Source organism: Procambarus clarkii, chromosome 21 (genome assembly GCF_040958095.1).
Source record: "Procambarus clarkii isolate CNS0578487 chromosome 21, FALCON_Pclarkii_2.0, whole genome shotgun sequence".
NCBI lineage: Eukaryota > Metazoa > Arthropoda > Malacostraca > Decapoda > Cambaridae > Procambarus > Procambarus clarkii.
The window spans coordinates 13,715,189-13,787,099 of NC_091170.1; the positions used below are offsets into that span (position 1 = coordinate 13,715,189).

The 71,911-nt window shown below is 45.8% G+C and overlaps 3 protein-coding genes across 3 annotated transcripts; all 3 read right to left on the minus strand.

The window, feature by feature from the left end:
• Window positions 1-26,027: 26,027 nt before the first annotated feature.
• On the minus strand, window positions 26,028-27,472 carry LOC138367093 (putative leucine-rich repeat-containing protein DDB_G0290503). Its single transcript, XM_069328495.1, has 2 exons — window positions 27,400-27,472; window positions 26,028-26,863 (listed from the first exon to the last, which is right to left on the minus strand). The coding sequence occupies exons 1-2, from the start codon at window positions 27,470-27,472 to the stop codon at window positions 26,028-26,030; spliced, it is 909 nt and encodes a 302-aa protein (XP_069184596.1).
• A 9,729-nt stretch (window positions 27,473-37,201) lies between these two features.
• On the minus strand, window positions 37,202-37,999 carry LOC123748777 (uncharacterized). The gene has a single exon (XM_045730928.2). The coding sequence runs from the start codon at window positions 37,997-37,999 to the stop codon at window positions 37,202-37,204; it is 798 nt and encodes a 265-aa protein (XP_045586884.2).
• A 307-nt stretch (window positions 38,000-38,306) lies between these two features.
• LOC138367094 (uncharacterized) lies at window positions 38,307-38,882 on the minus strand. The gene has a single exon (XM_069328497.1). The coding sequence runs from the start codon at window positions 38,880-38,882 to the stop codon at window positions 38,307-38,309; it is 576 nt and encodes a 191-aa protein (XP_069184598.1).
• Window positions 38,883-71,911: the final 33,029 nt, after the last annotated feature.

The following is a 71,911-nucleotide window of genomic DNA, read 5'->3' on the forward strand; positions in this document are numbered from 1 at the left end:
CTACAAAGCTAGATTAGACACTTGTGGGCAATTTTAGGCATCCTAGAGCATATTAAGATCGTTATGAAACATTGTATCTCTATACCTCTCTTAATATGGCTCCAATGGCGTTTTTAATAATTTTCATAGATGATCACAACATTATAAGAAAAAGTTGAGGTCTTGGAAAAGCTATTAGGCACATTAAAAATAATATTCTATGGTTGGCATTAATTTTGAAATTTCATGAGTTTCTCTAAAAGAATATAGGCATTCGTTGGCCTGGCCCACCAGGCGATCCCCAGCGCAACCTACAGTGAGTGGGTCTGGCCTTTCCTGTGAGAGCTCACCTACACTAAAATTTGTATAATCTTTTCAGTTTTCTCACTTTATAATTTTCGTGCAACATCATTCATTTTGATGTCAAATTTTTCACAATAGCATTCTCGAAAGGGATATATGCAAAGAAGGGTCAAAAAAGCTAGACACAATTGTTAATGTTATATACACATCTTCATACTTATATATTATACTGGATATAGTATAATATATACTATATTATATATATATATATATATATATATATATATATATATATATATATATATATATATATATATATATATATATATATTTATATATATTATTAAATATGACCGAAAAAGTAAGATTAATAATTCTAACACGAATTTTCTCAATCTTTCGTACATTTCTTTTCACTGTTGGAGGTAAATCAAAAATCAATTCTCCAAAATTCATTTTTATTTCTAGTCTGACGCGACACGAGCGCGTTTCGTAAAACTTATTACATTTTCAAAGACTTTAGTTCACAAATACACAATACCAGTTGTGTATTTGTGAACTAAAGTCTTTGAAAATGTAATAAGTTTTACGAAACGCGCTCGTGTCGCGTCAGACTAGAAATAAAAATGAATTTTGGAGAATTGATTTTTGATTTACCTCCAACAGTGAAAAGAAATGTACGAAAGAATGAGAAAATTCGTGTTAGAATTATTATTCTTACTTTTTCGGTCATATTTAATAATATATGTCTACAGGAAAGACTGCTACCAAAATATACTAATATATATATGTCGTACCTAGTAGCCAGAACGCACTTCTCAGCCTACTATGCAAGGCAAGATTTGCCTAATAAGCCAAGTTTTCATGAATTAATTGTTTTTCGTCTACCTAACCTACCTAACCTAACCTAACCTAACTTTTTTGGCTACCTAACCTAACCTAACCTATAAAGATAGGTTAGGTTAGGTTAGGTAGGGTTGGTTAGGTTCGGTCATATATATACGTTAATTTTAACTCCAATAAAAAAAATTGACCTCATACATAATGAAATGGGTAGCTTTATCATTTCATAAGAAAAAAATTAGAGAAAATATATTAATTCAGGAAAACTTGGCTTATTAGGCAAATCTGGCCTTGCATAGTAGGCCAAAAAGTGCATTCTGGCTACTAGGTACGACATATATATATATATATAGATATATATATATATATATATATATATATATATATATATATATATATATATATATATATATATATATATATATATATATATATATATGTCGTACCTAGTAGCCAGAACTCACTTCTCAGCCTACTATGCAAGGCCCGGTTTGCCTAATAAGCCAAGTTTTCCTGAATTAATATATTTTCTCTAATTTTGTACTTATGAAATGATAAAACTACCCATTTCATTATGTATGAGGTCAATTTTTTTATTGGAGATAAAATTAATGAAGATGTATGACCGAACCTAACCAACCCTACCTAACCTAACCTAACCTATCTTTATAGGTTAGGTTAGGTTAGGTAGCCGAAAAAGTTAGGTTAGGTAGTCGAAAAACAATTAATTCATGAAAACTTGGCTTATTAGGCAAATCGGGCCTTGCATAGTAGGGTGAGAAGTGCGTTCTGGCTACTAGGTACACACATATATATATATATATATATATATGTCGTACCTAGTAGCCAGAACGCACTTCTCTGCCTACTATGCAAGGCCCGATTTGCCTAATAAGCCAAGTTTTCATGAATTAATTGTTTTTCGACTACCTAACCTACCTAACCTAACCTAACTTTTTCGGCTACCTAACCTAACCTATAAAGATAGGTTAGGTAGTATGAGGTCAAAAAAACTGACCTCATACATAATGAAAAGAGTAGCTTTATCATTTCATAAGAAAAAAATTAGAGAAAATATATTAATTCAGGAAAACTTGGCTTATTATTATTATTTTTTTTTTTTTGAGATATATACAAGAGTTGTTACATTCTTGTACAGCCACTAGTACGCGTAGCGTTTCGGGCAGGTCCCTGGAATACGATCCCCTGCCGCGAAGAATCGTTTTTTCATCCAAGTACACATTTTACTGTTGCGTTAAACAGAGGCTACAGTTAAGGATTTGCGCCCAGTAAATCCTCCCCGGCCAGGATACGAACCCATGACAGCGCTCGCGGAAAGCCAGGCGAGTGTCTTACCACTACACCACGGAGACCCGATTAGGCAAATCGGGCCTTGCATAGTAGGCTGAGAAGTGCGTTCTGGCTACTAGGTACGACATATATATATATATATATATATATATATATTAGTATATTTTGGTAGCAGTCTTTCCTGTAGACATATATTATTAAAAATGACCGAAAAAGTAAGATTAATAATTCTAACATGAATTTTCTCAATCTTTCATACGTTTCTTTTCACTGTTGGTGGTAATTCAAAAATCAATTCTCCAAAATTAATTTTTATTTTTAGTCTGACGCGACACTTGAGCGCGTTTCGTAAAACTTATTACATTTTCAAAGACTTTAGTTACACATACACAACTGAATAGAACTTACACATCTCCGATTTGTTTATATCTACATTTGAGTGAGGTGGATGGGGTGAGATGGTATTTAATAGGGTATTAAATTCATCAACACAAGACAGAACACGAAACAATGGGTATTGAATAGAAGTGATTGTAGAAAGCCTATTGGTCCATATATCTTGATGCTTCTATATTGGAGCGGAGTCTTGAGGTGGGTAGAATATAGTTCTGCATTAATTGGCTGTTGATTGCTGGTATTGACTTTTTGATGTGTAGTGCCTCGCAAACGTCAAGCCGTCTGCTATCGCTGTATCTATCGATGATTTCTGTGTTGTTTACTAGGATTTCTCTGGCGATGGTTTGGTTGTGGGAACAGATTATATGTTCCTTAATGGAGCCCTTTTGCTTATGCATCGTTAAACGCGTAGAAAGAGATGTTGTTGTCTTGCCTATATACTGGGTTTTTTGGAGCTTACAATCCCCAAAAGGGCATTTGAAGGCATAGACAATTTTTTGAAGACAAGGCAATTTTTTTATTGGAGATAAAATTAATGAAGATGTATGACCGAACCTAACCAACCCTACCTAACCTAACCTAACCTATCTTTATAGGTTAGGTTAGGTTAGGTAGCCGAAAAAGTTAGGTTAGGTAGTCGAAAAACAATTAATTCATGAAAACTTGGCTTATTAGGCAAATCGGGCCTTGCATAGTAGGGTGAGAAGTGCGTTCTGGCTACTAGGTACACACACATATATATATATATATATATATATATATATATATATATGTCGTACCTAGTAGCCAGAACGCACTTCTCTGCCTACTATGCAAGGCCCGATTTGCCTAATAAGCCAAGTTTTCATGAATTAATTGTTTTTCGACTACCTAACCTACCTAACCTAACCTAACTTTTTCGGCTACCTAACCTAACCTATAAAGATAGGTTAGGTAGTATGAGGTCAAAAAAACTGACCTCATACATAATGAAAAGAGTAGCTTTATCATTTCATAAGAAAAAAATTAGAGAAAATATATTAATTCAGGAAAACTTGGCTTATTATTATTATTTTTTTTTTTGAGATATATACAAGAGTTGTTACATTCTTGTACAGCCACTAGTACGCGTAGCGTTTCGGGCAGGTCCCTGGAATACGATCCCCTGCCGCGAAGAATCGTTTTTTCATCCAAGTACACATTTTACTGTTGCGTTAAACAGAGGCTACAGTTAAGGATTTGCGCCCAGTAAATCCTCCCCGGCCAGGATACGAACCCATGACAGCGCTCGCGGAAAGCCAGGCGAGTGTCTTACCACTACACCACGGAGACCCGATTAGGCAAATCGGGCCTTGCATAGTAGGCTGAGAAGTGCGTTCTGGCTACTAGGTACGACATATATATATATATATATATATATATATTAGTATATTTTGGTAGCAGTCTTTCCTGTAGACATATATTATTAAAAATGACCGAAAAAGTAAGATTAATAATTCTAACATGAATTTTCTCAATCTTTCGTACATTTCTTTTCACTGTTGGTGGTAATTCAAAAATCAATTCTCCAAAATTAATTTTTATTTTTAGTCTGACGCGACACTTGAGCGCGTTTCGTAAAACTTATTACATTTTCAAAGACTTTAGTTACACATACACAACTGAATAGAACTTACACATCTCCGATTTGTTTATATCTACATTTGAGTGAGGTGGATGGGGTGAGATGGTATTTAATAGGGTATTAAATTCATCAACACAAGACAGAACACGAAACAATGGGTATTGAATAGAAGTGATTGTAGAAAGCCTATTGGTCCATATATCTTGATGCTTCTATATTGGAGCGGAGTCTTGAGGTGGGTAGAATATAGTTCTGCATTAATTGGCTGTTGATTGCTGGTATTGACTTTTTGATGTGTAGTGCCTCGCAAACGTCAAGCCGTCTGCTATCGCTGTATCTATCGATGATTTCTGTGTTGTTTACTAGGATTTCTCTGGCGATGGTTTGGTTGTGGGAACAGATTATATGTTCCTTAATGGAGCCCTGTTGCTTATGCATCGTTAAACGCGTAGAAAGAGATGTTGTTGTCTTGCCTATATACTGGGTTTTTTGGAGCTTACAATCCCCAAAAGGGCATTTGAAGGCATAGACGACGTTGGTCTCTTTTAAAGCGTTCTGCTTTGTGTCTGGAGAGTTTCTCATGAGTAGGCTGGCCGTTTTTCTGGTTTTATAGTAAATCGTCAGTTGTATCCTCTGATTTTTGTCTGTAGGGATAACGTTTCTATTAACAATATCTTTCAGGACCCTTTCCTCCGTTTTATGAGCTGTGGAAAAGAAGTTCCTGTAAAATAGTCTAAAAGGGGGTATAGTTGTTGTGTTAGTTGTCTCTTCAGAGGTTGCATGGCGTTTCACTTTCCTTCTTATGATGTCTTCGACGAAACAATTGGAGAAGCCGTTGTTGACTAGGACCTGCCTTACCCTACAGAGTTCATCGTCGACTTGCTTCCATTCTGAGCTGTGGCTGAGAGCACGGTCGACATATGCGTTAACAACACTCCTCTTGTACCTGTCTAGGCAGTCGCTGTTGGCATTTAGGCACATTCCTATGTTCGTTTCCTTAGTGTAGACTGCAGTGTGGAAACCTCCGCTCTTTTCCATGACTGTTACATCTAGAAACGCCAGCTTCCCATCCTTTTCCATCTCGTAAGTGAAACGCAGCACGGAAATCTGCTCAAACGCCTCCTTCAGCTCCTGCAGATGTCTGACATCAGGTACCTGTGTAAAAATGTCATCAACATACCTGCAGTATATGGCCGGTTTCAAGTTCATGTCGACTAAGACTTTTTGCTCGATGGTATCCATGTAGAAGTTTGCAAACAGGACACCTAGGGGAGAACCCATGGCGATCCCATCTACTTGCTTATACATGTGCCCATCCGGGCTCAAGAAGGGTGCCTCTTTAGTACAAGCTTGGAGTAGTTTCCTTAGAATATTCTCTGGTATGTCAAGAGGAGTACAGGCTGGATCACGATACACTCTGTCGGCTATCATCCCGATTGTCTCGTCCATATATATATATATATATATATATATTTATATATATATATATATATATATATATATATATATTTTATTAAATATGACCGAAAAAGTAAGATTAATAATTCTAACACGAATTTTCTCAATCTTTCGTACATTATGCTTCACTGTTGGAGGTAAATCAAAAATCACTTCTCCAAAATTCATTTTTATTTCTAGTCTGACGCGACACGGGCGCGTTTCGTAAAACTTATTACATTTTCAAAGACTTCACAAAATACACAACTGATTAGAACTTGCGTTTCCCTGATTTTATATCTACATTTTGAGTGAGGTGGGAAGGGTGATGTGGCATTACATTTGAGTAAGGTGGGAAGGATGATGTGGCATTAGAGGATATTAATAGGGTATTAAAAGTATCAACACAAGACAGAACACGAAACAATGGATATTGAATAGAAGTGTTTGTAGAAAGCCTATTGGTCCATATTTCTTGATGCTTCTATATTGGAGCGGAGTCTTGAGGTGGGTAGAATATAGTTGTGCAATAATTGGCTGTTGATTGCTGGTGTTGACTTCTTGATGTGTAGTGCCTCGCAAACGTCGAGCCGCCTGCTATCGCTGTATCTATCGATGATTTCTGTGTTGTTTACTAGGATTTCTCTGGCGATGGTTTGGTTATGGGAAGAGATTATATGTTCTTTAATGGAGCCCTGTTGTTTATGCATCGTTAAACGCCTAGAAAGAGATGTTGTTGTCTTGCCTATATACTGGGTTTTTTGGAGCTTACAGTCCCCAAGTGGGCATTTGAAGGCATAGACGACGTTAGTCTCTTTTAAAGCGTTCTGTTTCGTGTCTGGAGAGTTTCTCATGAGTAGGCTGGCCGTTTTTCTGGTTTTATAGTAAATCGTCAGTTGTATCCTCTGATTTTTGTCTGTAGGGATAACGTTTCTATTAACAATATCTTTCAGGACCCTTTCCTCTGTTTTATGAGCTGTGGAAAAGAAGTTCCTGTAAAATAGTCTAATAGGGGGTATAGGTGTTGTGTTAGTTGTCTCTTTTCCACAGCTCATAAAACAGAGGAAAGGGTCCTGAAAGATATTGTTAATAGAAACGTTATCCCTACAGACAAAAATCAGAGGATACAACTGACGATTTACTATAAAACCAGAAAAACGGCCAGCCTACTCATGAGAAACTCTCCAGACACAGAACAGAACGCTTTAAAAGAGACTAACGTCGTCTATGCCTTCAAATGCCCACTTGGGGACTGTAAGCTCCAAAAAACCCAGTATATAGGCAAGACAACAACATCTCTTTCTAGGCGTTTAACGATGCATAAACAACAGGGCTCCATTAAAGAACATATAATCTCTTCCCATAACCAAACCATCGCCAGAGAAATCCTAGTAAACAACACAGAAATCATCGATAGATACAGCGATAGCAGGCGGCTCGACGTTTGCGAGGCACTACACATCAAGAAGTCAACACCAGCAATCAACAGCCAATTATTGCACAACTATATTCTACCCACCTCAAGACTCCGCTCCAATATAGAAGCATCAAGAAATATGGACCAATAGGCTTTCTACAAACACTTCTATTCAATATCCATTGTTTCGTGTTCTGTCTTGTGTTGATACTTTTAATACCCTATTAATATCCTCTAATGCCACATCATCCTTCCCACCTTACTCAAATGTAATGCCACATCACCCTTCCCACCTCACTCAAAATGTAGATATAAAATCAGGGAAACGCAAGTTCTAATCAGTTGTGTATTTTGTGAAGTCTTTGAAAATGTAATAAGTTTTACGAAACGCGCCCGTGTCGCGTCAGACTAGAAATAAAAATGAATTTTGGAGAAGTGATTTTTGATTTACCTCCAACAGTGAAGCATAATGTACGAAAGATTGAGAAAATTCGTGTTAGAATTATTAATCTTACTTTTTCGGTCATATTTAATAAAATATGTCTACAGGAAAGACTGCTACCAAAATATACTAATATATATATATATATATATATATATATATATATGTATATATATATATATATATATATATATATATATATATATATATATATATATATATATATATATATATATATGTATATATATATATATATATATATATATATATATATATATATATATGTCGTACCTAGTAGCCAGAACTCACTTCTCAGCCTACTATTCAAGGCCCGATTTGCCTAATAAGCCAAGTTTTCCTGAATTAATATATTTACTATAATTTTTTTCTTATGACATGATAAAGCAACCCTTTTCTCTATGTATGAGGTCATTTTTTTTTTATTGGAGTTAAAAGTAACGTAGATATATGACCAAACCTAACCAACCCTACCTAACCTAACCTAACCTATATTTATAGGTAAGGTTAGGTTAGGTAGCCAAAAAAAGCTAGGTTAGGTTAGGTTAGGTTGGTTAGGTAGACGAAAAAACATTAATTCATGAAAACTTGGCTTATTAGGCAAATCGGGCCTTGAATAGTAGGCTGAGAAGTGCGTTCTGGCTATTAGGTACGACATATATATATATATATATATATATATATATATATATGTCGTACCTAGTAGCCAGAATGCACTTCTCAGTCTACTATGCAAGGCCCGATTTGCCTAATAAGCCAAGTTTTCCTGAATTAATATATTTTCTCAATTTTTTTTCTTATGAAATGATAAAGCTACCCATTTCATTATGTATGAGGTCAATTTTTTTTAATGGAGTTAAAATTAACGTTGATATATGACCGAACCTAACCAACCCTACCTAACCTAACCTAACCTATCTTTATAGGTTAGGTTCGGTTAGGTAGCCAAAAATGTTAGGTTAGGTTAGGTTAGGTAGGTTAGGTAGTCGAAAAATAATTAATTCATGAAAACTTGGCTTATTAAGCAAATCGGGCCTTGCATAGTTGGCTGAGAAGTGCGTTCTGGCTACTAGGTACGACATATATATATATATATATATATATATATATATATATATATATATATATATATATATATATACCTCATCACTGTGTAATGCATTCCGTTTGTAAGGTACTCTGACACTTTTCTTCATACACTCAAGTTTTCCAAAGCCTCACCAAACATTTACCAACAAAACGATTGCTTTCAACTCTCAGATTTCATGAAATCTCTTATCTGGGGTATCTCTCTCTCTCTCTCTCCTACAATTGAGTGAAGAAAAATATAATAATGACAACAACTCATTACTTAACCTAACATTCTCTACGATGCCTAAAATTGGCCACACGTGTCTAATCTAGCTCTATGGCCTGCATAACTGTATACAGTAAATATAAAACTAAACTCTTATTCGTTCTTTCTTTTTTTTATTAAGTAAATAATATAATAATATTATTATTTAATACTTACAAAACAAAGAAATAGAGAATATAGTTACATATATACTGGCTGAAATTTTATTTTCATATGTGTGTGTGTGTGTGTGTGTGGTTGTGCTTGGTGACGATTGAGCATAAGTTCGTTGGCCCGGTGCAAATTCCTGAGCCTAATGGATCAATCATATATATATTTGAAACTGTGTATAGAGTCTATCTGTCTCATCTCTGCATAAACTATTCTCTCTGTTAGGTATTCTGGCACTTTTCTTCATACACTCAAGTTTTCCAAAGCCTCACCAAACATTTACCAACAAAACGATTCTTTTCAACTCTCTGATTTCTTGAAATCTTTTATCAGGGGTATCTCTCTCTCTCTTTCTCTCTCTCTCTCTCCTTCAACTGAGTGAAAAAAAATATAATAATGACAACAACTCATAACTTAACTTAATATTCTAAAGTATATATAAAACTAAATTTTTATTCGTCCTTTTTTTTTATTTTATTAAGTAAATAATAAAATAATATTATTATTATAATACTTCAAAAAAAGAAAAAGAAATAGAGAGGAGAGTTACATATATACTGGTTGAAATTTTATTTCCATATTACGTGTGTTTGTCCACCTAGTTGTGCTTGAGGAGGATTGAGCTTCGGCTCTTTGATTCAACCCTATTAATTTTCAATGAACTGGTGTGCAGATTCCTGAGCCTATTGGGCTTTATCATATCTACATTTGAAACTGTGTATAGAGTCTGCCTCCCCCTCATCACTCTGTAAAATATTCCATCTGTTGGGTACTCTGGTTCTTCTCTTTCTACAATCAAGTTTTCTAAAGCCTCACCAAACATTTACCAACAAAAACGATTTCTTTCATCTCTCAGATTTCATGAAATCTCTTATCTGGGGTATCTCTTTCTCTCTCTCTCTCTCTCTCTTACAACCAAGTCAAGAAAAAATATAATAATGACAACAATTCATAACTTAACTTAATATTCTCTAGGATGCCTAAAATTGGCCACACATGTTTAATCTAGCTTTGTGGTCTACATAACTGTATACAGTATATTTAAACTACAAGTATAAGAATGTTAGAAACCACCCTTCCTAACGTTATTTATACACCTCAAATAGGATTCGTTATCCTTGAAAATAGATGTTGTAATGAAATGTTTGTTTAAAGAATACAATTACATTTTTGCCAAATATATTAACTCGAGGTACCAGCACAAACTTTATTTTTGAAAATTCCCTAGGAAATATTACTCAAAATACTATATCATCCATCAGTAAATATTTGGCAGAAATGGTTTAAATTATAATAAATTAAAACAAATAATGACTACAACATCCACCAATGATGTTAATAATCTTAGCAGTGCCTTAAAGAATAAACAGTATAAAAAAGCTTTCCAAATCTATTTAGATTTTGAAAAATCTATTCTAAAGACAATCTTTACACACACCAAAATAAAATTTCACCATGAAAATAGTTCAGAGACTCTAAACCCATTTCCTCTGATAATATGTTACACCCTATTTAACTTAGCCATACAAGAAGATGGGAAAAGAGAGATAAAACAATTTGAACCAAAGGAAAATATTCAAGAATTAAATAAATTCTTTAAAAATACCAATAATATCGACCAAATAGTGGGTTCATCCCTCATTAACGATTTTTTAACTAACCTTATATTTTGTGTGATCAAGGAATTTGAAAACGAAAATATGGACGGACCCAATCTCATGAACAGAATTTTTAGTGTCTACAAATTGTTTGAACGGTTTCTATCTGCCCTTGAATGTAGTCATCTTCATACACGGAATTCAATCTCTGTCCAACTGATTTACCTTTCTGATCTGTTATGTAAACGCATGAATGAACTCATTAAAAGTTGTGTAAATATGAACACTGTCGCTAATTCTAAAATAGATGAAATTCAAAATACCTTTCAAACTAATTTGACCCAAATGGATAATAATAATAAATTTTGTATGCAACAGTTACATGAACATTATCAACGGCAACATAAAAATTCTCAAGAGGTCTTTAAAAACAACATTGAAGAAATTTATAGAAAAACTGAGGAAAGTAAAAATGAATTATGGGAAAGAGTTAACTTTTCAAATATCGACACTATACACGAAAAAGATTTAATGTTAAATAATCAGCTTGAGTTGATAGAACAACTCATACATAATATACCAATGGACGAAAGTGAAGATGATGAAAGTAGTTAATAAGTATTAAAGAAATAAGAAGACATAATATCAATATACAGAGAACTTTATTCTTATAGTGAGGAAATTTGTACTCATGTGAGAGGACGACATTGCCTACTGTTTACATGAGAATTTTCTGCTTCTTGTTTATTTATTAATAGTAACTGATCGTTTTCACATGAAATGACAAAGTAGTCACATTGTATCTTTTCTTTGTTTTCGATAGTCGATGTTTCTGTCCCAAAGATTTCTTTTTCACAGAAACATATTAAGGATAAGAGAGCTGTGTCACCATAAGACACGTACTGGGCTAACTTTCCCTGAGGCGGAAGTTCTGTTCTTTTGCTACTACTATTATCATCTATTTTTCCATTTAAACCTTTAGAGAGAATAAAAGTATCTATATTTTTTATTTGATGAGGGGGTATATTGAAAGCTCCAAATTCTTTCACCACATCACATATTGTATAAGATTTGATAGATATTGCTGTTTTACTGTTCCATCGTCATCATTTGTCTCTGTCTCATAACTCTTTTTTTTCTTCCCAAAGCATTATAAACAGCCCAATTATCTATCAGTATTGCTCTCATATCTGAATATTTAGGGTATTTATTGGCAATATATTTGTATGACTTACTAACACCATATTTATTTTTGGATAAAACACAGTTAGAATATGAGTAAAATATTGACACATGTTCAATAGCATTAAAACATTTTGGATATATGATCATTTACCTGCCGACCATAAAATAAGAATGTTATGTTTGTTGGTGGCATTCATATAATCTAACATTTCATATAAGAATGGGCGTGTGTACACTGAAGGAAAACTATCTCACAAATTCAATTGCAAATGTTGTTGTTCATCAGATACAGCTAATGTATTATCAAAATCAAAAACGAGAACAGGTGTCCTCTTTTCCTCATTAAGATATCGTACATATTTAAAAAAAAAAACATATCTTGAGAAAAATCATCTGTATCTAAGCTCTTTTCACTATTAAAATAATTATTACTATTATTATCGTCGTTGTTTACTGGTGACAATATATTACTAGTAGTAATATTAATATCACTAGTGGTAACAGTAGTAGTAGCAGTAGTATCATTAGAAGCATCATTAGTAGTACTTATATTAGAAGGAAAATATGACAAAAGTTGATTTGTACTCATATTCCACGACATTGTATTTTAATGGGTTTAAATTTTATTTTTTTATTTTAAATAATTTATTTACTTAATTGTCTAACATGGTAACATTGGATGCCCAAATAATGTTGATGGTATATGTTTTATCACTTCCTCAATGAAATGTTTGTTAGAGTGCCGCATTTTCTCGGTAGGCAGCATATTTTTCTCGCGTAAGCATTTTTAATGAATCATAGCATGGACGATAATAACACAGATATTAAGAGCTGACATTCCCATTCCTTGTAAACTAGTGTTGAACATTTCTCCATTAACCCTTACACTGCTCAGGGGTCCTTGGGACATTTACACCCCTGTGCGCAAGAAAAAAAAAAATCAAAATTTTTTTTTCGTCTTCTAAACATGTTAATTTGTGTCCCCTGAGCACGGAAAAAAAACAAATCGTAGGTGACATATTTTGGGCGCAATTGACCGAGGAAGTCTGGCAAAAAGTGGGCGTTGACAGAGCGGTCGTCAGACCCGGTCAGCGTCACCCGCGTTGACAGATGGGAGTTGCCACAAAGATATTATTACCTAATTGTTTCAATGTCTCCGATTGATTTTTTCTTAGTTTTTTTGCAGTAATATTATTCAATAGTGTGTATTGTAATATATTTATATAATAAAAGTGGTTAATAATCGCTATACTCAAAAGTATGATTTGTATATTAGTGATTCAATTATTATGTTTATAAAACTATAAACAAATAGTTTTGCTGCTATTACACTCTATACACAGGTTATATATAAGTATTGGCATGTTTTTGGTCACCATAACGAACCACTAAGTTGGTATTGAGAGTCGAAAAGCAACGAGGAGTTACCGCCACACACCAGCCAGCCACTCGCTGCCACTCCCTCAACACATGCACTAAACTTTCTCCCCCAACAATACCAGTTGTTGTGTTATTACACTATATACAGACGTTATATATAAGTATGTGTATATTTTGTTCACCACAACTGTACAACTAAGCTGATATAGTTAGTTCAGGCACTAAGAGTCGTCGCTATACACAGATGGCGGCTGGCGGCTCACTCACTCTTTCAAGGTCACACGCACTAAACTTTCTCCCCCAACAATACCTTTTGCAGTGTTATTACCCTATATACACATATTATATATAAATATCTACATGTTTTATGCACCGTAACTGTACACCTAAGCTTGTAGTGCGCCCAAAGAGCATAGTGGCCACCCTCTAAACAGCTAGACAAATCGTGCAGACGACGTCACCTCTGTCACCCATATGGCTCCTCCCAGCATAATCCTTTTGCTGTTATTACACTAATACACACATTATATATAAGTATCTACATTTGTGTTCACCATAGAGAACCACTGACCTGGTATGGTGAATGCAAACAATAACAGGTGGCCACACAGTCAGTAAACGATGCTGTCTCCCTCCGTCTCTCAGCATCACTCCTCCCACAGCGCTAATTATTACAACAATCCTGCTATTATCACAACCCTGGTTATTTATATCACAGTCATTGGTCATCTGTAATATTGTCATCGCTAAATAATAACAATTATATATTTATTTTGACATTTTTCGGCGATGCTGTGGTCACAAGCTGAACATCAATGCTGTTCGCTCATGCTGCGTGCGCCGGCCTTGGTTGCTCCAACAGTACTGTGCCTCTCACACTTGAGAATATTGCCCACGATTTTTTTTTAAAATGGCATCTGTTTACAAGAGCCCTGAGGAAGCTACTGTGAACCCCGTGTAGCCACGGGCCATTTGAATCAGGCCTGGCACCCTATGGCGTATATATACGCCATGCGCACCATGGGACATGTTACTCAGGGCGTATATATACGCCATGCGCAGTTTAAGGGTTAGACACACTTACAAATCTGTTATATAAAATATGATGTGAACCTAACACTTTATATCGCTTATCTGCTCCAGGCAGAACAAAACTGTAGGAATCTAAGCCACTTACCAGAGACCGGTCATTGTTCTTGTTTAATGAATTTTTGTCATCATCTATAATTGTTTTATAAATGCTTTGTAATTCATTTATTGAATAAAAAATATACACATTATTAGTAATATAGTCAAAGTAAAGATTAATATACTCACAATCTTGAGGATGGAGGAGTTTTCCACTTTGATATCGATCACCCTCTAATGCCAAACTCAAAATTTCAGTATTTACTTCCATTCTACTCTCCTCAAAATCGACAAAGATATAACTTACTGGGGGTGATCTTGATTTTTTTTTATTTTCAAACCAACCATCAAACAAAAATTTATCAGCAGCTCCAAATGAATTTTCAATTGTTCTAGATGTAATTTGCTGAGCCACATGTCCCATAAACCTAACCCAGTTATGATAAACTATATTTATAATAAATTGGGCACTGTCATGGGTATATATTAGAGCCGTGATTGGCTCAGCTTTGATAATGTTACTTTTACCTAGACACTCTTCAATAAACTGTAAACGTCTTTCTACTCTAACTAAGCGTGTTCTTTCCTCTAAATCATAATCATCAATATAAACATCTTTATTAAGGTTGTTTTTTTCGTTTTTCATGTGACCATCTGTGTTTACATGATATGCGTCACTGGAGGGTAAGAGTCCAGCTGCTATTTTGACATATGACATACGTTGTTGCTGCTTTCTTCCATATTGATTTTGTTCATTATTTCTTTTTCTAGTTGTTGTTGTTGTTTTAGCTTCTGTTGTTGCAGTTGTTTGTTTTTTTCTACAATTAATATAAGAATTTTCATTATCACCGGTGCTGTAGATTCCTCCTTTTGAGGAGAAATAGGCCATCGACTCAAGAATTTCTGTTTCTTCTTCTTCTTCTTCCTCTTGTTTTACTCTTTTTTTTAACATGTTAGTGTCAAATGTATAATTATGCATTGTTACTTATTTAATTATTTTTAACTACTTTAAATTTTATTGTATTTATAAATACATTCTTTCATGTTCAACTCATTTTCTTGGAAAAGCGTCTCAAATATCTTCATCTTGTTCTGTAATTCTATAAATTTTGGGGGTCCCCCAATGTCGAACGAGAGACTTAGATGACAGAAGCAACGGAGACGGAGGTAAAATTTTAATATTTTTCAAAAATGATAATAATAATAAATCTGATGGTCAGCTTATCAACTACGGATATTTTAAAATTACTCGAGGAAAAGAAACGGCAAAATGTCAATATGCATTTGCTAGACTTGTACAATCCAAGAAATGATGGAATGGAAACAAGGACCTGGATGAGTTTCCGCTGGTATATGATTCAATGTTATATAAGTTTATCGTATATATAAAAGAATTCAAATCTAAATTAGGTAGTAATATTGCTGTTATTGAAAAATATAATAAACAGTGCTTATCATGTTCCCCTCAATATATATTAGGACATTACCTTATGGGTCATACAAGTATTAATAGATATTATCAAGAATTTCAGCAGAAACTAGGTGATATTGGTCAGGCTTCGGCTAGTTTTGCCCTAGGTAATATAGTAACCCCTAATTTGGATTATACGATGTGGATTAGGTCTGAAGATTTACAACTCAATCGTATATTTATTGGTCAAGCATATCTGACAGTATCATAAATGCGTCAATTAATAAGTCAGTCACCATACCGAGCTCATCAAATATTAGGTTTCAGTGATGTTACCACACCTTCGAAATTTGAAAAACTGGTTAACCAGGAAAATGCTACTCAATTCTTTGATTTTATTCCATTTCTTCGTAACCCTCAAACTGTTCTTGAAAAAGACATGGTACATATAACCGAATTTATAGTATATTGTAAAAATTAATAAAAAACAAAAGAAAATGTTTAATAACAAATAGTTTATAACTTTTTGGAGCCAAACTTTTGATTTTTATTCTGGTGTGTTAAGAATAATAATAATATTGAAGGAATTTGCTTCTGATTAACTCTTAATTGTTTACTTCTCTTTTTTTTATTCGTCTCTCATTCTATTATTTGACCTCCCTTCAAAGTCGACATAGTCATGAAAATCTTGTCTAAGTATCGCTGAGTCACATCAGCCCATATGCGCTTGGTGTTTGGTTCTCCTGGTCGTTCTCTTGCAGGGAACTGGTGATTTCCCTTTGATCAGATGGTGTATATTCCCGTTTCCATTCGTTCTGACCCACTACCATCACTACCAACATCACCACCCCATATTGAGGATGATACCACTTGTAGCATCCTCAATATTCTCATAAATAGTAATTCTTCTCGATATTTTAAATAATCTTTTCAGTCTCTTAACAACTACCTAGTTGAAGTAGCTTCCAGGCCCTACCTGGGAAATAATAATGTTATTCAATTAATAGTTGTAATTTTTTATAAATTATAACAAAATTGAATTATAGCTAATGCCTTGTATTCAGTAAGCCAAAAAAAACACTCAAACATCTAATATTTTTACCGTTGGTAATTTATAATTTAGATCGTTAGGTAAGATTCCTGAAAAATGCTTTACATATCCTCTGGACATTATGGGTCATCATTAGTTATCTCTTTGATTACTAACGATAATAACATCTACATCCTGCTATGTCACCTTTCGTTGTTTCTACACAAATACACTCTACTTTCATAAATAAATACGTAACAAATATATGATGCTTAATTGCCCCAAGTAGATATATGGCCTTTGAACCCAGTATAACATTTCATTTAGAGATTGAACCTGGCAATGTATTTCTTAACCCGCCCCACTTAATTATGTACTGTAACTCCAAATAACTAAACTGGAAGGCAAGATCAACAATATTTCTTTCAAAGTTGAAATAACTTTTAACACACAATCTTGACCGAGAGTGAGATAAAAATTATCTATCATATGTGTATATAATTAACTCATTTATTTTTGTTTACTTTTTTAAAGAAAGTATAGTATAAATATTTATATATTGACTTAAATATAACTGCATAACATTTTATTTTAAAGATTGAGACGTTCGCTATATATTTCTGAACCAACCTTATGAATACCCCCCCCCCCAAAAAAAAAAAATGATGGGTATAATTAATTTTCTTTGACTAATATACATATTTATATGTACGGTAATTATTGGAGGCGAGACAATACAAAGAAAAAGAAAGTTATTTCACTATGGTATAACCAGACAAAAAAATATATCATTAGAATGGTACATAGATTAGGCTGAAAGTGATGATGTGTTAGATAATAATTCCTTAATAATTTTATCAACATTTGGATACCATCAGGATAACAATCATCATCAAGCCTGTAAAGTGTGGGAAGGTATGAAACTAAATCAGTGTTGTATATTTTTACCGTCTCCCTTATATTCTAAAGAAGGTAATGAAATATTACCAGCCAGTGCCTCCTGGCAGAACGGATATTGGTTTGAAATATCTCCTATTACTCCCACAATAATACCTACAGTTCCAGTATGTCCAACCACATTAGGTAAATTAATATGGCAAGATTACCAATTTATATGTGAGTGTACAACTCGTGGATTATTTAGTGGAAAGCATTGTGATCAACCCACGATTAAACTTACTCGGGATAATGGATGAAGAAAAGTTGGATGGATTCATGATCTGAATATTATAGACATATCTAAATTCAATCCAGTCAAAGAAGGCATATGTGTGGAATGTTCTGCTCCCGAGACGGTACCGAACATAGAAGGAATGGAACCTTCTTGTATCCATATTCACCTTAATTCTTCATCTCAAAACTCCACTACACCAAGTAGTAGTAGTAACCCCTTTTATAAAACAAATGTTCCTTCCGATACCAAGGCACCTTGTGTGTACGACGCATTGAATCCAAATAACCAGAATGAACTTAATAAATAAGTAGAGGGATATGGATGCTCATGTGACTAATACAGTGGGTACGTTGAGGCTCTAATTCCTACATTGGTTGGCCTGTTTCGTGAAACAAATTTGATTAGTAATGCCTGTGTGAAAATTGGCAATAACACCAAAGATCCTCATCGAGTTGATTTGGCTTATTATACGCTGGAGAATGGTGGCAAACCTTTACAGACTCACACTTACTATGAACTTGAACCCCTTTTCCAACCTCTGATGTCTCAAGCAAAGTCAAAATTAAAGACTGATGTGGAATTTATTATATATCAACCATCTATAGCAAAGATGTACGCTTGTGATTGGATGAATTGTCACATTAAGGCCGATCCACACCAAAAGCTCTTGCGTTTGAGACATGACAAACGAGGAGATGACTGGCCTGTTGTTCACAAGACGAATTTGATTATCATTATAGGCGCCGTCAGGAAACTTATCCCCTTTATGCCTATCGATTAGCAGTTAGTCCGGGATATGAAGCTAAACATTTTTATGAGACGACTGATGATCGTCGACTTTCTAATGCTATTTGGGGCCATCCGATTGTATTCAGTCTTTACTCAGATAGTATTTGGAATGAACTTACCACCCTTAATCTCTTGGGTGTAACTGAGGGATGGTATTTTGGTATAACTATGCTCACTCAACCAGGCCATAAAGTTCGATTAGATACAAGTGGACAATTTAGGAACCCGGGAGAGGTTGCACCTAATGTGGTATCTCCTGATTATCATGATTTAATTTACCCCCGGGAACCTATTGCTCATCCTGGTATATTATATATTACATATGTGGTTAATACATAATTGGGGTATTTATTGTTACCTTCTTTAGCAAAAAAAAAAAAAAATACAACCCATTTTAAATTTACAGTATGTTTGTAATGGTCTATTATCATTATTAGGTTTTTTCGTTCTTGGTTTTCGTTTAAGATAACGTCGATTTCTTTGGGGTACTTGTAAATAAAGTAAATAAATATTTTCGCCATTAGTTCTCATTTTTGTATTAATTTTATACATCCAGTGAGTGCGAGATGATGGAGAAGTGTCAGTGGATTTTTCAAATGGTGTGTCTGTAAACGATATGTCATTAATGTATATATGCTACTTTTCAAATGTTCAAAGGGTCGGCGACACTTTTTCGTTTTTTGTGGGATGGTTAGAGAAGTAGTTGATTCTTTCACAGAAAAAACATATGCCATTTCAGGAGAGTCTGATAATGTACAACATGTATTATCATTTTTGGTGGAAGTAGGATGGTAGATGAGTTGGCCTTGTTCTACAAAAAAATGATAATTTTGAGGCATAATATGAACCAAAACATTTTCATTATAATTATTGTCATCACACTTATAGACGGCCATAGAGTATGGTATGAGTGGTTAAGATTCTTTTTCTATTGCCTCTCTTTTATGGTCTAGTATCAGTTTTTTACTTATTTCTATCTGATTAGGTGAAAAAAATTTAAATAAATAAAACCAAAGAATAATACTAAGAATAGAATAACGATATATAAAATATCATAGATACACATTTTTTGTGTAATTAAACAACATTTATTTTAGTAACTATTCTTTGCGATGGTAAATCTGAAGTGGTAAGGTTTCTTATAAATAATTGATAATAAATATTATGGGGATTATTAGTATTACATGATGATATGTCTGATAATACAATTTGAGCTTTTTGCAGAGTTATCTGTAATCCCTCTTCATATTCTCCATTCTCTCTCTCTCTCTCTCGTGTGTATGTGTGGGACAATTGTCTTTATTCAAAGCACATCTCATACTTTCTATATCCCAATTGCTGTGTACTGGGTGGACTAATAATACAGACACGTTCCAACGAAATCTGAATCATAGTTGTCGATAAATGCTCAGTACCATCTATTATTTTAGTTTAATTTTCTTTAAAAAGTTTTTCAAATATTTTACTAACTTTTCATCTTGTTTTGTAATTTTAATTAAAAAACTTCTTGGGATTGCCCAATATTGACCGTGCGATGATGAGGTTAGATGACCCTAACATTGGAGGAGGTGGTAACACTTTAAAATTTCAAATATAACAATAATAAGACTAAATAAGTCGATGGCGAGCTTATCAACTTCTGATATTTTGAAATATGAATAGATAAATTAAGCTCTCGTTCTCTTTTTTTATTATATATATATATATATATATATATATATATATATATATATATATATATATATATATATATATATATATATATATATATGTATGTATATATATATATATGTATATATATATGTCGTACCTAGTAGCCAGAACGCAATTCTCAGCCTACTATGCAAGGCCCGATTTGCCTAATAAGCCAAGTTTTCATGAATTAATAGTTTTTCGACTACCTAACCTAACCTAACCTAACTTTTTCAGCTTCCTAACCTAACCTAACCTATAAAGATAGGTTAGGTTAGGTTAGGTAGGGTTGGTTAGGTTCGTTCATATATCTACGTTAATTTTAACTCCAATAAAAAAAAATGACCTCATACATAATCAAATGGGTAGCTTTATCATTTCATAAGAAAAAAATTAGAGAAAATATATTAATTCAGGAAAACTTGGCTTATTAGGCAAATCCGGCCTTGAATAGTAGGCTGAGAAGTGCGTTCTGGCTACTAGGTACGACATATATATGTATATATATATATATATATATATATGTATATATATCGCCATCGACTTATTTAAATATATATATATATATATATATATATATATATATATATATATATATATATATATATATATATATATATTTAATGTATATATATACTTATAAAAAAGCGAGGATATAAATATGAAGATTCTTCCTTTTTTCATTAAATTTGGCAATACTTTTAATTAAGAATCTTACAGTAAAAAATATTCTCAACAATTATCATAATGACATTATCCAAATCAGCCATTACAGTTTCTGATATTGCAACAGCAACTTTCGTGGTCAGTCGTATATCACAAAGAAAAATAATGGAGACCCTTCAACAAAGAATAGGAAGGAAATTTTTAAAAAACATAATTATTCAGAATGTACCGTGGAAAAATATACCTCCCAATTTCCCCAAAGCTTTCTTAGATGAAAATCCTTACGATTTTGAAGTAAAATTTACAACGCTAGGTTGCAACATGCTAAAATGTTATTACGATGTAAAAACTAACTGTCGACCGGGATCGGGATCAGCTATTTTAATTAATGAACGTGAATATGCATTTAGTGAAGCATGTTACACAGTTTATAATGAGGTGCTTGAATTTCTTCAAGAAAGATTTGGTAATGATTTAACGTCTGTTCTAAATAATACAGTAACAGACAATCATCATCCTTTCTCGAAACCTATTCCCTTAGAAACTTGGTCAATTCACGTCAAGGAATCTAATGAAGATTACTGTGGGGTACAGTTATCTGCTCTTAATACATTGGCTCTAAGACCTTCTAGTCGATGGAGTCCTTCTGATGAAAACGATGCACAATCTTATCAAAACAACCCCATTGCCTATGCGAAAAATCGAAATACATCTCAACTGAGAAAATCTGCAGCTGGCTTAATTGATGCTCCACCATTGTCCTGGAATATTCAGTATCAGAAGTCTCCGTGGTGTAGTGGTAAGACACTCGCCTGGCGTTCCGCGAGCGCTATGTCATGGGTTCGTATCCTGGCCGGGGAAGATTTACTGGGCGCAATTCCTTAACTGTAGCCTCTGTTTAACGCAACAGTAAAATGTGTACTTGGATGAAAAAACGATTCTTCGCGGCAGGGGATCGCATTCCAGGGACCTGCCCGAAACGCTACGCGTACTAGTGGCTGCACAAGAATGTAACAACTCTTGTATATATCTCAAAAAATATAAACTTCGATCCAGTATATTGTAAACGCTTTCGTAAATACTACAATAGATCAATGCCATAGTCATGTCTACCGCAAGATATTGGGTTTTATACCTGGTACACAAATTGTTAACCAATTCAGTGATGATGAATTAGTGGACGTATTTGCTCTCACGGGAGGGAGTAGCATTCTTGTAGGTGAATGGGGCAAGCAAGATTATATGGATGTAGTTAGAGGTTATAGCGAAAAAGTTGTTCCACAGTCAATACTCAAAAAGGAATTATTTGTCGACAAGGCAGATGTAGTGGTATCGTCTGAAAATGTATCACTCATTGAGCAGTATACTACTACTTATAATTCTTTGGATGTTATAATAAGTCATTTAAACTCTGAATTTTCTGATTTATTAACATTATTAAAAGATGGAGCCATTACTATAACCGAAATTGAAGTTACAACTAGAGTGCCTAAAATCATTTCAAGATTGTTAAAATATTTCTCAGAAAACATCCTCCGTGACGCTCTTCAAGAAGTATTGTCAGTAATGATGGCCGGAGCGTCAGCTCAACAAATGGTAGTTCAACTTTTGGTTATGATCATTCGATCATCTATGGTCGAAATGGGCATTCAATTTTCACTCCGGTTTTTATCTGGTCTCTCGGCTTCATTATCAGTTATTTTATCAATGGGGCTAGTGTTGTTACCAAAAGAATTATATTTATCTATCAATAATATTGGAGGGTGTAATAAAGAAATGACCCATGATACATTAAATAACATTCGCAAGGAAATAATTCATAAATTGTTGGAACAGGACATAAATTTGGGTCAATATATTAAACTGGGGCCTCCACAATCTGTAACCACCCTGCAAATATCACCATATATGATATATTTGTCTGCAATATATGAAATAATTCGTCTTTACCCTCAATGTACAAACATAATTGCTATGGATGGAACGACCACAAATTATCTAGAGGAAGGCAAGATGATTTTAGACCTGCTTAATCAGTTTGAGGTAAACAGTCTGGGCCAAGCAATTACTCATAAGCCTAATTCTGAAACTTACGAGAAAGATACTAAAGTGATCGATATGAGTCACCATATAATTCATGAAGCCAAATATAAACATTATCCCATTCAAACGGCAGAATTTGAAATACAAGAAGTGGAAAATTTAGTTTCAAGTTCAAAATTGGATATATTAATTTTATGTTTAGCTTTGATATTTTTAATAATAAGTCTGCTCCTCTTTAAGAACCATCCTTATAATTATTATCCACTAGGTATAAGTAATTTCTTTTATATTTGTTGGTCTCTTTCTACACTGTGGTTGGGTTAGATTGACGTGTCTGAATAGTATAAGAAGACATCAGGTCAATCTTTGCAGAAAAAAATAGGATGAATGGGGTAAAAAAACTTTTATAATATATTAATGTACTGTAACGTTGTTATATCCCTAGGAAACAACAAGATCAATCTAGTGTTAAAACAACATTATGCAAAGAATAAAAACTCATACAGCCTGAGATGATCTATGGCAACATTGGTGATGATTTAGTATATAAAACAGTTCCCAAATAAATTATTGTCTGTACTTATTTTTTAATTGAAGGCTACCATGGCTCTTAATTTTTTTTGGGGGGGGGATATTTACAAAATTTTTCTCTAATGAGTTGATTGCTTACCATCAACATCCTCCGATTTATTTTCAACTATTCCTCCGCTTATAATGTTTACATGTCTATCCCTTTGATTCTTTTTCTCTGTTAATGCCTCGACTTGTCGCCTGCCTTGAGTTTTATCTTTTGCCCTTTGTTTTGCGTCTTTTAATTTTATTTTATCTCTTTTTGTGTGGTTGTTTTCTCAACAGTTTCAGGCGAAGAAACTTTCTGAGAGGCGATTGCTTTTAAAATGCTGTCATCACCCAATACACTTTCGTACTTAACTTTTAGGTTTTTAAGGAAACAAGATTTTTCTTCTTCCATATTAGCCTCGTGCAATAACGCAATCGATTTTAAATTCTTCTTTTCGTTATCAAAAGACACTATTTGATTATTATCCTCATAGTTGCTTATAGAATACATACCATTTATCAGGGTTAATTTACTAATATTGTATAGAATCGGGAAAACGGGTGCTATTTCTATAGCTATATTTATCATCGGTATGTTTAATATTTCAGATAGCATATCTTAGCGGTTATACATTTCTCGTGAAAAATGAAGGTTTATTTGAATGGAACGCCAAAGAATATTATCGTTTATTACCATGACAAGATTCTTATAGAACTGGGCGCAGAATTTAAATTCGAAGATATGATTTGAAAGTGAAATAAATAATTGCATCATTTCAGATTTGGCCATTTCATTCCTGCAAAACATTTCTCTTATTGAGAGTTTGTCGAATGCTGATCTCAAATACTTATTGTTGCATGTCCCGGCCAAGTAAGCATCGAGCTGAGTAGTGATGGCTTGGATGTTCGAAGTGAATTTATTCATTTGTGTTTTTTTGTATTCTATGGGGTCCACCGAAGTCTCATCATGGTTAATCATCGACAAATGCATTCTTGTCTCACTTAATTCTGAAAGCATTTGTTTATTGGAATCCTGGAGACTAGCATTTGTCTGTTGAATGGTCAACAGGTTAGAAGTTATTGTTTCATTTCTTTGTTGTAAGGTCCTAATATTTAAATCATTTTGTTGTTGTAAAGCCAGTATTTCATGAATATTATCAGAAGGGGACTTACGAATCACGTACGAGATAATGTAATAAAAGGGTTGAACATTATTTGCATTCAAATCTTGCCTTATTTCCTTCTGGAATAATGTATATATAATAGTAACAAATGTATAAACTTTTATAACTTCCTCAGTCGTTCCTATATGATCTCTTTCCAGATCAACAATTTGTCTTATTATAATTTCTTTAACTAAAACTATTGATGCCACCGCGTCTATTAACAATTTAGCAGCATAATTAGGTTCGTTTAGTTGGCGTTTTGAATGATAATTTTCATTTACATAGGGCATTATTTGACGTTCGTGTTCATATACTGTTTCATCGATAATATTAGTTTTAAATTTTTCTAATATTTAATTAAATAAATTTCTTTCTTCCTCATTAGTAAAAATATTAGGGATATTATTATTTTGGTGTGGATCATTATTATTAATATAATTTAAACGGAAATCCTCTCTCTAATGTCCTTTTCACGTTCTTCGTGAATGTAGTTATCATGTTCGGTATTCAACTGATGAATGAACTTATTTATTATTGCTTCAATTTGTGATTTTCCTGTTGCTTTCGATTTATCATCATCTAATGGAAATATGCTTGAAAAACAATGAATTATATCGCTATTCGATAATGTAGGTTTTGTATAAGGTCGCTCTAATGTTTCAATATTATATTTATTTGCTTCATTTATATTCTTTACTAATGTACCGGAGCCGGTCGGCCGAGCGGACAGCACGCTGGATTTGTGATCCTGTAGTCCTGGGTTCGATCCCAGGCGCCGGCGAGAAACAATGGGCAGAGTTTCTTTCACCCTATGCCCCTGTTACCTAGCAGTAAAATAGGTACCTGGGGGTCAGCTGTCAGCTGTCACGGGCTGCTTCCTGGGGGTGGAGGCCTGGTCGAGGACCGGGCCGCGGGGACACTAAAAAGCCCCGAAATCATCTCAAGATAACCTCAAGATGTATTATATTCATCATACTTAATTTTTTTAGAATTTTCACAATCTAGTAGTTTTTGTTGGCATTCCTGAACATAATGGTTTTGGGATACTAATAGCTTATTATATTCTTCTTGATCTGATTGTTTATCATAGTTGCATTTATGTAGGTCTTGTTGGCATTCCAGAAATTGCATATTCTGGTTCTTTATATCGTTTTCACATGTGGCTAATTTTAGTTGGTATTCTTCAAGAGACATTAATTTTATATTTATTTGCCTATATAATTCTTCTTGTTGTTGACGACTTATAGTTAATGGTTCAAGTGCACTATTTAATTGTTGCTTACATGTTTTTAGGTCATTCTCGAGTGTAGCGTATTTGGATCTTATTCTAGTATTATTTGAATTTATTAAATTGGTTAGTTTTTCTTTTTCATTGGCTAAGTCTTTTATTTGTTTGTCTTTGTCTTCGGAGATATGTTGAATTTGTCTGTCTTTCTCATCTAACATAAATGCATATTCTGTTTCATACTGTTTCTTTTCATCATCATATTGGATTCTAAGCTTCATTAATTCAGTATTGTTTCGACCTTCTAGGTTATTTTTCAATTTATTTTGATTATCTTGAGGAGTTGAATTTTCCTTCTTTAAATTCTCTATTTCATTTTCTTGGTCTCCTAATTTCTCTGAAAGCTGCACAATAGTAAGTTCTAAATCTCTCACATTTGTATTTAAATCTGTTATTGTGGCATTTTGATTTCCACATTTAATTTCTAATTCTCTTTTTTCATTCTTGCATTCATTACATTTTTTATTAAAATGATCTATTGTTTGTTTTTGTTGATTCCGACCTTTAAGAGGACATGTTTCGGTTATTAATTTAAAATATCGATCAGAGATAGTAAACAAATGAAGTAATTTTTTTCAATAATAGAATCATTCTTTTATCATCATTCACAACAACAAAATTGTTAATAAGAGTTTTTATGAATATACGTTCTCTCAAACCCGAGGAACCGTCGTCTGGGAATGTTATAGTTTTCAAGATTGTTTTAACAATTTCACTCATTTTTTAAATTATTGGTTTAATATAATTCTACGATCAGGTGACAAAAATTAAGCAAGGAAAAGAAGGATGAGTGGACTGCATTTTTTTGGACTGTCGGAAAGCCTTTGACACAGAGGCTTGTACATAAGTTGAAGAAACAGGTAAAAGAAACTGGAAGGGTGCTACTAAGTGATAAGGGACTGTCTAAGCAATATGGGTGAGACCTCCGATTGGCGTAGTAAAGCCACCAGTGGAGTCCCACTAGGCTTTATACTCACAATATTCACAAGTCGTTTCAGTGAGGGATGGGCACTCACAAGAAATGCCAGGCCCACTTACTGTAGGGTGCGGTGGTGATCATCGCCTGGCGGGCCAGGTAAACGATTGCATATTTTCTTTTAGATAAACTCATGAAATCTCTAATGGAAACGAACCGTAGACTATTACTTGTAATGTGCTTAATAGCTTATCCAAGATCCCAACTGCTTCTTATAATGATGTGATCATCTCTGAAAAACCGAGGGAATTGTAATATATTATTATTATAATATATATATATATATATATATATATATATATATATATATATATATATATATATATATATATATATATATATATATATATGCCTTAAGCATAGACACATATATATATATATGCCTATGTGGAATTTTAGTTGTCTATGTTGGTATATAACCTTCTATGTCTATGTTGGTATATAACATATATATGGTATATATTTTAGTTGTCTATGTTGGTATAGTTGGAATACCAACTAAGGCTGTCTATGCCTTAAGCATAGACACACACACACACATATATATATATATATATATATATATATATATATATATATATATATATATATATATATATATATATATATATAAATATATATATATATATATATATATATATATATATATATATATATATATATATATATATATATATATATATATACATATATATATATTATTAAATATGACCGAAAAAGTAAGATTAATAATTCTAACACGAATTTTCTCAATCTTTCGTACATTTCTTTTCACTGCTGGTGGTAATTCAAAAATCAATTCTCCAAATTCATTTTTATTTCTAGTCTGACGCGACATTTGAATGCGTTTGGTAATAACTTATTACATTTTCAAAGACTTTAGTTTACACACACACAACTATAACCTGCAAACACTAAACAGAGTTCTTACTATGCTCTTTAGTACAAGCTTGGAGTACCTGTGGAAGAAACAATAGGGATGATAGCGGACAGTGTATCGTGATCCGGCCTGTATTCCTCTTGACATTGCAGAAAAATTCTAAGGAAACTACTCCAAGCTTGTACTAAAGAGGCACCCTTCTTGAGCCCGGATGGGCACATGTATAAGCAAGTTGATGGGGTCGCCATGGGTTCTCCTTTAGGTGTCCTGTTTGCGAACTTCTACATGGGTACCATCGAACAAAAAGTCTTAGTCGACATGAACTTGAAACCGGCCATATACTGCAGGTATGTTGACGATATTTTTACACAGGTACCTGATGTCAGACATCTGCAGGAGCTGAAGGAGGCATTTGAGCAGAATTCTGTGTTGCGTTTCACTTACGAGATGGAGAAGGATGAGTAGCTGCCCTTTCTAGATGTAACAATCATGGAAAAGAGCGGAGGTTTCCACACTGCAGTCTACACTAAGGAAACAAACATAGGATTGTGCCTAAATGCCAACAGTGACTGCCCAGACAGGTACAAGAGGAGTGTTGTTAACGCTTATGTCGACCGTGCTCTCAGCCACAGCTCAGGATGGAAGCAAGTCAACGAAGAACTCTGTAGGGTAAGGCAGGTCCTAGTCAACAACGGCTTCTCCAATGGTTCCGTTGAAGACATCATAAGAAGGAAAGTGAAACGCCATGCATCCTCTGAAGAGACAACTAACACAACACTTATCCCCCTATTAGACTATTTTACAGGAACTTCTTTTCCACAGCTCATAAAACGGAGGAAAGGGTCCTGAAAGATATTGTTAATAGAATCGTTATCCCTACAGACGAAAATCAGAAGATACAACTGATGATTTACTATAAAACCAAAAAAACAGCCAGCCTACTCATGAGAAATTCTCCAGACACAAAGCAGAACGCTTTAAAAGAGACCAACGTCGTCTATGCCTTCAAATGCCTTCTTGGGGACTGTAAGCCTCAAAAAACTCAGTATATAGGCAAGACAACAACATCTCTTTCCAGGCGATTAACGATGCATAAGCAACAGGGCTCCATTAAGGAACATATAATCTCTTCCCACAACCAAACCATCACCAGAGAAATCTTAGCAAACAACACAGAAATCATCGATAGATACAGCGATAGCAGGCGGCTTGACATCTGCCAGGCACTACACATCAAGAAGTCAACATCAGCAATCAACAGCCAATTAATGAACAACTATATTCTACCCACTTCAAGACTCCACTCCAATATAGAAGCATCAAGAAATATGGGCCAATAGGTCCTCTGCAATTACTTCCATTCTTACCTTCAATACCCATTGTTTCGTGTTCTATCCTGTGTTGAAAGTTTTGTTCACCTCATCCAAAACTGTTGTAACATACCACCTCACCCAAAATGCGGGTATAAAATGAAAAATGAAAGCTGTTTAAATCATAGCATAGTAAGAACTCTGTTTAGTGTTTGTTAGTGTTACACACACACAACTATTGGTAATAGTTGTGTGTGTGTAAACTAAAAGTCTTTGAAAATGTAATAAGTTATTACGAAACGCATTCAAGTGTCGCGTCAGACTAGAAATAAAAATGAATTTTGGAGAATTGATTTTTCAATTACCATCAACAGTGAAAAGAAACATAAGAAAGATCGAGAAAATTCGTGTTAGAATTATTAATCTTACTTTTTCGGTCATATTTAATAATATATGTCTACAGGAAAGACTGCTACCAATATATATATATATTTATATATATATATATATATATATATATATATATATATATATATATATACATATATATATATATATATATATATATATATATATATATATATATATATATATATATACATATATATATACATATATATATATATATATATATATATATATATATATATATATATATATATATAATTGTAATATCAATATAGCTATAGGTTAAGTAGTAATTGTAGTTAAGAAGCAATATATATATATATATAATATTATTATATTATAGAATTATATATATTTTTACTAAAGGAAAGAGGGGTCGGAGATATGAGGATGTCTCTTCCATATTGATTAAACTTTAATTGTTTTAAGAATCTTACTCATCCGAAATCAGAGTAAGTTGTTTGGAAATAACATCAATAATTGAACGAAGACCATGTATGAAACAATGGAGGTAATTGAGGAATTTTATAAACCCTTAAACATTTGTAACCATTTTCATTTATCTGTTGTACATATTTTTTTTTAGTTTTTCTTATTATATATTTAGATGGTGGGGGGGGGGGGGTAATCATTAAAGTACTATATAAAAATGCCCCAATCATTTTCAGATTCTTTTCATCAGCAAATTCAACAGTCCAATGTAACTTTACAGTCTACTACATTATTACCAACATTTCAACTACAACATCACAAAGAAAGGCCCCCGGAAATAAATAATGAGAAGAAACATTATGAATGTTCAGGTTGCAATAAAAAATTCTGATGGCTATGCTTCTTGGAGAGTCATATGAGATTTCATACAGGCGAAAAACCTTACAAGTGTACTACATGTGGGGAAAAATTTAGATGGCTAAGCTCATTAAAGATACATATGAGAGTTCATACGGGTGAAGAACCTTACAAGTGTAATACATGTGGGGAAAAATTCAGAGGGCTACGCTCTTTAAAGATACATATGAGAGTTCATACGGGCGAAAAACCTTACTAGTGTATTACATGTGCGATATTTTTTAGTTTTAAATCATGTTTGATTAGACATTAGGTAAAACATACAGAGAAGAAGCCCTTTAAGTGTCCTATGTGTAGTAAACATTTTAATGATAAATATAATTTGAAGACCATCAGAAAATCAATAATGATGAGAAACCCTTTAAGTGTCCTACATGTGCTAAAAGATTCATCTACTGTACTAGTTTGAAAAATCATCTGAAAATCCATACTGGTGAAAAACCTTTTAAATATACAACATGTAGGGAAAAATTCAGAGGGTTACGCATCTTAAAGATATATATGAGAGTTCATATGGGCGAAAAACCTCACAAGTGTACTACGTGTGGGGAAAAATTCAGAGGGTTACGCATCTTAAAGATACATATGAGAGTTCATATGGGCGAAAAACCTCACAAGTGTACTACGTGTGGGGAAAAATTCAGAGGGCTACGCTCCGTAAAGATACATATGAGAGTTCATACGGGCGAAAAACCTTACAAGTGTACTACATGTGGGAAATTTTTTAGTTTTAAATCAGGTTTGATTAGACATTTCGTAAAACATAGAAAGAAGAAGCCCTTTAAGTGTCCTATGTGCAGTAAACATTTTAAAGATAAAAATAGTTTGAAGACACAGCAGAAAATCCATAATGGTGAGAAACCTTTTAAGTGCTCTACATGTGCTAAAGAATTCCTCTACCCTACTAGTCTGAAAAATCATCTAAAAATCCATAATGGTGAGAAACCTTTTTAGTGTTCTACATGTGCTAAAGAATTCCTCTACCCTACTACCCTACTAGTCTGAAAAATCATCTAAAAATCCATACTGGTGAGAAACCTTTTAAGTGTTCTACATGTGCTAAAGAATTCCTCTACCCAACTAGTCTGAAAAATCATCTAAAAATCCATACTGGTGAGAAACTCTTTAAGTGCCCGAAATGTGCTAAAGAATTCATCCAATATATTAATATGAAAAATCATCTTAACAGACATCATCAGGTGAATCTTTAAAGATTTGTTTTTATTCATTGAGGAAACAAATAAGTACAACAGATAAATTAACATGTTTTAATGTGTTAAAAGATTTATAAAATTTCAATGCCTCTTTTCATATTGCCTGTTAGTTTACCACGATACGTTAATGGCTTACTATATAATAAAATATCCTATCCCCCCTCTAATATTTTATACCTAATAAATGGAGAATTTTATATAATGTTCTTTAATAACCGTGAGTGTTGAAGAAACGAGCTTCAACCAATTTAAATTATACGCTCATTCTCTTTTTTTTAAGTATATAATAATACAGTATATGTAAATATTACATATAGTATTATTATTATTATTATTATTGAAACAAATGGGGGTTAGATGGGTTAAGATGCTATGATGCCTATTCCTTTAGTTATCATTAGGTATCACTTTGATGACGTCAACATTGTCTACATCCCGCTATGTCTTCCTGACGAACCTTTACTTGATTCTACAAAAATACAGCCTACTCTCTAATATATAATAATAATAAAAAAATCTATTGCATAATAGGCTAAATAGATAGACACCATTGCCCTCTAGCCTTAAATATTCAAGAGCCCTGCAAACTTGGCCTACTGTGATGAGAGCCCTGTATATTAGGCCAAATAGTGAGTTATGGCTATTACGTATGATATATATATATATATATATATATATATATATATATATATATATATAAATATATATATATATATATATATATATATATATATATATATATATATATATATATATATATGTGTGTGTGTGTGTGTGTATATCACGAAAATAAACACGTGATTAAGAATGTGACAATGTCAGACCACGGAGGAAAAATGAAACAGGAAATTTCCTTAAGTACTTTCGTATATTAAATACATCTTCAGAAGGTCATTTTACAGATCGAGTGATGGGTATAAATAGGCAGGAAGGAGTGGTGAAGTAAGGTGAGGTACAATACTTGGACAACGCAGACGGCCCATTGGCCCATCAGATGCACCCAATTGGCCCATCCGATGTAGCCCAATGGCCCATCTGATACAGCAGACATACAAGCATAATATATAGGTAATTATAACATAAAGAAGTAAATATATACAATAAATTAGTGAGACAAATGTTTTTCAATGATTCTACTTAAATCGCCCTTTAGCTGATCTATTAGAAATGAATCTAAGTTATATAGACCACTGCTAATATTCAAATTACTTTCTTTGGTGATCTGTATCAAAGCAGATTCAATTATGTTTCTGTTATAGGTGCTTTTACAATTTGTTATTGAAGAAGCACTCTCCCAATCAAATTGGTGAGCTTTTTCTGACAAATGCACAAACAAAGAATTAGACAATTGGCCATGTCTTACAGAGTATTTATGTTGCGATATTATCGCAAAATAAATACCTAGCCGCCTGCTATCGCTGTATCTATCGATGATTTCCGTGTTTTTTGTTAAGACTTTTCTGGTGATGGTCTGGTTGTGGGAAGAGATTACGTGTTCCTTAATGGAGCCCTGTTGCTTATTCATCGTTAATCGCCTGGAAAGAGATGTTGTTGTCTTGCCTATATACTGAATTCTTTGAGGCTTACAGTCCCCAAGTGGGCATTTGAAGGCATAGACGACATTGGTCTCTTTTAAAGCGTTCTGCTTTGTGTCTGGAGAGTTTCTCATGAGTAGGTTGGCCGTTTTCTTGGTTTTATAGTAGATCGTCAATTGTATCTTCTGATTTTTGTCTATAGGGATAACGTTTCTATTAACAATATCTTTCAGGACCCTTTCCTCCATTTTATGAGCTGCGGAAAAGAAGTTCCTGTAAAACAGTAAAATAGGGGGTAGATTTCGGGGGGGCTATTCCACGAAACCTCCGTCTCCAATGACGCCAGAGGGAGGGCTTATGATCAAACACTCATTTTCTATCAATCATATATACTAGGGAAAACTCGTGTCTTGAATATGCCATACACCTGCATGAACTCGCAAGTGGTGGCAGGAATTTTAACAAACAGAACACTTCCTCATATGAGAGAATCGAACCATGGGCCAGCCAGTTAAAAACTGGCTGGTTCATGGTTTCAGTCCGCCCTGGACCATTATCAAGTCGATTGTATTGAGAGGAAGGAGGCAAGGGCAATAAATAGGCAAGAGAGAGGTGAGGAGATGTAAATCATAGAGGAAAAGAAGAGCAAGGCAAAAGGTACGGAAGGTTACGTGTAATAATGCGTGTAATAATAGGAATAAGAAAGGGATCGTAAGAGAACACAAGAGAACGAAACAGAAAGATAAAAAGAAGGGTAGGCTTATGTAACGTCACGTTTGTTAGAAAGTTTAGAAAATTTGAGTATGTACTGTGAAAGGGAAGATTCAGCAGCAACAAAGCCAGGATTCAGGTTCATGTTGGGTACGTTGTGTATCAGAGCCGATTCAACAAGATGGCGTCTGTGTAGAATAGAGGCAGGAAAGATTATTTTGGAGGAAGACCAATCAATAGGATGATTAGAATCCCTAACATAACAGAAGAGAGCATTGTTTGTGTCTGCAGACTTAACACTTCTTTTGTGTTCGTAAAGTGTGTCATTAAGTGTACGGCCAGATTCACCAAAGTATTGGCGAACAGGAAAATAGAGTAGACACCAGCAGCATTAGAAGCAGGAGGAGCAGTGTGGACTAGACTGCTACGAAGAGTGTTAGTTTGTCGGAAGGCGAGCTATATGTCAAGAGGACGAAAGGTATTAGTTAAAGTTTTGAGTTCAGATATGAAGGGAAGGCAGAGCACAGTGCTACTATTGTTAGAAACAGGTTTCAAATTAAAGAAATTTCGTTTAACTTGAGAATAGGCACAGTGATAAAATGCAAAGGGTAACCAGGGCGAGAGAAAAATTTGTAGATAAAGGAAATAATTATGACCTCAGACATACTCTACCAAGTGAAAGAATAATTTAAAAACATCACCTCAGTAGCAAATGTTTTGTAAATATAAAGTGGAAGAACTTGAAGGCATAACTAAGTGAGTTGGCACTGCAGGAGGAGGCAGAGACTGGAGTAGAGCAGCTCTGTGCTCGTTAATGTGGGTCCCAGGGGCCAGACTAGTGGGGAGGGGGGGGGGGCAGGGGTTGTGGTGGGTGGAGAGGGCATTTGTTGGGTTGAAGTGGGTGGAGAGGGGGTCAAGATGGGATGTGGTAAGTGTAGAGGGGTGGAGGCATGCGGAGAGGGCGGAGGTAGGTAGTGAGGGGACGAGGAAAGGGGTGATGAATGGTGTAGAGAGCAGCTACAAAAAGACGCTAATATAATATGGAAAACATAAAGCCACACACACATATATCCCAGAAACACGTCAACTGATCCAAAATTTAACCAGTAAATTATTGTTTATAAAACTGGTTGAGGAGAGATAATTTCAGGGGGTAAAAACGCCCCAGGATGGAGAGGGTTGTAAACCTCTCCAGATCACGGTGCTCCAGTGACAGGGCCTCTCACACGTGAGACACGAACTATAATACTGGAAAATACAGAACGAAAATAAACTTCACATGTTGGAGGGAAATTTGAATAACAAAATACAACATGGCTGGAGGGACGGAGCAGGAAAGTGAAATGTGATAACTTGCTGCGTTTTGAAGTCATAAATGAAAAAGAAGGAGAGCTGACGGCGAGAAAAGGGACACGAGAGGCAGTAGAGGACAGAAGTGGGACACGAGAGGCAGTAGAGGATAGAAGGGGGACACGAGAGGTAGTAGAGGACAGAAGTGGGACACGAGAGGCAGTAGAGGACAGAAGGGGGACACGAGAGGCAGTAGAGGATAGAAGGGGGACACGAGAGGTAGTAGAGGACAGAAGTGGGACACGAGAGGTAGTAGAGGACAGAAGTGGGACACGAGAGGTAGTAGAGGACAGAAGGGGGACACGAGAGGCAGTAGAGGATAGAAGGGGGACACGAGAGGTAGTAGAGGACAGAAGGGGAACACGAGAGGCAGTAGAGGACAGAAGGGGGACACGAGAGGCAGTAGAGGATAGAAGGGGGACACGAGAGGTAGTAGAGGACAGGAGTGGGACACGAGAGGCAGTAGAGGATAGAAGTGGGACACGAGAGGCAGTAGAGGACAGAAGTGGGACACTAGAGGCAGTAGAGGATAGAAGGGGGACACGAGAGGCAGTAGAGGGCAAAAGGGAGACACGAGAGGCAGTAGAGGATAGAAGGGGGACACGAGAGGCAGTAGAGGACAGAAGTGGGACACGAGAGGCAGTAGAGGATAGAGGGGGGACACTAGAGGCAGTAGAGGATAGAAGGGGGACACGAGAGGCAGTAGAGGACAGAAGTGGGACACGAGAGGCAGTAGAGGACAGAAGTGGGACACTAGAGGCAGTAGAGGATAGAAGGGGGACACGAGAGGCAGTAGAGGACAGACGTGGGACACGAGAGGCAGTAGAGGACAGAAGTGGGACACGAGAGGCAGTAGAGGACAGAAGGGGGACACGAGAGGCAGTAGAGGATAGAAGGGGGACAAAAGAGGTAGTAGAGGGTAGAAGGGGGATGCGAGAGGCAGTAGAGGACAGAAGGGGGACGCGATAGGCAGTAGAGGACAGAAGGGGGATGCGAGGGGCAGTAGAGGACAGAAGGGGGACGCGATAGGCAGTAGAGGACAGAAGGGGGACGCGAGAGGCAGAAGAGAATAGAAGGGGGACGCGAGAGGCAGTAGAGGACAGAAGGGGGACGCGAGAGGCAGTAGGGGACAGAAGGGGGACGCGAGAGGCAGAAGAGAACAGAAGGGGGACGCGAGAGGCAGTAAAGGACAGAAGGGGGACGCGAGAGGCAGTAGGGGACAGAAGGGGGACGCGAGAGGCAGTAGAGGACAGAAGGGGGACGCGAGAGGCAGTAGGGGACAGAAGGGGGACGCGAGAGGCAGAAGAGAACAGAAGGGGGACGCGAGAGGCAGTAGAGGACAGAAGGGGGACGCGAGAGGCAGTAGGGGACAGAAGGGGGACGCGAGAGGCAGTAGAGGACAGAAGGGGGACGCGAGAGGCAATAGGGGACAGAAGGGGGACGCGAGAGGCAGAAGAGAACAGAAGGGGGACGCGAGAGGCAGTAGAGGACAGAAGGGGGACGCGAGAGGCAGTAGGGGACAGAAGGGGGACGCGAGAGGCAGAAGAGAACAGAAGGGGGACGCGAGAGGCAGTAGAGGACAGAAGGGGCAAGTGCCAAAGCTAACATTAGAGAGGGCGGCTGGGAGGGGAGCGGGAAGCCCTCGGGGGCCGCCTGTGGGAAACAGTTAAAGATTTCAGGCGGGGTGAAATTTTAATGGGCCGGTGTGATGGACCATTGTGATGGCCGGTGTGATGGGCCATTGTGCTACGCCGGTGTGATGAGACGGTGTGATGGGCCGGTGTGATGGGGTGGTGTGAGGGGAAGGTGTGATAGGGCGGTGTGATGGGCCATTGTGATGAGCTGGTATGATGAGGTGGTGTGATGGGCGGGTGTGATGGGGCGGTGTGATGAGGCGGTGTGATGAGGCGGTGTGATGGGCGGGTGTGATGGGGCGGTGTGAGTGGCCGGTGTGATGGAGCGGTGTGATGGGGCGGTGTGATGGGGCGGTGCGATGGGCAGGTGTGATGGGCCGGTGTGATGGAGCGGTGTGATGGGGCGGTGTGATGGGGCGGTGTGATGGGGTGGTGTGATGGGCAGGTGTGATGGGGCGGTGTGATGGGGCGGTGTGATGGGCCAGTGTGATAGGTCGGTGTGATGGGGCGGTTTGATGGGGCAGTGTGATGGGCCAGTGTGATAGGCAGGTGTGATGGGGCGGTGTGATGGGCCGGTGTGATGGGGCAGTGTGATGGGCCAGTGTGATGGGGCGGTGTGATGGGGCGGTTTGATGTGGCAGTGTGATGGGCAGGTGTGATGGGGCGGTGTGATGGGGCGGTGTGATGGGCCAGTGTGATGGGGCGGTGTGATGGGGCGGTGTGATGGGGTGGTGTGATGGGCCTGTGTGATGGGGCGGTGTGATGGGTCATTGTGATGGGGCGGTGTGATGGGGCGGTTTGATGTGGCAGTGTGATGGGCAGGTGTGATGGGGCGGTGTGATGGGGCGGTGTGATGGGCCAGTGTGATGGGGCGGTGTGATGGGGCAGTGTGATGGGGTGGTGTGATGGGCCAGTGAGATGGGCCAGTGAGATGGGCCGGTGTGATGGGCCAGTGTGATGGGGCGGTGTGATAGGCCAGTGTGATGGGCCAGTATGATGGGCCCGAGTGATGGGCCAGTGTAATGGGCCAGTGTGAAGGGACGGTGTGAAAGCCGGTGTGATGGGCCAGTGTGATAGGCTAGTGTGATGGGCCAGTGTGATGGGCCGGTGTGATGGGCCGGTGTGATGGGGTGGTGTGATGGGCCATTGTGATGGGCAGGTGTGATGGGGCGGTGTGATGGGGCGGTGTGATGGGCCAGTGTGATGGGGCGGTGTGATGGGGCGGTGTGATGGGGCGGTGCGATGGGCAGGTGTGATGGGCCGGTGTGATGGAGCGGTGTGATGGGGCGGTGTGATGGGGCGGTGTGATGGGGTGGTGTGATGGGCAGGTGTGATGGGGCGGTGTGATGGGGCGGTGTGATGGGCCAGTGTGATAGGTCGGTGTGATGGGGCGGTTTGATGGGGCAGTGTGATGGGCCAGTGTGATAGGCAGGTGTGATGGGGCGGTGTGATGGGCCGGTGTGATGGGGCAGTGTGATGGGCCAGTGTGATGGGGCGGTGTGATGGGGCGGTTTGATGTGGCAGTGTGATGGGCAGGTGTGATGGGGCGGTGTGATGGGGCGGTGTGATGGGCCAGTGTGATGGGGCGGTGTGATGGGGCGGTGTGATGGGGTGGTGTGATGGGCCTGTGTGATGGGGCGGTGTGATGGGTCATTGTGATGGGGCGGTGTGATGGGGCGGTTTGATGTGGCAGTGTGATGGGCAGGTGTGATGGGGCGGTGTGATGGGGCGGTGTGATGGGCCAGTGTGATGGGGCGGTGTGATGGGGCAGTGTGATGGGGTGGTGTGATGGGCCAGTGAGATGGGCCAGTGAGATGGGCCGGTGTGATGGGCCAGTGTGATGGGGCGGTGTGATAGGCCAGTGTGATGGGCCAGTATGATGGGCCCGAGTGATGGGCCAGTGTAATGGGCCAGTGTGAAGGGACGGTGTGAAAGCCGGTGTGATGGGCCAGTGTGATAGGCTAGTGTGATGGGCCAGTGTGATGGGCCGGTGTGATGGGCCGGTGTGATGGGGTGGTGTGATGGGCCATTGTGATGGGCAGGTGTGATGGGGCGGTGTGATGGGGCGGTGTGATGGGCCAGTGTGATGGGGCGGTGTGATGGGGCGGTGTGATGGGCCAGTGTGATGGGGCGGTGTGATGGGGCGGTGTGATGGGGTGGTGTGATGGGCCAGTGAGATGGGCCAGTGAGATGGGCCGGTGTGATGGGCCAGTGTGATGGGGCGGTGTGATAGGCCAGTGTGATGGGCCAGTATGATGGGCCCGAGTGATGGGCCAGTGTAATGGGCCAGTGTGATGGGACGGTGTGAAAGCCGGTGTGATGGGCCAGTGTGATGGGCCGGTGTGATGGGCCGGTGTGATGGGCCAGTGTGATGGACCGGTGTGATGGGCCAATGTGATGGGCCGGTTTGATGGGCCAGTGTGATTGGCCGGTGTGATGGGGTGGTGTGATGGGCCAGTGTGATTGGCCGGTGTGATGGGGTGGTGTGATGGGCCAGTGTGATGGGCCGGTGTGATGGGCCAGTGTGATGGGCCGGTGTGATTGGCTAGTGTGATGGGGCGGTGTGATGGGCCAGTGTGATGGGCCGTGGTGGTGGGCTGGTGTGATGGGCCAGTGTGATTGGCCAGTGTGATGGGGCAGTGTGATGGGCCATTGTGAAGGGGCGGTGTGATGGGGCAGTGCAATGGGCCAGTGTGATGGGGCGGTGTGAGGGGGCGGAGTGATGGGGAGGTGAGATTGGGCAGTGAGATGGGCCAGGCTCCACACCCCACTAAACAAAAAACTTTCAAAAATGAAAGAGAATAAAAGGGAGGGAGAACGAGAGATGGAGAATGGAATGGAGAATGTAAATGGAGGTACAATAAAAGGAAAGTACTGACGGAGGAACGAAGAGTAGGAAGAGAGGAACACAATGGGTAACATTGGAAAATGACGGTAATAAAATGTTAGATACGAAGGGGGAGACAAGGAAGGGGAAGGGAGAGATAAGGAAGGGCAAGCGAGAGATAAGAAGGGCAAAGGAGAGATAAGGAAGGGCAAGGGAGAGATAAGAAAGGGAAAGGGGGAGATAAGGAAGGGGAAAGAAGAGATAGAGATAGTGAAAAAGGGAGATGAGGAAGGGGAAGGGGGAAGAGAATGATCAAGTATTTTTAGCTGAAGAACTCTTTTATTGCGTGTACTGTGGAGGGCAGGGACCCTCAGTGTGGTGGCCAGGGACCCTCAGTGTGGTGGCCAGGGACCCTCAGTGTGGTGGCCAGGGACCCTCAGTGTGGTGGCCAGGGACCCTCAGTGTGGTGGCCAGGGACCCTCAGTGTGGTGGCCAGGGACCCTCAGTGTGGTGGCCAGGGACCCTCAGTGTGGTGGCCAGGGACCCTCAGTGTGGTGGCCAGGGACCCTCAGTGTGGTGGCCAGGGACCCTCAGTGTGGAGGCCAGGGACCCTCAGTGTGGTGGCCAGGGACCCTCAGTGTGGTGGCCAGGGACCCTCAGTGTGGTGGCCAGGGACCCTCAGTGTGGTGGCCAGGGACCCTCAGTGTGGAGGCCAGGGACCCTCAGTGTGGTGGCCAGGGACCCTCAGTGTGGTGGCCAGGGACCCTCAGTGTGGTGGCCAGGGACCCTCAGTGTGGTGGCCAGGGACCCTCAGTGTGGAGGCCAGGGACCCTCAGTGTGGTGGCCAGGGACCCTCAGTGTGGTGGCCAGGGACCCTCAGTGTGGTGGCCAGGGTCCCTCAGTGTGGTGGCCAGGGACCCTCAGTGTGGTGGCCAGGGACCCTCAGTGTGGTGGCCAGGGACCCTCAGTGTGGTGGCCAGGGACCCTCAGTGTGGTGGCCAGGGACCCTCAGTGTGGTGGCCAGGGACCCTCAGTGTGGTGGCCAGGGACCCTCAGTGTGGTGGCCAGGGACCCTCAGTGTGGTGGCCAGGGTCCCTCAGTGTGGTGGCCAGGGTCCCTCAGTGTGGTGGCCAGGGTCCCTCAGTGTGGTGGCCAGGGTCCCTCAGTGTGGTGGCCAGGGTCCCTCAGTGTGGTGGCCAGGGACGCTCAGTGTGGTGGCCAGGGACCCTCAGTGTGGTGGCCTGGGTCCCTCAGTGTGGTGGCCAGGGTCCCTCAGTGTGGTGGCCAGGGTCCCTCAGTGTGGTGGCCAGGGTCCCTCAGTGTGGTGGCCAGGGTCCTTTAGTGTGGTGGCCAGGGTCCTTTAGTGTGAGGGCCAGGGTCCCTCAGTGTGGTGGCCAGGGTCCTTTAGTGTGGTGGCCAGGGTCCTTTAGTGTGGGGGCCAGGGTCCCTCAATGTGGTGGCCAGGGACCCTCAGTGTGGTGGCCAGGGACCCTCAGTGTGGTGGCCAGGGTCCCTCAGTGTGGTGGCCAGGGTCCCTCAGTGTGGTGGCCAGGGTCCCTCAGTGTGGTGGCCAGGGTCCCTCAGTGTGGTGGCCAGGGTCCCTCAGTGTGGTGGCCAGGGTCCTTTAGTGTGGTGGCCAGGGTCCTTTAGTGTGAGGGCCAGGGTCCCTCAGTGTGGTGGCCAGGGTCCTTTAGTGTGGTGGCCAGGGTCCTTTAGTGTGGGGGCCAGGGTCCCTCAGTGTGGTGGCCAGGGTCCTTTAGTGTGGGGGCCAGGGTCCCTCAGTGTGGTGGCCAGGGTCCTTTAGTGTGGACGCCAGGGACCCTCAGTGTGGTGGCCAGGGTCCTTTAGTGTGGGGGCCAGTGTCCCTCAGTGTGGTGGCCAGGGTCCTTTAGTGTGGGGGCCAGGGTCCCTCAGTGTGGTGGCCAGGGTCCTTTAGTGTGGGGGCCAGGGTCCCTCAGTGTGGTGGCCAGGGTCCTTTAGTGTGGGGGCCAGGGTCCCTCAGTGTGGTAGCCAGGGTCCTTTAGTGTGGGGGCCAGGGTCCCTCAGTGTGGTGGCCAGGGTCCTTTAGTGTGGGGGCCAGGGTCCCTCAGTGTGGTGGCCAGGGTCCTTTAGTGTGGGGGCCAGGGTCCCTCAGTGTGGTGGCCAGGGTCCTTTAGTGTGGGGGCCAGGGTCCCTCAGTGTGGTAGCCAGGGTCCTTTAGTGTGGGGGCCAGGGTCCCTCAGTGTGGTGGCCAGGGTCCTTTAGTGTGGGGGCCAGGGTCCCTCAGTGTGGTGGCCAGGGTCCTTTAGTGTGGGGGCCAGGGTCCCTCAGTGTGGTGGCCAGGGTCCTTTAGTGTGGAGGCCAGGGTCCTTTAGTGTGGGGGCCAGTGTCCCTCAGTGTGGTGGCCAGGGTCCTTTAGTGTGGGGGCAAGGGTCCCTCAGTGTGGTGGCCAGGGTCCTTTAGTGTGGGGGCAAGGGTCCCTCAGTGTGGTGGCCAGGGTCCTTTAGTGTGGGGGCCAGGGTCCCTCAGTGTGGTGGCCAGGGTCCTTTAGTGTGGGGGCCAGGGTCCCTCAGTGTGGTGGCCAGGGTCCTTTAGTGTGGGGGCCAGGGTCCCTCAGTGTGGTGGCCAGGGTCCTTTAGTGTGGGGGCCAGGGTCCCTCAGTGTGGTGGCCAGGGTCCTTTAGTGTGGGGGCCAGTGTCCCTCAGTGTGGTGGCCAGGGTCCTTTAGTGTGGGGGCCAGTGTCCCTCAGTGTGGTGGCCAGGGTCCTTTAGTGTGGGGGCAAGGGTCCCTCAGTGTGGTGGCCAGGGTCCTTTAGTGTGGGGGCAAGGGTCCCTCAGTGTGGTGGCCAGGGTCCTTTAGTGTGGGGGCCAGTGTCCCTCAGTGTGGTGGCCAGGGTCCTTTAGTGTGGGGGCCAGGGACCCTCAGTGTGGTGGCCAGGGACCCTCAGTGTGGTGGCCAGGGTCCCTCAGTGTGGTGGCCAGGGTCCTTTAGTGTGGGGGCAAGGGTCCCTCAGCGTGGGGGCCAGGGTCCCTCAGTGTGGTGGCCAGGGTCCTTTAGTGTGGGGGCCAGGGTCCCTCAGTGTGGGGGCCAGGGTCCCTCAGTGTGGTGGCCAGGGTCCTTTAGTGTGGGGGCCAGGGTCCCTCAGTGTGGTGGCCAGGGTCCTTTAGTGTGGGGGCCAGGGTCCCTCAGTGTGGTGGCCAGGGTCCTTTAGTGTGGGGGCCAGGGTCCTTTAGTATGGGGGCCAGGGTCCCTCAGTGTGGTGGCCAGGGTCCTTTAGTGTGGGGGCCAGGGTCCTTTAGTGTGGGGGCCAGGGTCCCTCAGTGTGGTGGCCAGGGACCCTCAGTCTGGTGGCAAGGGTCCTTCAGTGTTGTGGCCAGGGGTCCCTCAGTGTGGTGGCCAGGGACCCTCAGTGTGGTGGCCAGGGTCATTTAGTGTGGGGGCCAGGATCCTTCAGTGTGGTGGCCAGGGACCCTCAGTCTGGTGGCCAGGGTCCTTCAGTGTTGTGGCCAGGGTCCCTCAGTGTGGTGGCCAGGGCCCCTCAGTGTGGTGGCCAGGGGTCCTTTAGTGTGGGGGCCAGGGTCCCTCAGTGTGGTGGCCAAGGACCCTCAGTCTGGTGGCCAGGGTCCTTCAGTGTTGTGGCCAGGGTCCCTCAGTGTGGTGGCCAGGGCCCCTCAGTGTGGTGGCCAGAGTCCTTCAGTGTGGTGGCCAGGGTCCCAAAGTGTGGTGGCCAGGGACCCTCAGTGTGGTGGACAGGGTCCCTCAGTTGGAAGCCAGGGACATTCAGTGTGGTGGCCAGGGTCCCTCAATGTGGAAGCCAAGGACACTCAGTGTGGAGGCCAGGGACCCTCAGTGTGGAAGCCAGGGACCCTCAGTGTGGTGGCCAGGGACCCTCAGTGTGGTGGCCAGGGACCCTCAGTGTGGTGGCCCGGGACCCTCAGTGTGGTGGCCACGGTCCCTCAGTGTGGTGGCCAGGGACCCTCAGTGTGGTGGCCAGAGTCCCTCAGTGTGGAATCCAGGGACCCTCAGTGTGGTGGCCAGGGTTCCTCAGTGTGGAGGCCGGGGACCCTCAGTGTGGAAGCCAGGGTCCCTCAGTGTGGAGGCCAGGGACCTTCAGCGTGAAGGCCAGAGTCCCTCAGTGTGGAGGCCAGGGACCCTCAGTGTGGTGGCCAAAGTCCCTCAGCGTAGAGGCAAGGGACCCTCAGTGTGGTTGCCAGGGTTCCTCAGTGTGGAGGCCAGGGACCCTCAGTGTGGAGGCCAGGGTCTCTCAGTGTGGTGGCCAGGGACCCTCAGTATGGTGGCCAGGAACCCTAAGTGTAGTGGCCAGGGACCCTCAGTGTTGTGGCCAGTGACCCCTCAGTGTGGTGCCCAGGGACCCTCAGTGTGGTGGCCAGGGACCCTCAGTGTAGTGGCCAGGGACCCTCGGTGTGGTGGCAAGGGAACCCCTCAGTGTGATGGCCAGGGACCCCTCAGTGTGGAGGCCAGGGACCCTTCAGTGTGATGTCCAGGGACCCTCAGTGTGGAAGCCAGGGACCCTCAGTGTGGTGGACAGGGTCCCTCAGTGTGGAAGCCAGGGACATTCAGTGTGGTGGCCAGGGTCCCTCAATGTGGAAGCCAGGGTCCCTCAGTGTGGTGGCCAGGGACCCTCAGTGTGGAAGCCAGAGTCCCTCAGTGTGGTAGCCAGGGTCCCTCAGTGTGGTGGCCAGGGTCCCACAGTGTGGAAGCCAGGGTCCCTCAGTGTGGTGGCCAGGGACCCACAGCGTGGAGGCCAGGAATTCTTTGTGTGGTTGCCTGGGACCCTCAGTGTTGTGGCCAGAGAACCCTCAGTGTTATTGCCAGGGACCCTCAGCGCGGTGGCTAGGAGCCCCACAGTGTGATGGCCAGGGACCCCTCAGTGTGGAGGTAAGGGACCCTTCAGTGTGATGGCCAGAGACCATCAGTTTGGAGGCCAGGGTCTCTCAGTGTGGAGGCCAGAGACCCTCAGTGTGGAGGCCAGGGTCATTTAGTGTGGTGGCCAGGGTCCCTCAGTGTGGAAGCCAGGGACCCTCAGTGTGGTGGCCAGGGTCCGTAAGTGTGGTGGCCAGGGTACCTCAGTGTGGTGGCCAGGGACCCCTTCAGTGTGGTAGCCAGAGACCTGTTCAGTGTGATTGCCGGGGTCCCTCAATATGGAAGCCAGGGACCCTCAGTGTGGAGGCCAGGGACCCTAAGTGTGGAGGCCAGGGACCCTCAGAGTGTTGGCCAGGGTACCTCAGTGTGGTGGCCAGGGTCCCTCAGTGTGATGGCCAGGGTCCCTCAGTGTGGAAGTTAGGGACCCTCAGTAACGAGGCCACTGATCCTCCGTGAGGATGCCAGGGACCCTCAGTGTGGTTGCCAGGGTCCGTCAATGTGGAAGCGAGGGACCCTCAGTGTGAACGCCAGGGACCTCAGTGTGGAGGCCAGGGACCCTCAGTGTGGTGGCCAGGGTCCCTCAGTGTGGTGGCCAGGGTCCCTCAGTGTGGAGGCAAGGGACCCTCAATGTGGAGGACAGGGTCCCACAGTGTGGAGGACAGAAACGTTCAGTGTGGAAACCAGGGTCACTCAGTGTGGAGGCCAGAGACCCTCAGTGTGGTGGCCAGGGTCACTCAGTGTGGAGGCAAGCGACCCTCAGTGTGGTGGCCAGGGCCCTCAGTATTATAACCAGGGTTGCTCAGTGTGGTGGCCAGGGTCCCTCAATATGGAAGACAGGGAGCCTCAGTGTAATGGCCAGGGTCCATCAGTGTGGTGGCCAGGGTCCCTCAGTGTGGAAGTCAAGGACCCTCAGTATGGAGGCCATTGATCCTCAGTGTGGAAGTAAGGGACCCTCAGTGTGGAGGCCAGGGTCCCTCAGTGTGGAAGCCAGGGACCCTCAGAGTGGTGGCCATGGTCCCTCATTGTGGAGGCCAGGTACCCTCAGTTTGGAGCGCAGGGTCCCTCAGTGTGTTGGCCAGGGTCCCGCAGTGTGGTAGCCAGGGTATCTAAGTGTGGAAGCCAGGGACCCTCAGTGAGGAGGCCAGGGTTCCTCAGTGTGGTGGCCAGGGACTCTCAGTGTGGTGGCTAGGGTCTCTCAGTGTCGTGGCCAGCGTTCCTCAGAGTCGTGGCCAGGGACCCTCAGTGTGATGGCCAGAGTCCCTCAGTGTGGTGGCCAGAGTCCCTTAGTGTGGAAGCTCGGGAACCTCAGTGTGGTGGCCAGGGTCCCTCAGTTTGGTGGCCAGAGACCCTCAGTGTGGAAGCCAGGGTCCCTCAGTGTGGAGGCCAGGGAACCTCAGTGGGGTGGCCAGGGCCCTCAGTGTTATAGCCAGGATTGCTCAGTGTGGTGGGCAGGGTCCCTCAATGTGGGGGCCAGGGTTGCTCAGTGTTGTGGCCAGGGTCCCTCAGTGTGATTGCCAGGGTCCCTCTGTGTGGTGGCCAGGGTCCCCTCAGTGTGGAGGACAGGGACCCTCAGAGTGTAGGCCAGGGTACCTCAGTGTGGTGGCCAGGGTCCCTCAGTGTGGTGGCCAGGGTACCTCAGTGTGAAAGTTAGGGACCCTCAGTAACGAGGCCATTGACCCTCCGTGAGGAAGCCAGGGACCCTCAGTGTGGTGGCCAGGGTCCCTCAATGTGGAAGCCAGGGACCCTCAGTGTGGACGCCAGGGACCTCAGTGTGGAGGCCAGGGACCCTCAGTGTGGTGGCCAGGGTCCCTCAGTGTGGTGGCCAGGGTCCCTCAGTGTGGAGGCTAGGGACCCTCAGTGTGGTAGCTAGGGTCCCTCAGTGTGGAGGCCAGGGACCCTCAGTGAGGTGGCCATGGTCCCTCAGTGTGGAGGCCAGGGACCCACAGAGTGGAGGGCAGGGTCCCTCAGTGTGTTGGTCAGTGTCCCACAGTGTGGTAGCCAGGGTCACTTAGTATGGTGGCAAGGGTCCCAAAGTGTGGAAGCCAGGGACCCTCAGTGTGGTGGCCAGGGTCCCTCAGTGTGGTGGCCAGGGTCCCTCAGTGTGTTGGTCAGTGTCCCTCAGTGTGGTAGCCAGGGACCCTCAGTGTGGTGGCCAGGGTCCTTTAGTGTGGGAGCCAGGGTCCCTCAGTGTGGTGGCCAGGGTCCTTTAGTGTGGGGGCCAGGGTCCTTTAGTGTGGGGGCCAGGGTCCCTCAGTGTGGTGGCCAGGGACCCTCAGTGTGGTGGCCAGGGTCCTTTAGTGTGGGGGCCAGGGTCCCTCAGTGTGGTGGCCAGGGACCCTCAGTCTGGTGGCCAGGGTCCTTGAGTGTTGTGGCCAGGGTCCCTCAGTGTAGTGGCCAGGGCCCCTTAGTGTGGTGGACAGGGTCCTTTAGTGTGGGGGCCAGGGTCCCTCAGTGTGGAAGCCAGGGACCCTCAGTCTGGTGGCCAGGGTCCTTCAGTGTTGTGGCCAGGGTCCCTCAGTGTGGTGGCCAGGACCCCTCAGTGTGGTGGCCAGGGCCCCTCAGTGTGGTGGCCAGGGTCCCAAGGTGTGGTGGCCAGGGACATTCAGTGTTATGGCCAGGGTCCCTCAATGTTGAAGCCAAGGACACTCAGTGTGGTGGCCAGGGACCCTCAGTGTGGAAGCCAGGGACCCTCAGTGTGGTGGCCACGGTCCCTCAGTGTGGTAGCTAGGGACCCTCAGTGTGGTGGCCAGGGACCCTCAGTGTGGTGGCTAGGGACACTCAGTGTGGTGGCCACGATCCCTCAGTGTGGTGGCCAGGGACCCTCAGTGTGGTGGCCAGAGTCCCTCAGTGTGGAATCCAGGGTCCCTCAGTGTGGTGGCCAGGGTCCCTCAGTGTGGTGGCCAGGGACCCCTCAGTGTGGTGGAAAGGGTCCCTCTGTGTCGTGGCCAGTGTCCCTAAGTGTGGTGGCCAGGGACCTTCAGTGTGGTGGCCAGGGACCCTCAGTGTGGTGGCCAGGGACCCTCAGTATGGTGGCCTGGGTCCCTCAGTGTGGAGGCTAGAGAACCTCAGTGTGGTGGCCAGGGTCTCTCAGTGTGGTGGCCGGGGACCCTCAGTGTGGAAGCCAGGGTCCCTCAGTGTGGAGGCCCGGGACCCTCAGCGTGGTGGCCAGGGTCCCTCAGTGTGGAGGCCAGGGACCCTCAGTGTGGTGGCCAGGAACCCTCAGTGTAGTGGCCAGGGACCCTCAGTGTTGTGGCCAGTGACCCCTCAGTGTGGTGCCCAGGTACCCTCAGTGTGGTGGCCAGGGACCCTCGGTGTGGTGGCAAGGGAACCCCTCAGTGTGATGGCCAGGGACCCCTCAGTGTGGAGGCCAGGGACCCCTCAGTGTGATGTCCAAGGACCCTCAGTGTGGAAGCCAGGGTCCCTCAGTGAAGAGGCCACAGACCCTCAGTGTGGAAGCCAGGGACCCTCAGTGTGGTGGCCAGGGTCCCTCAGTTTGGTGGCCAGGGTCCCTCAGTGTGAAAGCCAGGGACCCTCAGAGTGGTGGCCAGGGTTCCTCTGTGTGGTGGCCAGGGGTGCTCAGTTTGGTGAGCAGGGTCCCTCATTGTGGTGACAAAGGTCCCTCATTGTGGTGGCAAAGGTCCATCATTGTGGTGGCTAGGGTCCCTCAGTGTGGAAGCCAGGGTCCCTCAGTGTGGTGGCCAGGGACCCACAGCGTGGAGGCCAGGAACCCTCAGTGCGGTGGCTAGGAGCCCCTCAGTGTGATGGCCAGGGACCCCTCAGTGTGGAGTTAAGGGACCCTTCAGTGTGATGGCCAGGGACCATCAGTTTGGAGGCCAGGGTCCCTCAGTGTGGAGGCCAGAAACCCTCAGTGTGGAGGCCAGGGTCATTTAGTGTGGTGGCCAGGGTCCCTCAGTGTGGTGGCCAGGGTCCGTAAGTGTGGTGGCCAGGGTACCTCAGTGTGGTGGCCAGGGACCCCCTCAGTCTGGTAGCCAGAGACCTCTTCAGTGTGATTGCCGGGGTCCCTCAATATGGAAGCCAGGGACCCTCAGTGTGGAGGCCAGGGACCCTAAGTGTGGAGGCCAGGGACCCTCAGAGTGTTGGCCAGGGTACCTCAGTGTGGTGGCCAGGGTCCCTCAGTGTGGTGGCCAGGGTCCCTCAGTGTAGAAGTTAGGGACCCTCAGTAACGAGGCCATTGACCCTCCGTGAGGAAGCCAGGGACCCTCAGTGTGGTGGCCAGGGTCCGTCAATGTGGAAGCCAGGGACCCTCAGTGTGGACGCCAGGGACCTCAGTGTGGAGGCCAGGGTCCCTCAGTGTGGTGGCCAGGGTCCCTCAGTGTGGAGGCAAGGGACCCTCAGTGTGGTGGACAGGGTCCCCCAGTGTGGAGGACAGAAACGTTCAGTGTGGAAACCAGGGTCACTCAGTGTGGAGGCCAGAGACCCTCAGTGTGGTGGCCAGGGTCACTCAGTGTGGAGGCAAGCGACCCTCAGTGTGGTGGCCAGGGCCCTCAGTGTTATAACCAAGATTGCTCAGTGTGGTGGGTAGGGTCCCTCAATATGGAAGCCAGGGAGCCTCAGTGTGGAGGCCAGGGATCCTCAGTGTGGAGGCAAGGGTCCCTCAGTGTGGAAGCCAGGGACCCTCAGTGTGGTGGCCAGGGTCCCTCAGTGTAGAAGCCAGGGACCCTCAGTGTGGTGGCCAGGGTCCATCAGTGTGATGGCCAGGGTCCCTCAGTGTGGAAGTCAAGGACCCTCAGTATGGAGGCCATTGACCCTCAGTGTGGAAGTAAGGGACTCTCAGTGTGGTGGCCAGGGTCCCTCAATGTGGAAGCCAGGGACCCTCAGTGTGGAGGCCAGGGACCCTCAGTGTGGAGGCCAGGGTCCCTCCGATTATAGGCAAGGGACCCTGAGTGTGGTGGACAGGGTCCCTCAGTGTGGAGGCCAGGTACCCTCAGAGTGGTGGCCATGGTCCCTCATTGTGGAGGCCAGGTACCCTCAGTGAGGAGAGCAGGGTCCCTCAGTGTGTTGGCCAGGGTCCCGCAGTGTTGTAGCCAGGGTATCTAAGTGTGGAAGCCAGGGACCCTCAGTGAGGAGGCCAGGGATCCGCAGTGTGGTTGCCAGGGAAGCTCAGTGTGTTGGCCAGGGTTACTTAGTTTGGTGGCCAGGGACTCTCAGTGTGGTGGCCATTGTCCATCAGTGTCGTGGCCGGCGTCTCTCAGATTCGTGGCCAGGGACCCTCAGTGTGGAAGCTAGGGAACCTCAGTGTGGTGGCCAGGGTCCCTCAGGTTGGTGGCCAGAGACCCTCAGTGTGGAAGCCAGGGTCCCTCAGTGTGGAGGCCAGAGACCCTCAGTGTGATGGTCAGGGTCACACAGTGTGGAGGCCAGAGACCCTCAGTATGGAGGCCAGGGTCCCTCAGTGTGGAGGCCAGGGACCCTCAGTGTGGATTCCAGGGTCCCTCAGTGGTCCCTCAATGTGGGGGACAGGGTTGCTCAGTGTTGTGGGCAGGGTCCCTCAGTGTGATTGCCAGGGTCCCTCTGTGTGGTGGCCAGGGTCCCCTCAGTGTGGAGGCCAGGGACCCTCAGAGTGTAGGCCAGGGTACCTCAGTGTGGTGGCCAGGGTCCCTCAGTGTGGTGGCCAGGGTCCCTCAGTGTGGAAGTTAGGGACCCTCAGTAACGAGGCCATTGATCCTCCGTGAGGAAGCCAGGGACCCTCAGTGTGGTGGCCAGGGCCCCTCAATGTAGAAGCCAGGGACCCTCAGTGTGGACGCCAGGGACCTCAGTGTGGAGGCCAGGGACCCTCAGTGTGGTGGCCAGGGTTCCTCAGTGTGGTGGCCAGGGACCCTCCGTGTGGTAGCCAAGGTCCCTCAGTGTCGTGACCAGGTTCCCTCAGGAGTCGTGGCCATGGACCCTCAGTGTGGTGGCCAGAGTCCCTCAGTGTGGAGGCCAGATTCCTCAGTGTGGAGGCCAGAGACCCTCGGTGTGGAAGCCAGGGTCCCTCAGTGTGGTGGCCAGAGACCCTTAGTGTGGTAACCAGGGTCCCTCAGTGTGGAGGCCAGGGACCCTCAGTGTGGAGGCTAGGTACCCTCAGTGTGGTGGCCACGGTCCTCAGTGATATAGCCAGGGTTGCTCAGAGTGGTGGGCAGGGTCCCTCAGTGTGGGGGCCAGGGTCCCTTATTGTGGTGGCCAGGGTCCCTCAGTGTGGTTGCCAAAGTCCCTCTGTGTAGTGGCAATGGTCCCCTCAGTGTGGAGGCCAGGGACCCTCAAGGTGGTGGCCAAAGTCCCTAAGTGTGGTGGCCTGGTACCTTCAGTGTGTTGGCCAGGGGACCCTCAGTGTTGAGGCAATAGACCTTCAGTGTGTGGAGGCCAGGGACCCGAAGTGTGGTGGCAAGGGACCCTCAGTGTGGTGGCCAGAGTCCATCAGTGTGGTGTCCAGGGTCCCTCAGTGTGGTGATAAGGGACCCTCAGTGTGGTGGCCAGGGTCCCTCAGTGTGGTGGCCAGGGACACTCAGTATGGTGGCCAAGGGTCCCTCAGTGTCGTAGCCAGGGACCCCTCAGTGTGGTAGCCAGGGTTCTTCAGTGTGGTGGCCATGGATCGTCAGTGTGGTGGCCTGTGACCCTCAGTGTGGTGGCCAGGGACCCTCAGTGTGGTGGTCAGGGACCCTCAGTGTGGTGACCAGGGTCCCTCAGTCTGGAGGCAAGGGACCCTCAGTGAGGTGGCCAGGGTCCCTAAGTGTGGAGGCCAGGGACCCTCAGTGTGCTGGCCAGGGTCCCTCAGTGTTAAGGCCAGGGACTCTCAGTGTGGAAGCCAGGGACATTCAGTGTGGTGGTCAGGGTACCTCAGTGTGGTGGCCAGAGTAGCTCAGTGTGGTTGTCAGGGTCCCTCAGTGTGGGGGCCAGGGTCTTTCAGTGTGGTGGCCAGGGTCCCTCAGTGTGGTGACCAGGGTCCCTCTGTGTGGTGGCCTGGGACACTCAGTGTGGAGGCCAGGGTTCCTCTTTGTGGTGCCTAGGGACCTTCAGAGTGGAAGCCAGGGTCCCTCTGAGTGGTGCCCAGGGACCGTCAGTGTGGAGGCCAGGGTCCCTTAGTGTGCATGGTGGCCAGGGACCATCAGGGAGGTGGGCAGGGACCCTCAGTGTGGTGGCTAGGGACCCTTCAGTGTGGTGGCCAGGGACCCTCATTGTGGTGGTCAGGGATCCTTCAGTGTGGTGGCCAGGGACCCTCATTGTGGTGGCCAGGGACCCTGAGCGGGGAACACTAAGTGGTGGCTACGGACCCTCAGTGTGGAACAGTAATCCGTAGCCAGGGACCCTAGGTGTTGTACAGTAAGTGGTAGCCAGGGTCCTTCAGTGTGGAACAGTAAGTGGTGGCCGGGGACCCTCAGTGTGGTGCAGTAAGCTGTGGCCAAGATCCCTCAGCGTTGTGGCCAGGGACCCCTCAGTGTGGTGGCCAGGGATCCACAGTGTGGAGGCCAGGGACCCTCAGTGTCGTGACCAGGGACCCTCAGTGTGGAGGCCAGGGACCCTCATTGTGGTGGCCAGGGCCCTCAGTGTTATAGCCAGGGTTGCTTAGTGTGGTGGGCAGGGTCCCTCAGTGTGGGGGCCAGGGTCCCTTATTGTGGTGGCCAGGGTCCCTCAGTGTGGTTGCCAGGGTCCCTCTGTGTGGTGGCCAAGGTCCCTCTGTGTGTTGGCTATGAACCCTCAGTGTGGTAGCCAGGGTCCCTCAGTGTGGTCGCCAGGGTCCCTCAGTGTGGTAGCTAGGGTCCCTCAGTGTGGTACCCAGGGCCTCTCAGTGTGGTGGCCAGGAACCCTCAGTGTGGATTGAAGGGGTCCCTAAGTGTGGATTGAAGGGGTCCCTAAGTGTGAAGGCCAGGGACCCTCAGTGTGGTGGCCAAGGCCCTCAGTGTTATAGCCAGGGTTGCTCAGTGTGGTGGGCAGGGTCCCTCAGTGTGGGGGCCAGGGTCCCTTATTGTGGTGGCCAGGGTCCCTCTGTGTGGATGCCAGGGTCCCTCTGTGTGGTGGCAAAGGTCCCCTCAATGTGGAGGCCAGGGACCCTCAGTGTGGTTGCCAAAATCCCTAAGTGTGGTGGCCAGGGACCCCTAAGTTTGGTGGCCAGGGACCCTCAATGTGGTGGCCTGGGACCTTCAGTGTGTTGGCAAAGGAACCCTCAGTGTTGAGGCAAGGGACGCACAGTGTGGAGGCCAGGGACACTCAGTGTGGAGGCCAGGGACCCTTAGTGTAGTGGCCAGAGTCCCTCAGTGTGCTGGCCAGGGTCCCACATTTTGGTGGCCAGGGACCCTCAATGTGGTGACCAGGGACCCTCAGTGTGGTGGCCAGGGTCAATTAGTGTTGTGGCCAGGGACCCTCAGTATGGTGGCCAGGGTCCTTCAGTGTGGTAGCCAAGGTCCCTCAGTGTCGTGACCAGGTTCCCTCAGAGTCGTGGCCATGGACTCTCAGTGTGGTGGCCAGAGTCCCTCAGTGTGGTGGCCAGAGTCCCTCAGTGTGGAGGCCAGAGACCCTCAATGTGGTGACCAGGGAACCTCAGTGTGGTGGCCAGCGTCCTTCAGTGTGGAGGCAAGGGACCCTTAATGTGGTGACCAGGGAACCTCAGTGTGGTGGCCAGGGTCAATCAGTGTGGTGGCCAGGGACACTCAGTATGGTGGCCAGGGTCATTCAGTGTGGTAGCCAGGGACCCCTCAGTGTGGTAGCCAGGGTCCTTCAGTGTGGTGGCCATGGACCGTCAGTGTGGACGTGGCCTGAGACCCTCAGTGTAGTGGCCAGGGACCCTCAGTGTGGTGACCAGGGTCCCTCAGTGTGGAGGCCAGGGACCCTCAGTGTGGTGGCCAGAGTCCCTCAGTGTGGTGGCCAGGGACCCTCAGTGTGAAAGCGAGGGTCCTTCAGTCTGGAGGCAAGGGACCCTCAATGTGGTGGCCAGGGTCCCTCAGCGTGGAGGCAAGGGACCCTCACTGTGGAAGCCAGGGTTCCTCAGTGTGGAGGCAAGGGACATTCAGTGTGGTGGCCAGGGTCCCTCAGTGTGGTGGCCAGAGTAGCTCAGTGTGGTGGACAGGGTCCCTCAGTTTGGGGGCCAGGGTCCTTCAGTGTGGTGGCCAGGGTCCCTCAGTGTGGTGAGCAGTGTCCCTCAGTGTGGTGGTCAGGGATCCTCAGTGTGGAGGCCAGGGTTCCTCGGTGTGGTGGGGTCCCTCAGAGTGGTGGCAAGGGTCCCTCTGTGTGGTGGCCAGGGACCCTCAGCGTGGAGGCCAGGGTCCCTCTGTGTGGTGTCCAGGGACCGTCAGTGTGGAGGCCAGGGTCCCTTTGTGTGCTGGCCAGGGACCCTCAGTGTGGTCGCCAGCGACCCTCAGTGTGGTGGCCAGGGACCTTTCAGTGTGGTGGCCAAGGACCCTCATTTTGGTGGCCAGCGAGCCCTCAGTGTGGTGGCCAGGGACCCTCAGCGAGGAACACTAAGTGGTGACTACGGACCCTCAGTGTGGAACAGTAAGCAGTAACCAGGGACCCTAGGTGTGGTACAGTAAGTGGTGGCCAGGGTCCTTCAGTGTGGTACAGTACGAGGTGGCCAGGGACCTTCAGTGTGGTACAGTAAGTGGTGGCTAGGGTCCTTCAATGTGATACAGTAAGTGGTGGCCAGGGACCCTCAGTGTTGAACAGTTAGCTGTGGCCAAGGTCCCTCAGTGTGGTGGCCAGGGACCCCTCAGTGTCGTGGCCAGGGACCCTCAGTGTGGATGCCAGGGACCCCTCAGTGTGGTGGCCAGGGGCCTTCAGTGTGGAGGCCAGGGATCCTCAGTGTGGTAGCTAGGGGCCCTCAGTGTGGAGGCCAGGGACCCTCAGTGTGCTTGCCAGGGACCCTCAGTGTGGAGGCCAGGGACCCTCAGTGTGGAGGCCAGGGATCCTCAGTGTGGTGGCCAGGGACCCTCAGTGTGTTACAGTAAGTGGTGGCCAGAGACCCCTCAGTATGGTACAGTAAGTGGTGGCCAAGGACCATCAGTGTGGTGGCCACGGTCCCTCAATGCAATATAGAAAGTGGTAGCCAGGGACCCTCAGTGTGGTACAGTAAGTGGTGGGCAGGGACCCTAAGTGTCGTACAGTAAGTGATTTCCAGGGACCCTTAGTGTGGTACAGTAAGTAGTGGCCAGGGACCCTCAGTGTGGTACATTAAGTGGTGGCCAGGGTCCCTATTTGTGGTACAGTAAGAGCTGGCCAGGGACTCTCAGTGTGGTTCAATATGTAGTGGCCAGGGGCTCCTCAGTGTGGTACACTAAGTGATAGCTAGGGTCCCTCAGTGTGGTAAAGAAAGTGGTGGCCAGCGACCCTCAGTTAGAGACAGTAAGTGGTGGCTAGGGTCCCTTACTGTGGTACAGTAAGAGTGGGCAGAGACCCTTAGGGTGGTACAGTAAGTGGCGGCCCAGTGACCCTCAGTGTGGTCCAGAAAGTGCTGTCCAGGGTCCCTCAGTGTGGCACAGTAAGTGGTGGCCAGGGCCTTCAATGTGGTACAGTAAATGGTGGCCAGGGACCCTCAGTGTGGTTCAGTAAGTTGTTGCCATGATCCCTCAGTGAGGTACAGAAAGTGGCGGCCAGGGGCCCTCAGTGTGGCACAGTAATTGTGGCCAGGGGCCCCCTGTGTGGTACAGCAAGTGGTGGCCAGGGGCCCTTAATGTGGTACAGCAAATGTTGGCCAGAGTCCCTCAGTGTGCTAAAGTAAGTGGTGGTCAGGGACCCTCAGTCTGGTACAGTATGTGGTGGCTCGGGACCCTCTGTGTGGTACAGTAAGTGTTTGCCAGAGACCCTCAGTGTGGTACAGTAAGATGTGGCCAGGGACCCCCAGTGTGGTACAGTAAGTGGTGGCCAGGGTCCCTCAATGTGGTGCAGTAAATGGTGGTCAGGGACCCTCAGTCTGGTACAGTATGTGGTGGCCAGGGGCCCGCAGTGTGATACAGTAAGTGCTGGCCAGGGTCCCTCAATGTGGTACAGTAAATGGTGGCCTGAATCCCTCAGTGTGGTACAGAAAGTGGTGGCCAGGGGCCCGCAGTGTGGTACAGTAAGTGGTTGCCAGAGTCCCTCAGAGATGTACAGTACGTGGTTGCGAGTGTGGTACAGTAAGTGGTGGCTAGGGACCCTCCGTGTTGTACAGTAGGAGGTTGCCAGGGTCCCTCAGTTTGATTAAGTAAGTGATGGCCAGGGCCCATCAGTGTGGTACAGTATCTGTGGCCAGGGCCCATCAGTGTGGTACAGTAACTGTGGCCAGGGTCCCTCAGTGTGGTACAATAAGTGATGGCCAAGGTCCCTCAGTGTGGTTCAGTAAGTGGTGGCCAGGGTACATCAGTGTGGTACAGTAAGTAGTGGCCAGGGTCCCTCAGTGTGGTACAGTAAGTGGTGGCCACGGTCCCTCAATGTGGTACAGTAAATGGTGGCCAGAGTCCCTCAGTGTTTCTGTACAGTGTTTACTAGCAGAGGGTATATAGTTACATCATATATATTGTGACGGTAAAGCGTTGGTGTTCGGCTGTTTCAAAAGCTGGGGGCAGGGCCTCGTCACATAACAAAAAAAAAAGAGAATATTGTCCTTTTGTCTGTGGTAAGGTAATGGGAAGACACACAAAACACAAAGTATAAACAATGAAATTTTAATTACTCCAGAAAACAAGATATGAATACAGACAATCTCGTAAAATTCAAAACAAGTCAACAAACAAAACAACATGAATAATTAATGTCCGTGGAAAAGTTACTCTAAGACAAAAATGCAAGTAATATTGATAGAAATAGAAATAAAGTCAGGTGCTGAGAATACTGGCTTCAAGCTGCCACCTCCCTTAGTACACGACAGCCAGGGCTTAGTCTACTATAGAGAGATGTCAACTCCAAGGAGCACAGGGATATTCTGAGGAGACGGCGTGCTGCTGGCCCAGAATTCGACTCATGTGGTGGCGTGAGTGCAGGTGCGGCGACACACCAGCCAATCAGCAACAGGCAGGCGGAGAATGAGTAGTTTGCTGGTTTGACGGCGGGCGGTAGCCGGTGTGTCGAGTTGTGCAAGGTACGCTTTGCTTCCTGGGCAAAACGTTTGGCGATACTGATGGACGTATCTTCAATATAGTATCTTGTACTTGAAAGACGTAAATGTGTAGGGAAGAGCAGGCTCAATCTCTCTTGAAAGAGATTATCGTCACAATATACATTGTATAATTGATATTTTACATGGTCAATCTTGGATTCAAGTCCAATATATCATCAAGTATTCCAGTACTCGTATTGTAATTACAGAGTTCAGCATACCTTAGCCCAGGAGGGCGAAAGTCAGTCAGTATGGGACATTCTACAATATAATGTTCAAGAGAGTGAATGTTTTCTCTTTCACAAAGTTGACACATTGTGTACTCGACATTTGGGTTTTGAGAAAGCTGCCAAATACGTCTATATTCCAGGCGTATTCTGCCCACTATAACATCACAATGCTGGGTTCTTGTTCTATTAGTTTCATATGTGAATGTCTCCTCACGATATCTATCATAATATTTAATGCTACAACTTTCATGTCTTTGTGAATTTGTTAGGTCGGTGGGAATTTCATTAGATATTTGTGTCCCGGGTCCCTCAGTGTCGTACAGAAATTGGCCAGGGTCCTTCAATGTGATACAGCATGTGGTGGCCAGGGACCCTCAGTGTGATAGTGTAAGTGGTGGCCAGGTTCCCTTAGTGTGGTACAGTAAGTGGTGGCCAGGGACCCTAAGTATAGTACAGTAAGTCGTGGCCAGGGACCCTCAGGGGGGTACAGTAAGTGGTGGCCAGGGTCCCTTAGTGTTGTACAGTTAGTGGTGGCCAGGAGTCCCTCCGTGTGGTACAGTAAGTGGTGGCCAGGGTCCCTCAGTGTAGTACACTAAGTGGTGGCCAGGGTCCCTTAGTGGTGTGGTACAGTAAGAGGTGGTCAGCGACCCTCATTGTGGTACAGTAAGTGGTGGCCAAAGCCTATCAGTGTGGTACAGTAGGTGGTGACCTGGGTCCCTCAATGTGGTTCATTAAGTGGCCAGGATCACTCAGTGTGGTAGAGTAAGGGGTGGCCAGGGTCCCTCAGGGGTTCAGAAAGTGGCCAGGATAGCTCAGTGTGGTAGAGTAAGTGGTGGCCTGGGTCCCTCAGTGGGGTACAGTAAGTGGTGGCCAGGGTCCCTCAGTGTGGTACAGTAATTGGTGGCCAGGGGCCCTCAGTGTGGTACAGTACGTGGTGTCCAGGGCCCCTCAGTGTGTTACAGTAAGCGGTGTCCAGGTACCGCCAGTGTGGTACAGTAAGTGGTGGCCAAGGACCCCTCAGTGTGGTACAGTAAGTGGTGGCCAGGGACGCTAAGTGTGGTACAGTAAGTGGAGGCCAGGGACCCTCAGTGTGGTACAGTAAGTGGTGGCCAGGGTCCCTCAGTATGGTACAGTAAGTGGTGGCCAGGGCCCTTCAGTGTGGTACAGTAATTGGTGGGCCAGGTAACCCCGTGTGGTACAGTAAGTGGTGGCCAGGGACCCTCATTGTGGTACAGTAAGTGTGGCCAGAGACACCTCAATGTGGTACAGTAAGTAATAGCTAGGGCCTTTCAGTGTGGGACAGTAAGTGGTGGCCAGGGACCCTCAGTGTGGTACAGTAAGTGGTGGCCAGGGACCTACAGTGTGGTAGAGTAAGTGGTGGCCCGGGACCCTCAGTGTGGTACAGTATGTGGTGGCCAAAGGTCCCTCGGCGTGGTACAGTAATTCACAGCCAGGGACCCTCAGTGTGGTACAGTATGTGGTGGCCAGGGGTCCTTCAGTGTGGTACAGTAGGTGGTGGCTAGGGTACCTTAGTGTGATACAGTAAGTGGTGGCCAGGGACCCTCATTGTGGTACAGTAAGTGGTAGCCAGGGCCTTTCAGTGCGGTACATTAAGTGTTGGCCTGGGACCCTCAGTGTGGTTCAGTAAGTGTCCAGGATCCCTCAGTGTAGTTGAGAAAGTGGCCAGGATCCCTCAGTGTGGTACAATAAGTGGTGGCCAGGGTCCCTCAGTGTGGTAAAGTAAGTGGTGGCCAGGATCCCTCAGTGTGGTACAGTAATTGGTGGCCATGGGCCCTCAGTGTGGAACAGTGCGTGGTGGCCAGGGCCCCTCAGTGTTTTACAGTAAGTGGGGGACAGGTACCCAGAGTGTAGTACAGGAAGTGGTAGCCAGGATCATTCAGTGTGGCCCAGTAAGTGGTGGCCAGGGTCCCTTTGTGTCGAACAGTATGTGGTGGCAAGGTACCGCCATTGTGGTACAGAAAGTGATAGCCAGGGTCCCTCAATGTGGTACAGTGTGTGACGGCCTGGGTCCCTCATTGTGGTACAGTAAGTGGTTGCCAGGGTCCCTTAGTGTGGTACAGGAAGTGGTGGTCAGGGGACCCTCAGTGTGGTACAATAGGTGGTGGCCAGGGACCCTCAGTGTGGTACAGTAAGTTGTGGCCAGGGCTACTCAGTGTGGTACAGTAATTGGTGGCCAGGTACCCTCAGTGTGGTACAGTAAGTGGTTGCCAGGATCCCTCAGTGTGGTACAATAAGTAATGGCCAAAGTTCCTCAGTGTGGTTAGTATGTGGTGGCCAGGTACCCCCAGCGTGGAACAGTTAGTGGAAACCAGGGACATTCAGTGTGTTACAGTAAGTCATGGCCAGGGACCTACAGTGTGGTAGAGTAAGTGGTGGCCAGAGACGCTTAGTGTGGTACATTAAGTGGTGGCCAGGGACGCTCAGTGTGGTACAGCAAGTGGTGGAAGGGCCCCTCAGTGTGGCACAGTAAATGGTGGCCCGAGTCCCTAAGTGTGGTTCAGTAAGTGGTGGCCAGGTCCCCCAGTGTGGTACAGTAAGTGGTGGCCAAGGTCCCTTTGTGTGGTACAGTAAGTGGTGGCCAGGGTTTCTCAGTTTGTTACAGTAAGTGGTGGCCAGGGACCCTCTTTGTGGTACAGTAAGTAGTGGCCCGAGACGCTCATTGTGATGCAATAGGTGATGACCAGGGTCCCACAGTGTGGTTCAGAAAGTGGCCAGGGTCCCTTAGTGTGGTACAGTAAGTGGTAACCAGGGTCTTTCAGTGTGGTACAGTAAGTGGTGGCTAGGGACCATCTGTATGGTAGAGCTAGAGCCTGAGGGGGCCTCGTAGTCTGGTGGATAGCGCGTAGGATTCGTAATTCTGTGGCGCGGGTTCGATTCCCGCACGAGGCAGAAACAAATGGGCAAAGTTTCTTTCACCCTGAATACCCCTGTTACCTAGCAGTAAATAAGTACCTGGGTGTTAGTCAGCTGTCACGGGCTGCTTCCTGGGGGTGGAGGCCTGGTCAAGGACCGGGCCGCGGGGACACTAAAGCCCCGAAATCAACTCAAGATAACCTCAACTCAAGATAGAGTAAGTGGTGGCCAGGGACCTTCAGTGTGGTTAGGTTATCTTGATCTTGAGATCATTTCGGGGCTTTAGTGTCCCCGCGGCCCGGTCCTCGACCATGTCTCCACCACCAGGAAGCAGCCCGTGACAGTTAACTAACACCCAGGTACCAATTTTACTGCTAGGTAACAGGGGCATAGGGTGAAAGAAACTCATTGTCAAGAAACGCCCATTGTTTCTCGCTGGCGCCCGGGATCGAACCCGGGACCACAGGATCACAAATACAGTGTGCTGTCCGCTCGGCCGACCGGCTCCCCAGTACAGTGGTAAAGTAAGTGGTGGCCAGGGTCACTTAGTGTGGTACAGTAAGTGGTGGCCAGGGTCCCTTAGTGTGGTACAGTAAGTGGTGGCCAGGGTCCCTTAGTGTGGTACAGTAAGTGGTGGCCAGGGTCCCTTAGTGTGATAGAGCTAGTGGTGGCCAGGGTCCCTCAGTGTGGTACAGTAAATGGTGGCCAGGGTCCCTCAGTGTGGAACAGTAAGTGGTGGCCAGGGTCCCTCAGTGTGGAACAGTAAGTGGTGGCCAGGGACCCTCCGTGTGGTACGGTAAGTGGTGGCAAGGGTCCCTCAGTGTGGTACAATAAGTGGTGGCCAGGGAGCCTCAGTGTGGTACAGTAAGTGGTGGCCAGGGACCCTCAGTGTGGAACAGTAAGTGGTGGCCCCGGACCCTCAGTGTGGTACAATAAGTGGTGGCCATGGAGCCTCAGTGTGGTACGGTAAGTGGTGGCCAGGGTCCCTCAGTGTGGTACATTAAGTGGTGGCCATAGGCCCTCATTGTGGTATAATAAGTGGAGGCCAGGGTCCCTCCTTGTGGTATAGTAAGTCGTTGCCAGAGTCCCTCAGTGTGGTACAGGAAAAGGTGGTCAAGGACACTCAGTTTGGTACAGTAGGTGGTGGCCAGGGACCCTCAGTGTGGTACAGTAAGTGGAGGCCAAGGACTCTCAGTGTGGTACAGTAAGTGGTGGCCAGGGTCCCTCAGTGTGGTACGGTAAGTGGTGGCCAGGGTCCCTCAGTGTGGTACATTAAGTGGTGGCCAGAGGCCCTCATTGTGATATAATAAGTGGAGGCCAGGGTCCCTCGTTGTGGTATAGTAAGTCTTTGCCAGGGTCCCTCAGTGTGGTACAGGAAGAGGTGGGTCAGGGACACTCAGTGTGGTACAGTAGGTGTTGGCCAGGGACCCTCAGTGTGGTACAGTAAGTGGAGGCCAAGGCTCTCAGTATGGTACAGTAAGTGGTGGCCAGGGTCCCTCAGTGCGGTACAGTAAGTTGTGGCCAGGGCCCCTCAGTGTGGTACAGCAATTGGTGGCCAGGTACCCACAGTGTGGTACAGTAAGTGGAGGCCAGGGACCCTCAGTGTGGTACAGTAAGTTATTGCCAGGGACCTACAGTGTGGTAGAGTAAGTGGTGGCCAGAGACACTCATTGTGGAACAGAAAGTGGTTACCAGAGTACCTCAGTGTGGTACAGTAAGTGGTGGCAAGGGTCGCTCAGTGTGGTTCAGTAAGTGGTGGAAGGGCCCCTCAGTGTGGTACAGTAAGTGGTGGCCCGAGTCGCTAAGTGTGGTTCAGTAAGTGGTGGCCAGGTTCCCCCAGTGTGGTACAGTAAGTTGTGGCCAAGGTCCCTTAGTGTGGTACAGTAAGTGGTGGCCAGGGTTTCTCAGTTTGTTACAGAAAGTGGTGGCCAGGGACCCTCTTTGTGGTACAGTAAGTAGTGGCCCGAGATCCTCATTGTGGTGCAATAGGTGGTGACCAGGGTCCCTCAGTGTGGTTCAGTAAGTGGTAGCAGGGTCCTTGAGTGTGGTTCAGAAAGTGGCCAGGATCCCTTAGTGTGGTGGTTAGGTCCCTCAGTGTGGTACAGTAAGTGGTGGCCAGGGACCATCTGTATGGTAGAGTAAGTGGTGGCCAAGGACCTTCAGTGTGGTACAGTAAGTGGTGGCCAGGGACCCTCAGTGTTGTTCAGTAAGTGGTGGCCAAGGACCTTCAGTGTGGTACAGTAAGTGGTGGCCAGGGACCCTCAGTGTTGTTCAGTAAGTGGTGGCCAAGGGTCCCTTAGTGTGGTACAATAAGTGGGGACAAGGGTCCCTTAGTGTACTATAGCTAGTGGTGTCCAGGGGACCCTCAGTGAGGTACAGTAAGTGGTGGCCAGGGACAGTCAGAGTGATACAGTAAGTCGTGGCCAAGGACCATCAGTATGGTACAGTAAGTGGTGGCCAGGGACCTTCAGTGTGGTACAGTAAGTGGTGGCCAGGGTCCCTTAGTTTGGTACAGCTAATGGTGGCCAGGGGTCCCTCAGTGTGGTACAGTAAGTGGTGGCCAGGGACTCTTAGTGTGGTACAGTAAATGGTGGCCAGGGACTCTCAGTGTGGTACAGTAAGCCGTTGCCAGGGCCTCTCAGTGTGGTACAGTAAATGTTAGCAAGGGTCCCTCATTGTGGTACAGAAAGTGAGGACCAGGGACCCTGAGTTTGGTACAGTAAGTGGTAGCCAGGTACCCTCAGTGTGGTACATTAAGTGGTTGCTAGGGACCTTCAGTGTGGTACAGTAAGTGGTGGCCAGGGTCCCATAGTGTGACAGAGTAATTAGTGGCCAGGGACCCTCATTGTGGTACAGTAATTGGTGGCCAGGGCCTTTCAATGTGGTACAGTAATTGGTGGCCAGGGCCTTTCAATGTGGTACAGTAATTGGTGGCCAGGGCCTTTCAGTGTGCTACAGTAAGTTGTGGCCAGGGCCTCTCAGTGTGGTACAGTATGTGGTGGCCAGGGTCCCTCAGTGTGAAACAGAAAGTGGTTACCAGAGTACCTCAGTGTGGTACAGTAAGTGGTGGCAAGGGTCGCTCAGTGTGGTTCAGTAAGTGTTGGAAGTGCCCCTCAGTGTGGCACAACAAGTGGTGGCCCGAGTCCCTAAGTGTTGTTCAGTAAGTGGTGGCCAGGTTCCCCCAGTGTGGTACAGTAAGTGGTGGCCAAGGTCCCTTAGTGTGGTACAGTAAGTGGTGGCCAGGGTTTCTCAGTTTGTTACAGAAAGTGGTGGCCAGGGACCCTCTTTGTGGTACAGTAAGTAGTGGCCCGAGATCCTCATTGTGGTGCAATAGGTGGTGACCAGGGTCCCTCAGTGTGGTTCAGTAAGTGGTAGCAGGGTCCTTGAGTGTGGTTCAGAAAGTGGCCAGGATCCCTTAGTGTGGTGGTTAGGTCCCTCAGTGTGGTACAGTAAGTGGTGGCCAGGGACCATCTGTATGGTAGAGTAAGTGGTGGCCAAGGACCTTCAGTGTGGTACAGTAAGTGGTGGCCAGGGACCCTCAGTGTTGTTCAGTAAGTGGTGGCCAAGGGTCCCTTAGTGTGGTACAATAAGTGGGGACAAGGGTCCCTTAGTGTAGTATAGCTAGTGGTGTCCAGGGGACTCTCAGTGAGGTACAGTAAGTGGTGGCCAGGGACAGTCAGAGTGATACACTAAGTCGTGGCCAAGGACCATCAGTATGGTACAGTAAGTGGTGGCCAGGGACCTTCAGTGTGGTACAGTAAGTGGTGGCCAGGGTCCCTTAGTTTGGTACAGCTAATGGTGGCCAGGGGTCCCTCAGTGTGGTACAGTAAGTGGTGGCCAGGGACTCTTAGTGTGGTACAGTAAATGGTGGCCAGGGACTCTCAGTGTGGTACAGTAAGCCGTTGCCAGGGCCTCTCAGTGTGGTACAGTAAATGTTAGCAAGGGTCCCTCATTGTGGTACAGAAAGTGGGGACCAGGGACCCTGAGTTTGGTACAGTAAGTGGTAGCCAGGTACCCTCAGTGTGGTACATTAAGTGGTTGCTAGGGACCTTCAGTGTGGTACAGTAAGTGGTGGCCAGGGTCCCATAGTGTGACAGAGTAATTAGTGGCCAGGGACCCTCATTGTGGTACAGTAATTGGTGGCCAGGGCCTTTCAATGTGGTACAGTAATTGGTGGCCAGGGCCTTTCAATGTGGTACAGTAATTGGTGGCCAGGGCCTTTCAGTGTGCTACAGTAAGTTGTGGCCAGGGCCTCTCAGTGTGGTACAGTATGTGGTGGCCAGGGTCCCTCAGTGTGAAACAGAAAGTGGTTACCAGAGTACCTCAGTGTGGTACAGTAAGTGGTGGCAAGGGTCGCTCAGTGTGGTTCAGTAAGTGTTGGAAGTGCCCCTCAGTGTGGCACAATAAGTGGTGGCCCGAGTCCCTAAGTGTTGTTCAGTAAGTGGTGGCCAGGTTCCCCCAGTGTGGTACAGTAAGTGGTGGCCAAGGTCCCTTAGTGTGGTACAGTAAGTGGTGGCCAGGGTTTCTCAGTTCGTTATAGTAAGTGGTGGCCAGGGACCCTCTTTGTGGTACAGTAAGTAGTGGCCTGAGACCCTCATTGTGGTGTAATAGGTGGTGACCAGGGTCCCTCAGTGTGGTTCAGTATGTGGTGGCAGGGTCCCTCAGTGTGGGTCTGAAAGTGGCCAGGGTCCCTTAGTGTGGTGGTTAGGTCCCTCAGTGTGGTACAGTAAGTGGTGACCAGGGTCTTTCAGTGTGGTACAGTAAGTGGTGGCCAGGGACCATCTGTATGGTAGAGTAAGTGGTGGCCTGGGACCTTCAGTGTGGTAAAGTAAGTGGTGGCCAGGGACCCTCAGTGTTGTACAGTAAGTTGTGGCCAGGGTCCCTTAGTGTGGTACAGTAAATTGTGGCCAGGGTCCGTTAGTGTGGTACTGCTAGTGGTGGCCAGAGGACCCTCAGTGTGGTACAGAAAGTTGTGGCCAGGGACCGTCAGTATGGTACAGTAAGTGGTGGCCAGGGACCTTCAGTGTGGTGCAGTAAGTGGTGGCCAGGGTCCCTTAGTTTGGTACAGCTAATGGTGGCCAGGGGTCCCTCAGTGTGGTACAGTAAGTGGTGGCCAGGGACTCTTAGTGTGGTACATTAAATGGTGGCCAGGGGTCACTCAGTATGGTACAGTAAGTGGTTGCCAGGGACCTTCAGTGTGGTATAGTTAGTGGTGGCCAGGGACCTTCAGTGTGGTACAGTAAGTAGTGGCCAGGGTCCCTCAGTTTGGTACAGCTAATGGTGGCCAGGGGTCCCTCAGTGTGGTACAGTAAGTGGTGGCCAGGGACTCTTAGTGTGGTACATTAAATGGTGGCCAGGGACTCTCAGTGTGGTACATTAAGTGGTGGCCAGGGACCCTCAGTGTGATACATTAAATGGTGGCCAGGGACCCTCAGTGTGGTACAGTAAATGGTGGCCAGGGACTCTCAGTGTGGAACAGTAAGTCGTTGCCATGGCGCCCCTAAGTGTGGTACAGTAAATGGTTGCTATAGTCCCTCAGTGTGGTACAGTAAGTGGGGGCCAGGGTCCCATAGTGTGACAGAGTAATTGGTGGCCAGGGACCCTCATTGTGGTACAGTAATTGGTGGCCAGGGCCTTTCAGTGTGGTACAGTAATTGGTGGCCAGGGCCTTTCAGTGTGCTACAGTAAGTTGTCGCCAGGGTCTCTCAGTGTGGTACAGTATTTGGTGGCCAGGGTCCCTCAGTGTGGTACAAAAAGTGGCTCGGGTCCTTCAATGTGGTTCAGTAAGTAGTGGCCAGGGACCCTCAGTGTGGTACAGTAGGTGGTGGCCAGGGTCCCTCAGTGTGGTGAGGGACCTCAGTGTGGTACGTGGATGCCAGGGACCCTCAGTATGGAACAGTAAGTTGTGGCCAGGGACCCTCAGGGTGGTACAATAAGTGTTGGCAAGGGACCCTCAGTGTTGTACAGTAAGTGGTGGCCAGGGACCCTCAGTGTGGTCCATTAAGTGGTTGCTAGGGACCCCTCAGTGTGGTACAGTAATTGGTGGCCAGGGCCTTTCAATGTGGTACAGTAATTGGTGGCCAGGGCCTCTCAGTGTGGTACAGTATGTGGTGGCCAGGGTTCCTCAGTGTGGTACAAAGAGTGGCTTGGGTCCTTCAATGTGGTACAGTAAGTGTTGGCCAGGGATCCTCAGTGTGGTACAGTAGGTGGTTGCCAGGGTCCCTCAGTGTGGTACAGTACGTGGATGCTAGGGACCCTCAGTATGGTACAGTAAGTTGTGGCCAGGGACCCTCAGTGTGGTCCATTAAATGGTTGCTAGGGACCCCTCAGTGTGGTACAGTAAGTGGTGGCCAGGGTCTTATAGTGTGACATAGTAAGTGGTGGCCAGGGACCCTCATTGTGGTACAGTAATTGGTGGCCAGGGCCTTTCAGTGTGGTACAGTAATTGGTGGCTAAGGCCTTTCAGTGTGCTACAGTAAGTTGTCGCCAGGGCCTCTCAGTGTGGTACAGTATTTGGTGGCCAGGGTCCCTCAGTGTGGTACAAAAAGTGGCTCGGGTCCTTCAATGTGGTACAGAAAGTGGTGACCAGGGACCCTCAGTGTGGTACAGTAGGTGGTGGCCAGGGCCCCTCAGTGTGGTACTGTACATAGATGCCAGGGACCCTCAGTATGGAACAGTAGGTTGTGGCCAGGGACCCTCAGGGTGGTACAGTAAGTGTTGGCAAGGGACCCTCAGTGTTGTACAGTAAGTGGTGGCCAGGTACCCTCAGTGTGGTACTGTAAGTGCTGGCCAGGGACCCTCAGTGTGGTTCAGGAAGTGGTGGCCAGGGTGCCTCAGTGTGGTACAGGAAGTGGTGGCCACGGTCCCTCAGTGTGGTACAGTACGTGGTGACCAGGGACTCTCAGTGTGGTATATTATTTGGTGGCCAGGGTCCCTCAGTGTGGTACAGTAAATGGTGGCCTGGGTTCCTTAGTGTGGTACAGTAAATGGTAGCCAGGGACCCTCAGTGCGGTACAGTAAGTGGTGGCCAGGGTCCCTCAGTGTGGAACAGTAAGTGGTGGCCAAGGACCCTCAGTGTGGTACAATAAGTGGTGGCCAGGGTCCCTCAGTGTAGTACAATAAGTGGTGGCCAGGGGTCTTGTAGTGAGTCAGCAACGTCTAAAGTGTAAGTAAAGATATTCATCGCCGAAAAAACATTAGAAAAGTGTGTTTGGTCACAGAGAGTAACTCAAGGAACCGGTTTTTCTAACGTAACCGGAGGGTTACCTCTAGTGTCGTTGACAGTGGATACTTTGGTGTCACGAACTGTTCCTTTTTTTATTATTTATATTTTTACACGCAAACATGCGTATAAATACAATAAAACGAAAACAAAACAAGCAGAACACAATTCACAAATTACATAATCACAAAAGCTGAGAAGTACAAAATTACAAAGACATAAAATACCTTCCAGAAGGACCGACAACAAAAACTCAACAAGAAGCGTAAACAAAATGCAATACAGTACAAAAATTACAACAGTACAATACTCAGTACCCAAATCCGCACCCAACCACCCAACCATCGCAACACACCACAAAACAAGCCTACCGCCCCCGGAAACCACACATGTAGAGGTAACAATACTTAATGAGAATAAGATGAAAGGAAACATAAAAATATAACACATAAACAAAAGGAAATTAACATCGGCAATTCATGATAATGGGAACAAAAGCAGGCATGACCACACAAGCAGCCCGAAGTGCACTCAACCACTCCACAAACAAGCGCACACCGGAACTCAAAGGAACCGGATATATGGAACACGCAAGAACCGGGAAAACAAACCCGGCCCAACCACACACACACACACGCAACCTCCCCCCGCCCACATCCACACACACAAACGGACACAACCCCACAATACATAGCAAACAAAATTAATCACTTGAAAGGAGAACAAACCTCAATGGGAGGGGAATATTTTTCAGGGAACTCAAACACAGGATATTTCTGCTTATAGGCCTCCCATATTAAATACTTCATGTTGGTAGGGGAACGATTCCCCTGCTTCAGGAGGGGAGAGGGGGGCGCATAAACTCAGTAATCACTAAATCAGGTGAAACGGCCGCTCCCGGAGCTGGTCGACAGAAGTCGCATAGCGAGGTAGGGGCTGGCGAACTACCTCCGCCTTGGAAGCAGAAGATACCGAAGAAGCGTACGTAGATCACCGAGACGGCCCCGCCGCCGGATGCACAGAAGGCGAAGGGTGCCGAGACGGTAACAAAACTCCCGACACATCAGGAGATGCAGAAGAGACTGCCGGAGACGGAAGAGGCGGTAAAACTGCAGCCGATGAAACAGGGACCCTGGCTAGGGGCACGGAACCCCCAGTGCGAGCAGCCTTTTTCAACACCACCACCAGGTCACCACGCTCACTATGAACCTCATCAGGGAACTCTACCCCACACGAAGAACCGAAACCATCCGACGCAGGCGACGCACCTGAAGCAAGATCCACAGGCACCACACCAGAAGTGAAGTCCGAGACACTGTCACCCTCAGCCGCAGGCACATGTACTTCCCCCATCACCATAGAATGTGACGCCACCGGAACCACCCCGCCATCGCCGGAAGATCCAGAGTCGTCAAAATCTTCCACATCAGCCCAGGCCGAAGAAGAACGCCGGGAACGCTTGGGCTCTGGCCACACATCATCAGATTCGGAGGCCGACACAGAGACAAGGGCATCACAAGCTGGGCGAACCGACACTCTCCGCAAGACGGCAGCATCCTCAAACACATGGGGTACCAGGCCGAGCACAGAAGGAGGCCCTGTATTCACCCTAGCACCCAGCACAGCTGATACACAAGGCGAGGACGCAGGGACTTGAACAGTGTTAGAGAAGACGAAGATGACGTAAGAGATCCACCGGAAGACCCACGGGACCATCAGAGACACCAACAGGAGCAAGCAGGCTGACCATCCGAAGGCACCACAACCACTGAAAGAGGGGCCACCAAAGCTGGAGATGCGTCGGGCGCCACAGGGGGAGGGCCCCCAGCAGCCAACGGGACTGCCACATCCCCACCCACCGAATCCTCTTCCACAGGGAATGGTAGAAAATCCTCCTCACGGAAGAGGTTCACGGGGACGATGGCAGCCTCAGAACACCCGGCAGCCTGATGCCATAGCACGCCACAACAAAAACATGTCTTCGGTTGTCAAGAATTTTAAACACGAACATAATATTCGAGGAGCCGGACAGAGGACGGAATGTCCGCCCTCAGGCACATCCCCAGGGTCTGAATGTTCGTTCGCAAACCCTGGAACTTCCTGGAGGAAAGCTTGTGCAGTCACACACTGACGACAGCTCCAAACCTCCCGAAGTAACGCCACAGGAGGTCCTCAGGAAACTCCAAGGGTGCTCCATGAACAATAACGTACGTTAATGCACAACTCTGATCAGAAATCTCCACAGTGCCGGCCCCACCCGGCAGGGGCAAGGATCGCCCCTCGAAGCATTGCGACGGTACTCGGCGTCCACCACAAATTAAACAATCACTCCATGTGCGGTAACCAGTTCAATACCATAAATCACAACTACGGGGACACGGAGCATGTAAAACATTACAAGTTCTACCTCAGGATACCCAACACTGCCAGAAAATTCAAGGCCTACAGAGTGCACACACACAACAGGGGGAAGAGGTCCCCCCATCACGGAGCATCATCGATGAACACCCAAGCAACACTTGATGACAGCAGGGAGGGCAGAGACCCCCAAGCCCCCTGTCGACCAAAGCGGCAAGCCACCACCAACTGCTGGAGAGGTCAGGCGACACGTCCTCACCCCACAGTGGCTTGCGGTCCAATCCCTGCGAACTGTAACTAGTGGGTGGTTGTGGTCAGGAACTGTAACTTGTGGGTGGTGGTGGGGAACTGTAACTAGTGGGTGGTGGTAATGAACTGTAACTAGTGGGTGGTGGTGGGGAACTGTAACTAGTGGGTGGTTGTGGTCAGGAACTGTAACTAGTGGGTGGTGGTGGGGAACTGTAACTAGTGGGTGGTGGTGGTGAACTGTAACTAGTGGGTGGTGGTGGGAAACTGTAACTAGTGGGTGGTGGTGGGGAACTGTAACTAGTGGGTGGTGGTTGTGAACTGTAACTAGTGGGTGGTGTTGAGGATCTGTAACTAGTGGGTGGTGATGAAATGTATCTAGTGGGTGGTGGTGATGGGGCACTGTATCTAGTGGGTGGTGGGGGTGGGGCACTGTAACTAGTGGTTGTTGGTGGTTGTGAACTGTAACTAGTGGGTGGTGGTGGTGGTAGGGAACTGTAACTAGTGGGTCGTGGTGGTGGTGAACTGTAACTAGTGGGTGGTAGTGGTGGGGCACTGTAACTAGTGGGTGGTTGTGGTGTACTGTAACTAGTGGGTGGTGGTGTTGGGGAACTGTAACTAGTGGGGTGGAAGTGGTGGGGCACTGTAACTAGTGGGTGGTGGTGGTTGTAAACTGTAACATATGGGTGGTGGTGTTGGGAACTGTAACTAGTGGGTGGTGGTGGTTGTAAACTGTAACATGTGGGTGGTGGTGGTGGTGAACTGTAATTTGTGGGAGGTGGTGGTTGTGAACTGTAACTAATGGGTGGTAGTGGTGAACTGTAACTAGTGGGTGGTAGTGGTGGGGCACTGTAACTAGTGGGAGGTGGTAGTGAACTGTAACTAACACCCCTGATGGAGTATTTGAATTTAATGTGATGCCATTTGGACTAGGAAATGCCCCAGCAACTTTTCAAAAGTTGATGAGTTCCTTGCTAAAAGATGTGCCAGATTGTAAAGCATACTTAGATGATATTGTGAATTTTAGTAAGTGTTGGAAAGACCACATGTCCAGTTTGTGATTTTTTTTTCAATGTTACGACATGCTAATCTAACTGTAAATGTAAAGAAATGTAGCTGGGCTAAGGGAACAATAGTTTATTTAGGTCATGAGGTCTGACAAGGTGAGATAGTCCCGTTGCAAGACAAGATCCAGGCAATTGTGGATTACCCAGTACTAACGAGCAAGAAATCTGTGGAGAGGTTTATTGGGATGTTTGCATATAATAGAAAATGTTGTAAGAATTTTCCATTGTGGATGCACCTATAACAAATCCTACTAGAAAGCTGGTAAAGTTCAAGTGGACGCAGGAGTGTCAAAACTCTTTTCAGAAATTGAAAAAAATTCTCTCAACGTCCCCTGTATTAGCCAGTCCACAATTTGATAAGCCCTTTATAATGCACGTAGACGCTTCGGATCTAGGAGCAGGTGCGGTTCTTTTCCAGGTAGGAGCAGATGGTTTAGAGCACCCTGTATACTTTTTTTCTCGTAAATTTGATAAGGCACAAACTAACTATTCTGTGGTAGGGAAGCAAGCTCTTTGTTTGATTTTGGTGATTAAGTAAGTAAGTAATTATCAAAAGAAGGCACCAAACCGGGAAGGCTATGTAGCACCATCAAATGCGCAAAATAATCAGAGGGCGCTAAATATCACCAAGGATCCCAATACGAGAACAAAAACCCATAAGGCGAACGATATCAAAAGTATCCGAGTCACCAAGAATTCTATTGAGGGACAGGTGACCGCGAGGGGCGGTCGGAAAGCAAGACACACGCTCGTCCTGGAAGTCAAGACATTCAAGGACATGCACGACCGTAAGAGGGACAATGCAACTAGGACAATAAGGAGCAGGGCGGCGCTCCATCAAGTGACCATGGGTTAAGCGAGTATGGCCAATACGCAACCTCGCCAGAGCTGTTTCCCACCGCCGGTTACGGTGGAAGGAGGACGGCCACGAGGAAACACAA

Coding starts and splice junctions, on each gene's coding strand:
- LOC138367093 (XM_069328495.1), bottom strand. CDS start 27,472: ATGAGTTTATCTAAAAGAAAATATGCAATCGTTTACCTGGCCCGCCAG. Junction 26,864..27,399: donor GATCACCACCGCACCCTACA/GTAAGTGGGCCT, acceptor GTCCTCTTAAAG/GTCGGAATCAACAAAAACAA.
- LOC123748777 (XM_045730928.2), bottom strand. CDS start 37,999: ATGACCCATCACACCGCCCCATCACACAGGCCCATCACACCACCCCAT.
- LOC138367094 (XM_069328497.1), bottom strand. CDS start 38,882: ATGACCCATCACACCGCCCCATCACACAGGCCCATCACACCACCCCAT.